General features: G+C 46.2%; 2 protein-coding genes across 2 annotated transcripts; one reads left to right on the forward strand and one right to left on the reverse strand.

The window, feature by feature from the left end:
* Positions 1–23,191: 23,191 nt before the first annotated feature.
* On the reverse strand, positions 23,192–26,747 carry LOC147960961 (exocyst complex component EXO84C-like). Its single transcript, XM_087535852.1, has 5 exons — positions 26,404–26,747; positions 26,222–26,319; positions 24,550–26,143; positions 24,313–24,449; positions 23,192–24,220 (listed from the first exon to the last, which is right to left on the reverse strand). Exons 1-5 carry the CDS (start codon positions 26,581–26,583, stop codon positions 23,443–23,445), a joined length of 2,787 nt encoding a protein of 928 aa, XP_087391978.1. The 5' UTR covers positions 26,584–26,747; the 3' UTR covers positions 23,192–23,442.
* Positions 26,748–37,723: 10,976 nt separating this feature from the next.
* LOC125531974 (uncharacterized) lies at positions 37,724–39,562 on the forward strand. The gene has a single exon (XM_048696163.2). The coding sequence runs from the start codon at positions 38,201–38,203 to the stop codon at positions 39,560–39,562; it is 1,362 nt and encodes a 453-aa protein (XP_048552120.2). The 5' UTR covers positions 37,724–38,200.
* Positions 39,563–72,089: the final 32,527 nt, after the last annotated feature.

Here is a 72,089-nt window from a genome sequence, read left to right on the forward strand (position 1 = left end):
ATCCCTCTAATCATCTAAGTGATCATGTGATCCATATTAACTAAACCATAACCGATCATCACGTGAAATGGAGTAGTTTTCAATGGTGAACATCATTATGTTGATCATATCTACTATATGATTCACGCTCGACCTTTCGGTCTCAGTGTTCCGAGGCCATATCTGCATATGCTAGGCTCGTCAAGTTTAACCCGAGTATTCTGCATGTGCAAAACTGGCTTGCACCCGTTGTAGATGGACGTAGAGCTTATCACACCCGATCATCACGTGGTGTCTCCGCACGACGAACTTTGGCAATGGTGCATACTCAGGGAGAACACTTTTATCTTGAAATTTAGTGAGAGATCATCTTATAATGCTACCGTCAAACAAAGAAAAATAAGATGCATAAAGGATAAACATCACATGCAATCAATATAAGTGATATGATATGGCCATCATCATCTTGTGCTTGTGATCTCCATCTCCGAAGCACCGTCATGATCACCATCGTCACTGGCGTGACACCTTGATCTCTATCGTAGCATCGTTGTCGTCTCGCCAACTATTGCTTCTACGACTATCGCTACCGCTTAGTGATAGAGTAAAGATATTACAGGGTGATTGCATTGCATACAATAAAGCGACAACCATATGGCTCCTGCCAGTTGCCGATAACTCCGTTACAAAACATGATCATCTGATACAATAAATATAGCATCATGTCTTGACCATATCACATCACAACATGCCCTGCAAAAACAAGTTAGACGTCATCTACTTTGTTGTTGCAAGTTTTACGTGGCTGCTACGGGCTGAGCAAGAACCGTTCTTACCTACGCATCAAAACCACAACGATAGTTCCTCAAGTTAGTGTTGTTTTAACCTTCTCAAGGACCGGGCGTAGTCACACTCGGTTCAACTAAAGTTGGAGAAACTGACACCCGCCAGTCACCTATGTGCAAAGCATGTCGGTAGAACCAGTCTCGCGTAATCGTACGCGTAATGTCAGTCCGGGCCGCTTCATCCAACAATACCGCCGAACCAAAGTATGACATGCTGGTAAGTAGTATGACTTGTATCGCCCACAACTCACGTGTGTTCTACTCGTGCATATAACATCTACGCATAAACCTGGCTCGGATACCACTATTGGGGAACGTTGTATTTTCAAAAAAAATCCTACGCACACGCAAGATCATGGTGATGCATAGCAATAAGAGGGGAGAGTGTTGTCTACGTACCCTCGTAGACTGTAAGCGGAAGTGTTTATCAATGCGGTTGATGTAGTCGTACACCTTCATGATCCGTCCTGATCAAGTACCGGACGTACGACACCTCCGCGTTCAGCACAAGTTCAGCGCGATGACGTCCTCTCCTTCTCGATCCAGCAAGAGGGGCGAAGTAGTAGATGAGTTCCGGCAGCACAACGGCGTGGTGACGGTGTTGGTGAAGAACAATCTCCGCAGGGCTAAGCCTAAGCACTACAAAAACTATGACGGAGGATAAACTAGAGGGGATGGGGTAGCCGGCACATGGCTTGGTGTTTCTTGATGTGTCTTGGGTGCTATCCCTACCCCTCTATTTATATGTTGAGCCTTGGGGCCAAAACTTGGAGTAAAAGCCTCCACAAAGTCGGTTTCACCCGAAAGGCAAGAGTCCTTCTCGGAGTCCAAGGCCAGACGCTAGGGTTCCCGGCGTCTGGACCCAGACGCCAGGGACCCTGGCGTCTGGCCCCTGGACTCCGCAAAACTTCCTTTTGCGCTTTCCAAAAACCTTGTGGGCTTTCCCCTTTGGCCCAAATAAAGTGTTCTCGTACCCAAACATTTCGGGAAACATCCGGAACCCCTTCAGGTGAATTCCGGAACCCTTCCGGAGACCAAACACTATTATCCCATATATCAAACTTTATCTCCGGACCATTCCAGAGTTCCTCGTCATGTCCGTGATCTTATCTGGAACTCCAACAACATTCGGTTACCAACATACATAACTCATAAATACTATATCGTCAACGAACGTTAAGCGTGCGGACCCTACGGGTTCAAGAACTATGTAGACATGACCGAGACATTTCTCTGGCCAATAACCAATAGCGGAACCTGGATGCCCATATTGGCTCCTACATATTCTACGAAGATCTTTATCGGTCGAACCGCATAACAACATACGTTATTCCCTTTGTCATCGGTATGTTACTTGCCCGAGATTCGATCGTCGGTATCTCAATACCTAGTTCAATCTCGTTACCGTCAAGTCTATTTACTTGTTCTGCAATACATCATCCCGCAACTAAATCATTAGTTACAATGCTTGCAAGGATTATAGTGATGTGCATTACCGAGTGGGCCCAGAGATACCTCTCCGACAATCGGAGTGACAAATCCTAACCTCGAAATACGCCAACTCAATAAGTACCTTCGGAGACACCTGTAGAGCACCTTTATAATAAACCAGTTACATTGTGATGTTTGGTAGCACACAAAGTGTTCCTCCGGTAAACAGGAGTTGCATAATCTCATAGTCATAGGTACATGTATAAGTCATGAAGAAAGCAATAGCAACAAACTACACGATCAAGTGCTAAGCTAACGGAATGGGTCAAGTCAATCACATCATTCTCCTAATGATGTGATCTGGTTTAATCAAATGACAACTCATGTCTATGGTTAGGAAACATAATCATCTTTGATCAATGAGCTAGTCAAGTAGAGGCATACTAGTGACACTATGTTTGTCTATGTATTCACACATGTATCATGTTTCCGGTTAATACAATTCGAGCATGAATAATAAACATTTATCATGAAATAAGGAAATAAATAATAACTTTATTATTGCCTCTAGGGCATATTTCCTTCATACACACCTTTTGGAGAGACACACATAAATCGGAATTTATTAGAATACTCTTTGTGCTTCACTTATATATTTTGAGCTAGATAATTTTGCTCTAGTGCTTCACTTATATCTTTAAGAGCACGGTGGTGGTTTTATTTTATATAAATTATTGATATCTCATGCTTCACTTATATTATTTTGAGAGTCTTTTAGAACATCATGGTAATTTGCTTTTGCTATAAAATCAGTCCTAATATGATAGGCATCCAAGATGGGTATAATAAAAACTTTCATAAAAAGTGCATTGAATACTATGAGAAGTTTGATACTTGATGCTTGTTTTGAGATATGAAGATGGTGATATTAGAGTCATGCTAGTTGAGTAGTTGTGAATTTGAGGAATACTTGTTCTAAAGTTTATGATACCCGTAGCATGCACGTATGGTGAACCATTATGTGATGAAGTCGGAGCATGATTTATTTATTTATTGTCTTCCTTATGAGTGGCGGTCGGGGACGAGCGATGGTCTTTTCCTACCAATCTATCCCCCTAGGAGCATGCGCATAGTACTTTGTTTCAATAACTAATAGATTTTTGCAATAAGTATGTGAGTTCTTTATGACTAATGTTGAGTCCATGGATTATACGCACTCTCACCCTTCCACCATTGCTAGCCTCTCTAGTACCACGCAACTTTCACCGGTACCATACACCGACCATATACCTTCCTCAAAACAGCCACCATACCTACCTATTATGGCATTTCCATAGCCATTCCGAGATACATTGCCATGCAACTTACCACTGTTCCATTTGTTATGACACGTTACATCATTGTCATATTGCTTTGCATGATCATGTAGTTGACATCGTATTTGTGGCAAAGCAACCTTTATAATTATTTCATACATGTCACTCTTGATTAATTGCACATCCCGATACACCGCCAGAGGTATTCACATAGAGTCATATTTTGTTCTAGTATCAAGTTGTAATTTTTGAGTTGTAAGTAAATAAAAGTGTGATGATCATCATTATTAGAGGATTGTCCCAAGTGAGGAAAGGATGATGGAGACTATGATTCCCCCACAAGTCAGGATGAGACTCCGGACGAAAAGAAAAAAAAGGCCATAAAAAAAGGAGAAAAGGCCCAAATAAAAAAAATGAGAGAAAAAGAGAGAAGGGACAATGTTACTATCCTTTTACCACACTTGTGCTTCAAAGTAGCACCATGTTCTTTATGATAGAGAGTCTCCTATGTTGTCACTTTCATATACTAGTGAATTTTACATTATAGAACTTGGCTTGTATATTCCAATGATGGGCTTCCTCAAAATGCCCTAGGTCTTCGTGAGCAAGCGAGTTGGATGCACACCCACTTAGTTTCTTTTGTTGAGCTTTCATACACTTATAGCTCTAGTGCGTCCTTGCATGGCAATCCATACTCACTCACATTGATATCTATTGGTGGGCATCTCCATAGCCCGTTGATACGCCTAGTTGATGTGAGACTATCTTATCCTTTTTGTCTTCTCCACAACCACCATTCTATTCCACATATAGTGCTATATCCATGGCTCACGCTCATGTATTGCGTAGTTTGAGAACATCAAAAGTATGAAACAATTGCTTGGCTTGTCATCGGGGTTGTGCATGATTAAATACTTTGTGTGATGAAGATAGAGCATAGCCAGACTATATGATTTTTTAGGGATAACTTTCTTTGGCCATGTTATTTTGAGAAGACATGATTGCTTTGTTAGTATGCTTGAAGTATTATTATTTTTATGTCAATATTAAACTTTTGTCTTGAATCTTTCGGATCTGAACATTCATGCCACAATAAAGAAAATTACATTGAGGATTATGCTAGGTAGCATTCCACATCAAAAATTCTGTTTTATCATTTACCTACTCGAGGACGAGCAGGAATTAAGCTTGGGGATGCTTGATACTGAAGGAAATACGCCCTAGAGGCAATAATAAAGTTATTATTTATTTCCTTATCATGATAAATGTTTATTATTCACGCTAGAATTGTATTAACCGGAAACTTAGTACATGTGTGAATACATAGACAAACAGAGTGTCCCTAGTATGCCTCTACTTGACTAGCTCGTTAATCAAAGATGGTTAAGTTTCCTAGCCATGGACATGTGTTGTCATTTGATAAATGGGATCACATAATTAGAGAATGATGTGATGGACAAGACCCATTTGTTAGCTTAGCATTATGATCGTTACAGTTTCATTGCTACTGCTTTCTTCATGACTTATACATGTTCCTCAGACTATGAGATTATGCAACTCCCGAATACCGGAGGAACACCTTGTGGGCTATCAAACGTCACAATGTAACTGGGTGGTTATAAATATGCTCTACATGTGTCTCCGATGGTGTTTGTTGAGTTGGCATAGATCGAGATTAGGATTTGTCACTCCGTGTATAGGAGAGGTATCTCTAGGCCCTCTCGGTAATGCACATCACTATAAGCCTTGCAAGCATTGTGACTAATGAGTTAGTTGCTAGATGATGCATTACGAAACGGCTAAAGAGACTTGCCGGTAACGAGAATGAACTAGGTATGAGGATACCGACGATCGAATCTCGAGCAAGTAACATACCGATGACAAAGGGAACAACGTATGTTGTTATGCGGTTTGACCGATAAAGACCTTCGTAGAATATGTAGGAACCAATATGAGCATCCAGGTTCCGCTATTGGTTATTAACCGGAGATGAGTCTCGGTCATGTCTACATAGTTCTCGAACCCGTAGGGTCCGCATGCTTAACATTCTGTGATGATTTGTATTATGAGTTATGTGATTTGATGAATGAAGTTTGTTCGAAGTCCCAGATGAGATCAGGGACATAACGAGGAGTCTCGAAATGGTCGAGACGTAAAGATTGATATATTGGAAGGCTATATTCAGACATCAGAAAGGTTCCGAGTGATTCGCGTATTTTTTGGAGTACTGGAGAGTTACGAGAATTCGTATTGGGCCTTAATGGGCCATACGGGAAATGAGAGAAAGGCCTCGAGGGTGGTCCTGCCCCTTCCCATGGACTAGTCTGAATTGTACTAGGGAAAGGGGGCGCCCCCTTCCTTCCTTCTCCTTCTCCCTTCCCTTTTTCCTATTCCATGTGGGAGGTGGAATCCTACTAGGACTAGGGAGTCCTAGTAGGAATCCACACTTTGGGCGTGCCCTATGAGGGCCAGCCTCCTCCTCCCTCCATCCTTTATATACGTAGCCAGGGGGCACCCCATAGACAGACAAGTTGATCATTGATCTCTTAGCCGTGTGCGGTGCCCCCCTCCACCATAATCCACCTCGTTCATATCATAGCGGTGCTTAGGCGAAGCCCTGTTTCGGTAGCATCATCATCACCGTCATCACGCTATCGTGCTGACGAAGCTCTCCCTCAACACTCTGCTGGATCGTGAGTTCGTGGGATGTCACCGAGCCAAACGTGTGCAGATCGCGGAGGTGTCGTACTTTCGGTACTAGGATCGGTCGATCGTGAAGACATACGACTACATCAACCACGTTGTCATAATGCTTCTGCTTACGGTCTATGAGGGTACTTAGACAATACTCTCCCCTCTCGTTGCTATGCATCACCATGATCTTGCGTGTGCGTAGGAATTTTTTTGAAATTACTGCGTTCCCCAACAGTGGCATCAGAGCCAGGTTTAGCGTAGATGTTATATGCATGAGTAGAACACAAAGGAGTTGTGGGTGTGGCTATATACATATTGCTTGCCGTCACTAGTTGATTCTTGATTCAGCGGCATTGTTGGATGAAGCGGCCCAGATCGACATTACGCATACGCTTATGCGAGACTGGTTCTACCGACGTGCTTCGCACACAGGTGGCTAGTCGGTGTATATTTCTCCAGCTTTAGTTGAATCCGATTCAATGAACAGGGTTCCTTCTGAAGATCAAAAAGCAATCACTATACCGCGTTGTGGTTTTTGATGCGGAGGTAAGAATGGTTCTTGCTCAGCCCGTAGCATCCACGTAAAACTTGCAACAACAAAGTAGAGGACGTCTAACTTGTTTTTGCAGGGCATGTTGTGATGTGATATGGTCAAGACATGATGCTAAATTTTATTGTATGAGATGATCATGTTTTGTAACACAGTTATCAACAACTGGCAGGAGCCATATGGTTGTCGCTTTATTGTATGAAATGCAATCACCATGTAATTGCTTTACTTTATCACTGAGCGGTAGCGATAGTTTTAGAAGAAATAGTTGGTGAGACGACAACGATGCTTCGATGGAGATCAAGGTGTCAAGCCGGTGACGATGGTGATCATGACGGTGCTTTGGAGATGGAGATCAAAGGCACAAGATGATGATGGCCATATCATATCACTTATATTGATTGCATGTGATGTTTATCCTTTATGCATCTTATTTTGCTTAGTTCGGCGGTAGCATTATAAGATGATCTCTCACTAAATTATAAGGTATAAGTGTTCTCCCTGAGTATGCGCCATTGCTACAGTTCATCGTGCCGAGACACCACGTGATGATCGGGTGTGATAAGCTCTATGTTCACATACAACGGGTGCAAGCCAGTTTTGCACACACGGAATACTCGGATTAAACTTGACGAGCCTAGCATATGCAGATATGGCCTCGGAACACTGGAGACCAAAAGGTCAAGCGTGAATCATATAGTAGATATGATCAACATAGTGATGTTCACCATTGAAAACTACTCCATCTCATGTGATGATCGGACATGGTTTTGTTGATATGGATCATGTGATCACTTAGATGATTAGAGAGATGTCTATCTAAGTGGGAGTTCTTAAGTAATTTGATTAATTGAACTTTAATTTATCATGAACTTAGTCCTAATAGTATTTGCATAACTATGTTGTAGATCAATAGCTCACGATGTAGCTCCCTGTTTATTTTTGTTATGTTCTTAGAGAAAAATAAGTTGAAACATGTTAGTAGCAATGATGCAGACTAGCTCCGTGATTTGAGGATTATCCTCAATGCTGCACAGAAGTATTATGTATTTAATGCACCACTAGATGACAGAACTGTTGCAGAAGCAGATGCAGACGTTATGAATGTTTGACAAGCTCGGTATGATGACTACTTGATAGTTTAGTGCACCATGCTTTACGGCTTAGAACAGGGACTTCAAAAATGTTTTTAACGACATGGAGCATATGAGATGTTCCAAGATTTGAAGTTGGTATTTCATGCTCATGCCCGTGTTGAGAGGTATGAGACCTCTGACAGTACTTTGCCTACAAGATGGACGAGAATAGCTCAACCAGTGAGCATGTGCTCAGATTTTCAAGGTACTACAATTGCTTGAATCAAGTGGGAGTTAATCTTCCAAATAAAACAGTGATTGAAAAAGTTCTCTAGCCACTATCACCAAGTTACTGGAACTTCATGATGAACTATAATATGCAAGGGATGACGAAAGTAATTCTCAAGCTCTTCGCGATGCTGAAATCAGCGAAGGTAGAAATCAAGAAAAGCATCAAGTGTTGATGGTTGACAAGACCACTAGTTTCAAATAAAAGGGCAAGGTAAAGAAAGGGAACTTCAAGAAGAATGGCAAGCAAGTTGCCACTCCCATGAAGAAGCCCAAAGCTAGACCAAGCCTAAAAGTGGGTGCTTCTACTGCAAAGGAAATGGTCGCTGGAACTGGAACTGCCCTAGATACTTGGCGGATAAGAAGGATGGCATACTGAAAAGGTATATTGGATATACATGTTATTGATGTGTACTTTACTAGTGTTTATAGCAACCCCTCGGTATTTGATACTGGTTCAGTTGCTAAGAGTGGTAACTCGAGAAGGGAGTTGCAAAATAAACAAAGACTAGTTAAGGGCAAGGTGATGATGTGTGTTGGAAGTGATTCCAAGGTTGATAAGATCACCATCGCACACTCCCTTTACCTTCAGGATTAGTGTTGAACCTAAAATAAATGTTATTTGGTGTTTGCGTTGAGCATGAATATGATTGGATCATGTTTATTGCAATGCGGTTATTCATTTAAGTCAAATAATAATTGTTGTTCTATTTACATGAATAAAACCTTCTATGGTCATACACTCAATATAAATGGTTTATTGAATCTTGATCGTAGTGATACACATATTCATAATATTGAAGCCAAAAGATGCAAAGTTAATAATGATAGTGCAACTTATTTGTGGCACTGCCGTTTAGGTCATATTGGTGTAAAGCGCATGAAGAAACTCCATGCTGATGGGATTTTGGAATCACTTGATTATGAATCACTTGATGCTTGCGAACCATGCCTCATGGGCAATATGACTAAGACTCCGTTCTCCGGAACAATGGAGCGAGCAACTGACTTATTGGAAATAATACGTACTGATGTATGCTGTCCGATGAGTGTTGAGGCTCGCGGCGGGTATCATTATTTTCTGACCTTCACAGATGATTTGAGAAGATATGGGTATATCTACTTGATAAAACATAAGTCTGAAACATTTGAAAAGTTCAAAGAATTTCAGAGTAAAGTGGAAAATCATTGTAACAAGAAAATAAAGTTTCTACAATTTTATCGCGGAGACGAATATTTGAGTTACGAGTTTGGTGTTCAATTAAAACAATGTGGAATAGTTTCACAAATTCATGCCACCTGGAACACCACAGCATCATGGTGTGTCTGAACGTCGTAACCGTACTTTATTGGATATAGTGCAATCTATGATGTATCTTACTGATTTACCACTATCGTTTTGGGGTTATGCATTAGAGACAGCTACATTCACGTTAAATAGGGCACCATCTAATCTGTTGAGATGACACCGTATGAACTATGGTTTGGCTAGAAACCTAAGCTATCGTTTCTTAAATTTTGGGGTTGTGATGCTTATGTGAAAAAGTTTCGGCCTGATAAGCTCAAACCCAAATCAAAAAAGTTCGTCTTCATAGGATACCCAAAAGAAACTGTTGGGTACACCTTCTATCATAGATCCGAAAGGCAAGTTCTTTGTTGCTAAGAGTGGATCCTTTCTAGAGAAGGAGTTTCTCTTGAAAGAAGTGAGTGGGAGGAATGTAGAACTTGATGAGGTAATTGTACCTTCTCCCGAATTGAAAAGTAGTTCATCATAGAAATCAGTTCTGGTGATTTCTACAGCAATTAGTAAGGAAGCTAATGATGATGATCATGAAACTTCAGATCAAGTTACTACCGAACCTTGTAGGACAACCAAAGTATGGTCCGCACCAGAGTGGTACGGTAATCCTTTCTGGAAGTCATGTTACTAGACCATGACGAGCCTACGAACTATGAGGAAGTGATGATGAGCCCAGAGCGAAATGGCTTAAGGCCATGAAATCTAAGATGGGATCCATGTATAAAGAACAAAGTATGGAATTTGATTGACTTGCCCAATGATCGGCGGGCCATTGAGAATAAATGGATCTTCAAGAGGAAGTCGGACGCTGGTAGTAGTGTTACTATCTACAAAGCTAAAATTGTCGCAAAAAGGTTTTCGACAAGATCAAGGTGTTGACTATGATGAGATTTTCTCACTCATAGCGATGCTTAAGTCTGTCCGAATCATGTTAGCAATTGCCACATTTTATGAAATCTGGCAAATGGATGTCAAAACTGCATTCCTTAATGGATTTCTTAAAGAAGAGTTGTATATGTCACAACAAGAAAGTTTTGTCAATCCTAAAGGTGCTAACAAAGTGTGCAAGCTCCAGCGATCCATCTATGGACTGGTGCAAGCATCTCGGAGTTGGAATATACGCTTTGATGAGTTGATCAAAGCATATAGTTTTATACAGACTTTTGGAGAAGTCTGTATTTACAAGAAAGTGAGTGGGAGCTCTATAGCATTTCTGATATTATATGTGGATGGCATACTGTTGATCAGAAATGATACTGAATTTCTAGATAGCATAAAAGGATACTTGAATAAGAATTTTTCAAAGAAAGACCTCGGTGAAGCTACTTACAGATTGAGCATCAAGATCTATAGAGATAGATCAAGACGCTTGATAAGTTTTTTCAATGAGTACATACCTTCACCAGATTTTGAAGTAGTTCAAAATGGAACAGTCAAAGAAGGAGTTATTGCCTATGTTTCAAGGTGTGAAGTTGAGTAAAGACTCAAAACCCGACCACGGCAGAAAATAGAAAGAGAATGAAAAGTCATTCCCTATGCCTCAGTAATAGGTTCTATAAAGTATGCTATTCTGTGTACCAGTCCTATTGTATACCTTAGCATGATTCTGGCAAGGGAGTACAATAGTGATCTAGGAGTAGATCACTGGACAACGGTCAAAATTATCCTTAGAGGACTAAGGAAATATTTCTCGGTTATGGAGGTGATAAAAGAGTTCGTCGTAAAGAGTTACGTAGATGCAAGCTTTTTACATTGATCTAGATGACACTAAGTCTCGATCTAGATACATATTGAAAGTAGGAGAAATTAGCTAGAGTAGCTCCGTGCAGAGTATTGTAGACATAGAAATTTGCGAAATACATACGGATTTGAATATTGCAGACCCGTAGACTAAACTTCTGTCACAAGCAAAACATGATCACTCTTTGGGTGTTAATCACATAGCGATGTGAACTAGATTATTGACTCTAGTAAACCCTTTGGGTATTAGTCGCATGGAGATGTGAACTAATCACATAAAGATGTGAATGTTAAATCACATGACGATGTGAACTAGATTATTGACTCTAGTGCAAGTGGGAGACTGAAGGAAATATGCCCTAGAGGCAATAATAAAGTTATTATTTATTTCCTTATATCATGATAAATGTTTATTATTCATGCTAGAATTGTATTAACCGGAAACTTAGTATATGTGTGAATACATAGACAAACAGAGTGTCCCTGGTATGCCTCTACTTGACTAGCTCGTTAATCAAAGATGGTTAAGTTTCCTAGCCATGGACATGTGTTGTCATTTGATGAACGGGATCACATCATTAGAGAATGATGTGATGGACAAGACTCATTCGTTAGCTTAGCATTATGATCGTTACAGTTTCATTGCTACTACTTTCTTCATGACTTATACATGTTCCTCAGACTATGAGATTATGCAACTCCCGAATAACGGAGGAACACCTTGTGTGCTATCAAACGTCACAACGTAAATGGGTGATTATAAAGATGCTCTATAGGTGTATCCGATGGTGTTTGTTGAGTTGGCATAGATCGAGATTAGGATTTGTCACTCCGTGTATCGGAGAGGTATCTCTGGGCCCTCTCGGTAATGCACATCACTATAAGACTTGCAAGCATTGTGACTAATGATTTAGTTGCGGGATGATGCATTACAGAACGAGTATATAGACTTGCCGGTAACGAGATTAAACTAGGTATGAGGATACCGACAATGGAATCTCGGGCAAGTAACATATCAATGAAAAAGGGAACAACGTATGTTGCTATGCGGTTTGACCGATAAAGATCTTCATAGAATATGTAGGAACCAATATGAGCATCCAGGTTCCGCTATTGGTTATTGACCGGAGATGAGTCTCGGTCATGTCTACATAGTTCTCGAACCCGTAGGCTCCGCACGCTTAACATTCTGTGACGATTTGTATTATGAGTTATGTGATTTGATGACCGAAGTTTTTTCGGAGTCCCGGATGAGATCGGAGACATGACGAGGAGTCTCGAAATGGTCGAGACGTAAAGATCAATATATTGGAAGGCTATATTCGGACATCGGAAAGGTTCCGAGTGATTCGGGTATTTTTCGGAGTACCACAGAGTTACGGGAATTCGTATTGGGCCTTAATGGGCCATACGGGAAAGGAGAGAAAGGCCTCAAGGGTGGCCGCGCCCCTTCCCCATGGACTAGTCCGAATTAGACTAGGGAAAGGGGGCGCCCCTTCCTTCCTTCTCCTTCTCCCTTCCCTTTTTCCTATTCCATGTGGGAGGTGGAATCCTACTAGGACTAGGGAGTCCTAGTAGGACTCCACACTTTGGGCGCGCCCTATGAGGGTCGGCCTCCTCCTCCCTCCATCCTTTATATATGTGGCCAGGGGGCACCCCATAGACAGACAAGTTGATCATTGATCTCTTAGCCATGTGCGGTGCCCCCCTCCACCATAATCCACCTCGATCATATCGTAGCGGTGCTTAGGCGAAGCCCTGTTCCGGTAGCATCATCATCACCGTCATCACACCGTCGTGCTGACGAAGCTCTCCCTCAATACTCTGCTGGATCGTGAGTTCGTGGGACGTCACCGAGCCGAACGTGTGAAGATCGCGGAGCTGCCGTACTTTCGGTACTAGGATCGGTCGATCGTGAAGACGTACGACTACATCAACCGCGTTGTCATAACGCTTCTGCTTAGGGTCTACGAGGGTACGTATACAATACTCTCCCCTCTCGTTGCTATGCATCACCATGATCTTGCGTGTGCGTACGAATTTTTTTGAAATTACTGCGTTCCCCAACAGATACGTCTCCAATGTATCTATAGTTTTTGATTGTTCCATGCTATTATATTATCTGTTTTGGATGTTTAATGGGATTTAATATACCTTTTTATATTATTTTTGGGACTAACCTACTAACCAGAGGCCCAGTGCAAATTGCTGTTTTTTTTGCCTATTTCAGTGTTTCGCAGGAAAGGAACATCAAACGGAATCCAAACGGAATGAAACCTTCGGGAGAGTTATTTTTGGAACAAACGTGATCCAGGAGACTTGGAGTGGACGTCAAGAAAGAAGCGAGGAGGCCACGAGGCAGGAGGGCGCGTCCCCTACCCTCGTGGGCCCCTCGCAGCTCCACCGACCTACTTCTTCCTCCTATATATACACATATACCCTGAAAACATCCAGGAGCAACACGAAACCCTATTTCCACCGCCGCAACCTTCTCTACCCGTGAGATCCCATCTTGGGGCCTTTTCCGGCGCTCCGCCGGAGGGGGAATCGATCACGGAGGGCTTCTACATCAACACCATAGCCTCTCCGATGATGTGTGGGTAGTTTACCACAGACCTTCGGGTCCATAGTTATTAGCTAGATGGCTTCTTGTTTCTCTTTGGATCTCAATACAAAGTTCTCCTCGATTCTCTTGGAGATCTATTCGATGTAATTATTTTTGCGGTGTGTTTGTCGAGATCCGATGAATTGTGGGTTTATGATCAAGATTATCTATGAACAATATTTGATTCTTCTCTGAATTCTTTTATGTATGATTTAATATCTTTGCAAGTCTCTTCAAATTATCAGTTTGGTTTGGCCTACTAGATTGATCTTTCTTGCAATGGGAGAAGTGCTTAGCTTTGGGTTCAATCTTTCGGTGTCCTTTCCCAGTGACAGTAGGGGCAGCAAGGCACGTATTGTATTGTTGCCATCGAGGATAAAAAGATGGGGTTTATATCATATTGCTTGAGTTTATCCCTGTACATCATGTCATCTTGCCTAATGCGTTACTCTGTTCTTATGAACTTAATACTCTAGATGCATGCTGGATAGCGGTCGATGTGTGGAGTAATAGTAGTAGATGCAAAATCGTTTCGGTCTACTTGTCGCGGACGTGATGCCTATATACATGATCATGCCTAGATATTCTCATAACTATGCGCTTTTCTATCAATTGCTCGACAGTAATTTGTTCACCCACCATAGAATTTGCTATCTTGAGGGAAGCCACTAGTGAAACCTATGGGCCCCGGGTCTATTTTCCATCATATTATTTTCCTATCTACTTGCTATTTCTATCACTACTAGGGAAAAGCCTAGCAGTAGCGCTGGTTTTTGGCTTATCAGTAGCGCGGGTAAGCGCGCTACTGATACGGCGCTACAGCTAAAGCTTAGCAGTAGCGCCTACTGGCACTCGCTACTGCTATATCTACTTAGTAGTAGCACTTTCCAAAACAATCGCTAATGGTAATTACTAGTAGCGCTTTTCAAAACAACCGCTACTACGATTATTCTGTATTCTATTTCTTTTAAATTTTAGGTCATATTCATACACCTTTATACAAATTTTCATACAGTAGCAATTTAGAGATTGTTTTACATTATAATGAGTTATTAAATCACTAGGTGAAAGAATCTTGGATTAGTTTCAAGTGCATGGATCCAAAGTAACCAATGGTCACTTTGGATCCATCCATTTGAAACTAATCCGCGGTTCTTTCACCCAATGACATAATAACTTATCATGATCATGATCATCATCATCATCATGTCATTAACAACTTATCATCATAATATATCATTGTCATATAACTCCTCATCATCATCATTTTCGTCCATGACATCATCTAACAACTTCGTCACTAGTTATAATAACAACTCCTCATCATCATCATCATAGTACTCATAATCACTACTCCTACTCAGCATCACCATCAAGTCTAAGACATTGTAGCACATAATAAAAGCTTCTCATCATCATCATCATAGTCATATATAATCAACACTAAGTAATTGTTCTTAATACTTAGGACCTACTCCTCTCTCCTAGCTAAAATACCATAAAACAGATAAACCGGTCCTTCTCCATAATGGAGAATGGACATAAACCTATCTCCAACTTGTGGCTTGCGCACATTCATTTTGTCTCCAATTATTTGCGTGTGCGCATTCATCACTTTGCTCCATTCTTTGATTTTGAGTCTTCCATCATTTGAAGAAATCGAGTATGCAGTATGGTAAGCCTTCGAAGGAGTTAGTCGTAAGCTAACCATATGCATATCACCTTCGATAAATAGCATGTCAGGCACAACCTGCTTCGGGAGCCTCTGTTCAAAAACATAATAGTAACATATATAGTTAGCAATGTAGTTTACTTAAGAATAATGTATGCAATGAAGTTACTATCATTAATAAAATCTTACCAAGTTTTTGGCAATGAAGTTACCATCAAGAAATTTATGGATTAGTGGCACGTATCTAGTATAATTTGGGCTGATAGAGTGACTGGTTTTGAAGGCCTCAACATCTTCTATGAATGAGACAAGATAACCTTTCTCCTCACAATTAAGCTTGGAGTCATAGCTGTAGTAAGTGATGTCTATTACCTTCCGAGTATTTCTTGAAGATAAGAAATAAGCTGCAATTATAAATAAATAAGTTTAGTACCGACGAACACCAAATAGTTTTAAATTAACAACATAAATTACTGAACTTAACAAATTAGTTTGACAAACTCACATCTAGGCAAAACTGGAGGCATATCCACATCCACCCAGATGTCGATATTATCATCATCATCATAATAATCTTCGGGACGAATATCAAATCTTATTTGCATTCCCTCCTCAAATCCATATGCCTTGCAGAGAGCTTCCCAATTAGAGCAACCGAAATGGGAGTGATCGACCGCATTGTACAGCTTAACCAAAAACTCATAACCATGTTTAGTTCTTAAGTGAGCCCTCCTCGCCTCCACATTCTCAAAGTTATCTAAACCAAAACCAAGCTTCTCCAATACATATGGTATAGCTTGGCACGGGATGTACTAATCAAATTTTAAAAAAATCCATAAATTACACTTTGAACAAAAGAAGCACAAGTGATGATATTAATTACGATCAAATGCTTGTCGTTGCGTACCGTACAAACATCAAAGGTCTCTTCCAGCTTCACGGTGAAAAACCTACTATTTTACAGGTGAGGAAACCTATCGCACAAATCCCGGTCATCGTAGCAGTACCCGCACTCCGGGATCCCATCGTCATCAGACATCTCATGTGTTCAAAATTCAAAGATTATAACTCGATGGCAAAACCCAAAAAATCCGGCATGACCTTTGCTAAAAAAGGACATATCGAGCGCCCAACGGAAATTAATCAACACTCCGGCAAAACATAGGCCACTCATCGATGGTCATTGCATTTTAATGGTGTAAAATATGAACAAAAACATTTAAAAATATCTTATATATAATCCTAACACTAAATAAACTAGTTTTAATAACTACTTACTAAATAAACTAGTTTTATTAACTACTTACTAAATAAACTAGTTCTATTAAGCACTTACTATAAATAAACTAGTTCTATTAAGCACTTACTAAATAAACTAGTTCTATTAAGCACTTAATATAAATAAACTAGTTATATTAATCACTTACTAAATAAACTATTTCTATTAAACACTTGCTAAAAATTCTACTACCCTAGTTCTACCCTAAATTTTCTTACTTCTATTTTATTAAAAACACCTAAAATAGTCAAAAAAATTATTCTATGAAAAAACCTACATTCTACAATGTCTATATTCTAAAATTTACATTTAAATTACCTACAATTTGCAAGAACAGAGACAAGGGAGGGAGGAGAGAGGAGGGGGAGAGGGCGGCCGGAGGAGGAGGGGGAGGGGCCGGCCGGAGGAGGAGGAGGGAGGGGCGGTGGGAGGAGGGCTGCCGGCGGAGGAGGGAGGAGGGGGCGGCCGGAGGAGGAGGAAGGAGGGAGTGGCCAGAGGCGGAGGGAGGAGGGGGCAGCCGGAGGTGGAGGAGGAGGGCGCGGTGGGAGGAGGAGGGAGTACCTCGGTGGAGGACGGACGGCGGCGGCGGCGGACGACGGGTATCGGCGCGGGCGAGAGTGACTGAGAGGGAGAGTGAGTGAGAGAGGGGCAGCCACGTGGGGAGGATAAGGTAGGGTTAGTAGTAGCGCGGGTTCGAGAAAAGCGCTACAGCTAAGGAGAATAGCAGTAGCGCTGAGCGAGGATACGCGCTACTGCTAAGTTGGGCTAGCCATGTGCGCCCAGTTCAAACATAGCAGCAATGCTTTTTGCTAGTACGCGCTACTGCTAAAGTTATAGCAGTAGCGCGGTTTATTTATACGCGCTGCTACTAAGTAGCAGTAGCACATGATTTTGTCCAGCGCTACTGCTAAGATGTTGTGTATAAGGTTTTCCCTAGTAGTGTATCATTGTTTATTTTGCAATCTTTATTTTCCAATCTATACAATAAAATACCAAAAATATTTATTTTATTATCTCTATCAGATCTCACTTTCATAAGTGACCGTGAAGGGATTGACAACCCCTTTATTGCGTTGGTTGCGAGGTTCTTGTTTGTTTGTGCAGGTACTAGGGACTAGCGTGTTACCTCCTACTGGATTGATACCTTGGTTCTCAAAAACTGAGGGAAATACTTACGCTACTTTGTTGCATCACCCTTTCCTCTTCAAGGGAAAACCAACGCATGATCAAGAGATAGCACCAATCGACACGAAGACGATGGCGCCGAACATGGCGGCGGGGAAGAGTCCAGACATGGCGGCGGAGAAGATTCCGGACATGGCGAATAAGAGTTCGAACATGGCGGAGAAGAGGCGGCGGACAAGCCGCAGTCTTCAACGCTACTAAGTTCAGTCGTACAGGATCCTCATGTTCGAGACCTCCTTCGCAAGAGCACGACTAGCGACAGAGCTGCTTCTAGAGAGGAGGGCAAGCTGGCGCAACTGGAAGTAGACTCAAAGACTCCATGTATGACGGTTGCGATCCCGAGGTGACCTGCTTGAGTTTCACGCTCGAACTTCTAATGACGAAAGCCAAAAACAAATGGACAAACAAAAGAATCGATGAGAATTTGAAGTATCTACATAATAAAATTCTTCCAGCGGGAAACCTATGTCCTACTAGTGTCGAGGAGGCCAAGAAAATCGTTTGCCCTCTTGATCTGCCGCACATTAGATACCACACATGCACCAATGATTGCATCATTTATCGGAAGGAGCACGCGGAAAAAACCAACTGTCCAGTGTGCAATGCTTCTCGATACAAGAAGGCGGGAAAGAAAGCTCCTCAGAAAGTTGTATGGTACTTTCCGATCACTCCCCGTCTGCTTTGGTATTTCGTAGATCCTAAGAAAGCAAAGCTCATGCACTGGCACACGGAGAGGAAGGAGCCCGACGATGAAGATGATCCAAAGGTCAGACACCTCGCCGATGCTAGCCAGTGGAGAGAATTCAACGCCGAATATGGATTTTTCACAAAAGATGCAATGAACATCGGCTTGGTGCGAGTACCGATGGCATGAATCCGTTTGATACATCGATGAATTGCTTCAGATGTATTTTGTATGAACATATCATTGTAGTTGTTATTTTTTCATGGAAAAACTTTTGATCTATTCATCAACTGTCAAGATAATAGAAAGAACACTATAAGTAAAGATTACATTCAGGTCCGTCCATCACCTAGCGACGACTACAAGCACTGAAGCGAGCTGAAGGCGCACTACCATCATCGCCCCTCCCTTGTCGGAGCCGGGCAAACCTTGTTACAATAGACAGTCGGGAAGTCATCGTGCTAAGGTCCTACGGGACTAGCGCAGCATGACAGCAACCGCAACCGATGAAAAGAAGTATAGATCGGAAAGATCCAAACTGTAGAGACACAAACATAGATGAACAAAGATTGGATCCAAGTCGTTCATCGAAGAAAAACGCCGACCGAATCCTGTGAGATCTGTCGAAAACACACCCATGCCCTCCAATGATGCTAGACGCACTGCCGGGATGGTGGCTAAGTGAGGATAATCTTATTCCATTTTCAGGAAGTAACCGCTGCCTCGCCTTCCTGAACAGGACACAAATCCTAACGAAAATGAAGAAAACACCTAAAGGAGCCCTTTGTTGGGGAACGCAGTAATTTCAAAAAAAATCCTACGCACACGCAAGATCATGGTGATGCATAGCAACGAGAGGGGAGAGTATTGTCTACGTACCCTCGTACACCATAAACGGAAGCTTTATGACAACGCGGTTGATGTAGTCGTACGTCTTCACGATCGACCAATGTAGCACCGAAGGTATGGCACATCCGCGATTTGCACACGTTCGGCTCGGTGACGTCCCGCGAACTCATGATCCAGTAGAGCTTCGAGGGAGAGCTTCGTCAGCACAACGGCGTGATGACAGTGATGATGTTGCTACCGAAACAGGGCTTCGCCTAAGCACCACTACGATATTACCGAAGTGGATTATGGTGGAGGGGGCACCGCATACGGCTAAAAGATCAATGATCAACTTGTGTGTCTATGGGGTGCCCCTCTCCCCCGTATATAAAGGAGTGAAGGAGGGGAGGGCCCGGCCCTCTCTATGGCGCGCCCTAAGGGAGTCCTACTCCCACCGGGCTAGTTAAGTCAAGGCAAACTAGTGACACTCTGTTTGTCTATGTATTCACACATGTACTAAGTTTCCGGTTAATACAATTCTAGCATGAATAATAAACATTTATCATGATATAAGGAAATATAAATAACAACTTTATTATTGCCTCTAGGGCATATTTCCTTCACCCTCCCGTAGCTAGCATCGATCCACTGCGCCTTCATGTAATGGCTTTAATGGAAGTAAAATGAGTTTGTTCAATTCCTCAATTGTGTGCCTACTCTTTTTTATTAGTGAAATGGTTATTCATTAAAGTTGCTTTCATCTCCTTCGATTTGTCTGCTTATTTTCCAATGAGCATTGTTGTCAAGATGAATGATTTAATGCATAAAAAAGCACCCCCCAACACTATTTTCATATATATGACTCCCAAATCCTAGAGTAAGATTTCATTATTTGCATCGAAATGGAATTGACACAAATTTTAGGTTGGACTCGACCGATTGTTTTGTCAAGCATGGTTGATTTCTCTGGTGGTTTTTGAATGGTAAACTTCCTTCCATGCTTGGTAATTTTATTAGATGATGCCATCACAGGATATTAGAACTGGTGTTTGGCTCTAATATTTAGCTGAAGTATATAGCCAGCTTATGTGGCGTCAGGCGGTAGCCAGTGCAAGGTCCGTCCCACCTTAATTTTTTTCGTCCTCCGCCACTGCCGACATCGATGTATACATGGCATACTTGTCGGAATTTTGGCACCAGATACATAGTGGAGGGCCTAAGAGCATCTCTATCAGACTCCTTAAACCGTGGAACTTAAAACATGTTTTTCAATTTACAAAAAACTCATTTTAAGCGTTGATTTGAACTGCGGCCGAACAAACCCCTCAAAGTTAAATTGTAAAACCGAATATTCGTTTATAGTTTTTCCCCACGGCTTCTTCTTCCTCTCGCCCGTGTCCATGGTCAGCTGCAGATGCTCTGAACACACATACATACATCTGATTTCGACAAATTGAACGCATGCGCAAGACGTGTGCGTACGTTCACCCATGCAGCACTAGGTGCTGGCGACGTCCCGTGCTTTGGTGGTGCCCAGAGAGTCCCCGACGTCGGCAAGCCCCACGATGGCCAGCGCGGCCCCAGGGTGGCGAACACGAGCACCTGACCACCAGCGCTGAAGAGGCTTAGCAGTGCGGCGCCGAGCGGGACGAGTATGGGATGGGTGGCAGCCAAGATGGGAGGGGCGGTGGCGGCCCAGACGGGTGGGGCGGCTTCCTGAATGAGCAGGGTGGTGGCCGGGGAAGGACGGGGCGGCGGCCGGGAGTGAGCCATGAAGGTTCCGGGGGCGGCGGCCGGGAGTGAGCCAACGGTCTTTCGCATATACATGACACCCTTAAGTTGGCTCCAAAATCCTTATTTTCATAGGTTAGGCAGGATGTTTTCCGCGTTGCTTCAAAAAAAATTACAGGTTAAAGTTGTTTACGAGTTTTATTCAAGTCGTTTTTTTCCGCGTAAATTTGTAAACTGGCGGTGATTTTACGGTTTCGTGCGTTGGCAACTGCTTATAGAGGCGCTTAGTAGAAAAAAAAAATAAAGATAGGAAAAACACCTAAGCACCCAGGCTTACAACCGAAGGGCCCTGGAGTGATAAAGCAATCAGGCGCTTAGCGATAATACTGCACCTACGAACACTAACGTAAACTTCTACGTAACTTTCATATCTAAACTTCTCTTCACCCCTGATTTTAAATGGGGTGAGGCCCGCATTCTCTCTAACCCCAATCAAAACTTGCCAGCTGTCTAATTATGTGAGGATTGCGTTAAACCATTTGTAGGTCTAGCATTACTCATGTTGCATCGACTCCTCTTAGAACATCAAGATTCAACTAATTAACTGCTAATGAACCAATCTGTGGTTGGATGGTTAGAGAAACTGTGGTATTCTTAGCCCATCAGGGTTCATCCTAGTGTTCGCATTTATTCCTGGATTTATTTCAGGATTCCGACGATGCGCATTCAGTGGGAGAATATGTTTCCGTCGATGACGAGGTGCCTACGGCGACTTCGTAAATTTAAGTGATATGTCGGCTCAGTCTTTCGAAGGTGCTTGGGTAGGGTGTGTATGTGTACGTTTATAGGATATAAGTGTATATAAACGCTTGTGTCTGTACTGTGTTAAAAAACAATTAACTGCTAATTAGCCGGGAATCTAATCCTCGACTGCTTTGGGTGGTGCACTTGGGACATTGTTAATACAGTAGGGATTGAGGCCAAAGGTATACAAGAATTGAGTTGATCTCTGAATTACATGTGTTCTTTATGTAATTTACCGCATCCTTCATTTTTATTTTTCCTGCATAAACCTCCGTCATCTGATAGTTGTCACTTACTGATTATTCATTCCCTGTAAAATAGTTTGTGTGAAGGAGGGGTTTCTGGTCATAGATGATGATTGGCAGGAAATAGATAATGAATTCAAGGAAGTGGATGAAGATCTCCTTGAAATGTATGTATATCAGCCTTTGCTAATACATTAAAAAAATTGTGTACCGCGCCTGATTTTCATTGTAATATTGCCGGGTTTGCAGAGAGGCTGGTTGATCTGAAGGTTTGACTTATTATCTGGTAGAAGTTCAGAGTATTGATACTTGCAGCTGCATTAGCTTGAATCCTTCAGAATTAGTGTCTCTATAGAGATACAAGCTGCGCAAGTCTTTCCATGGTCCGCACGTTTGAGTAATTTTTCCCTGAACCAAAGCAAGCCTCTAAATTAGAATAGAAAGTTGCATAAGCAACAAACTTCTAAATTCCTTCTATCTTTTATCACAAATAGTGGGTACTTGTAGAATACCATTGGACCCTCATTTTTTTTTAGAAAAACCGCTCGTGACCCTGCTTAATTTTATTGATATGTAAGAGTTCAGACTACAAGACTTACAGAGATGTATTCTAGGATTGCCAATTTTAGTCATGAAACATAGCAAAGCAGAAGCCAGGAATGCACAACTCCATGGTCAACTCATTTAAAACCACAGAAAAGGATCCGCCTTACACTACATCAGTCATTTTCCTTTAGCCTGCCGACCTATCCCCCACGATGGTTGCTATTGCTATAAAAAGATGCACACTAGTAGGGTGAGACTACTCCTTTTGTTTTTGTTCAAAATTAAAAATCAACTCAGAATTTTTTGCGGCTTTAACAATTGTAACATGTGAGAATCAGTATCTGCAGAAGAATTTCAATTATTAGTCTAGAATTTCCTCATAAAGTGCCGGAATTAAATATCTAACAATCGTACATCAACCAATGGCGAGACGTTGAAATCCGTACACACTCAGTACATTAACCAAGTGGCCAATACATAATTTTATTATCCCGTTGCAATACACGGGCTCTTTTGCCATTGCAAGTAAATGATTAAAGATGTGCAATGGTACTGGCTAAATCATTAGTGCTTCTGTATACATGTCTTGCACAAGATAGTCTATTGGAGACGAAGGTTTCCTGAATACAATTTGGCGGTTCCTTCATTGCCATCTCGGCCTACTGCTTCTTCTCATGTCCTCCCTCTTCTTTTTGTTACCACCACCTCTCTTGTCTGCAGCTGCACCACGTCGCCTCCTGATGTCCGCGCCACCGCTGCTACCGGTCCCCGCATCAGAGTGTTGATCACCACTTTCCATTTCCATGGAGCTCGTGCTCGTTGTGTCCGTAGCACTCTGGTCACTAAGCGCATGGATAGGGTTCATCTTGTCCCGCAAAAGTTCTGGCAAGGTGCACTTGTCATCGTCATCTTCATCTTCGTGTGAATCACATGGAGTTGCTTCCACGACAGCGTCTGTGCCTCCTATCCCGCCCATGCCATCACCATGGACATCTACGGGTATGTTCTCTGCCGGCAACTTATGCTTTTCTGAATCAAGGAATCCAGTGCTTGTCATCAATGGATTCCCCGGCAACACACCATCTTCGGTGTTGCCCTCAGCTGCTCCACCATCACTCTCGATGCTCATGAATTCATCGGTGGACTTCTCATCGCAGCCGTTTTCACCCAGGGCATGTTTATCGCTCGAAGTATCCGGTGTGTCGTTCTGATCTAAACTGGTGACGTTATCATCCGTCTCCTCATCTCTTCCTTGAGCATTCCTTCCCACATCAACTCCTCCAGCGTTGAACACATCTTCTTCACTTTGAAAAGTTGCTTGTTTTTCTTGTGAACTGGAGCTATTTACTCCACCTCCCACCAGCGCTTGGACTGCCCGTTTGGCGGCATTGGTAGCCCATGCCTCTTCATGGATGGTATCACTGGTGCATATTCAGCATAAAGATAAATAAACAATGTGTAATTTAACCGCTGAGATATTTAGGGAAGTGAGCTCTGAACTGTTAATTGTTACCTCTTCACACTAGGTTCCAAAGATGATATTTTCTCTTGTGCTCTGCTAAGCAGGTCCAATGCGGAGGTTCTGGTACTGTCAGAAGAGAAACCACCAAATTGTGCAATTTCAAGTAGAAAATGAACATCTAACTGGATCTGCATACAGTACAGTCTCTGTAAGATGAGATGGAACTGCCAAGGTCTAAATGGACACCAAACCGAAGTAATCCTAGCGTACAAGATTTGTTCAACTAACCTGATGAAGAAGTGTGTCCTTTGGTAGATTCTGAGCGTGATGGATCCAGGGATCTAGGTTGCTCCCGAGCCAGATTATCATGGTCTCCATCAACTCCTGCAGCAGTTTTCTCATGGTCCCGTCTTTGCCGGCCAAGATGGTGCCATACAGATCACTCAACTGTCTCACCCGCAGGAACACCATCTGGAATGCAGAACAAGGCATCATGGGCAGGAAGCTTGTCGCTGTCGATGTTGGTTTGTCGACTGGTTTGTCATGCAGAGTCGACGTGGTGTCTCGTATGAACTGCTGGCAGAAGTGTGTCCATACTTGGCCGGATGCTTCCTTGATGAACACGGTCAAACCGTGGAGTTCTGGTTCCGTTTGCGACAGCGACGCTTGGTTGTTGCTCTTGATGAAGACACCGTGGGCGATGATCGGAAACAAGGAGACCAGCGTGGTGCAGTTGATGAGGAAGGAGAGCTGCCACATGTACTGCTGCTGCTGGTCGACTGCATCGACAGCTAGGATGGAGTGCATGTAGTCTCTGAACAACCCGGCCAGGAGCTGCAGCACTGAGCTCTTCATCCCAAGGCGCAGCAACGGGGACACGTCCTCCACAACCTCCTGCATCAACGTGACAAATTTCCTTCCACTGGCCGTGAGCAAGCAGTGTTCAGTTTCGCCCCCGCCACCGGTAGCGGCAGGTAGCCGTAGGACTCCTGACCTGAGGAACCTCCCCAGCACCCACGCGTCAGAGCAAACCAACAACCTGACGACCTTCTCCAGATGCTTGGCATACGTTGACAGCAGCTCCTCCATGCAAGGCCGAATCAATGCCTTGACATCTTCCACCGAGACGACCGTGCCGAGCATGGAAGAGTAGGAGACGGCGCAGTTGGCGGCTTCGGTCGCCAGTGCCAGCCCGTCGCCGGCCTCGGCTTCTGATACGGATCCGAAGTAGTCGCGGAACGTGGCGACAAAGTCATCAATTTCCCCCCTCGCCCACCGGCTAAGCTCGGGGGACGGTGTCGGCCCGTGCAGCGCGACGAAGCTCCTCGACGCCTCGAGGATGGAGGAGAAGACCTTGTGCGCCAGCTCCCCGATGCAGTTCCTGTGTGATGATGACCTCAGCTCCTCGACGCGCCGGAGGGCACCTCCTGAGCTGTAGAACTTGAAGAGGAGCTGGTTAGCCCGTTGGCCGTCACCGAGGCTGCAGAGGCCGGAGAGCGCCTGGAGGAGCTCGTGCCGTGGCGTCCGCCGGTTGTCGGCGAGAGCGGTGAAGCGCTCGGCGACTCTGGCTCTCCGGGCCGACAGCGCGGACATGCTCGACGTGATCATCTGGGCGTCGTCGCCGTGCAGTTTCTCCAGCGCTTGTCCTTCCGCTTCAAGGAGCTCAAGGGCTTGGTCCATCCTGTGCTCGGATAGAAGAACGTCCAATGGATCGACGGCGGTGTCGGTGATACTGCTGGGTGATGGATCAATTGTTGAATTCTCGGGTATTATTGAGGAGTACAGGTTGTTTGTGAGATGTTGGAGGAGGCTCCTCTGCGCCACGGCCTGGCGTTTGAGATGGTCAACATCTTTCTCCAGATCGCCAGCTTCTTGGAACAATCTGGCCGTGCATATTACTGTGGATCAGGAGCTTCATTGATAAATTAATTGGTTGACTGACGAACGATGTATCGCATACCTGAGGAAGGACAGGTAGGTCAGGTGAACATTCCTTTGGAAGTCCTCCTGCGAGGCCTCGTTTATTTCCAGGAGCTCGGAGCACAAGTGTTGGATGCCCTGCAAAATTTATTAATTGGAAGCAGTAAGAAAGGGATCCTGATCGAGCTGAACAGGTGTTCAAGAGATCAAAGTTGGTGTAACCTTTGCGGTCATGGAGTGCAGCTCCATGTTATAGGGGGTTGGAGACCTCTCCTCCTCGGTGCTGCCTTCCTCTGTTTCCTCGTCGTCATCCTCCTGCTCCTCTTCATAGTCCTCCTCCTCCTCTTCATAGTCCTCGTCGTCGTCCTGGCTGCGGCGAGGGTACCTCCAAGAGGAAGCCATGGTGGTGGTGCTGGGCTGCTGACCGTGAATGGAACTGGAATGGAATGGAATGAAGGTGTCTTGTGTAAGCCTAGTTGCTGTTGCGGATCTTGAAACTAAAATGGAAATAGAATACGCAGCTAGCGTGGCGCCAAAGTGCCGGCCATCAGCATCACAGACGCCGGCCCGCCTTGTTGCCTCCGCCAGGTGTAGGCCAACTCGATATATATAGTTTGCATCCTGCCAGGCTGCCACATTCTTGACTTTTTCACCCAGTAAAGACGCGCCTCCATATATTACTACTGACAAACAACTATTTCTAGGTCAATTTTTAAGAAACATCAGACGAATATTTAGGGCAAAGCGACCACGATTGTGGTCGGTTTGGTAGAAAAACCACCGCTTTTCTCTTTTTGAAAAAATAAAACACCAACCTGGTAAGATTTTTTCTGATCGCACTGATCGCTCCCAAACTGCCTCGTTCTGACCCATGGGGCCGGCATGTAACCAGTAACATGCAGCATCTGACCTATGAAAAGAAATCAAGTCAGAATGATGGATAAGGCTGAAAGGACTACCCGCTGTAAGGTCAGAAGGTTTTACAAGGTTTAATGAGAGCACCATACAAAAAAAATAAGCAACCTAGGAAAAGGAGGATTGTCCATATTTGTTTCCCGAGCAACCAGAATCTCAAGGACGAGATTCATCCTAATGGCATAGGTTAGTGACATCCTAAGGGGGTAGGTTGGTGACATCCTATGGGGGGCATCCTCCAGATGACCGACTGTTGAGTTATGTCCGTCACGGGGTGGTAATTCGAATGTAGGCACTTGGTTTTTTTTTTTTGAGACAAATGTAGGCACTTGGTCCTACGGTGAGTATCTCCCCTCAACTATTTGACGTCTTGGTTATAGCTCTATTGGGCCTGGCTGGTGGCTCTCTTGGCCCATTGTATTTTGGACAATACTCTTGATTGTCTTGGGCTTTAGGGTGGGCCATATCTAAGTACTCCGTCACTTGCTCTGCTCTGGAGTATATGCCTACCTTTGAGGTATAACCCCGTCACTTGCTCTGCTCGGGTTTCCATTTTTTTTCTTTTGTTACTTCTCTGGTCTCGTTTCCATTTTTTTCTTTTGTTTCTTCTATGTTTTCGTCGGTTTTTATTTTTTCCTTTGTTATACTTTGCTTTTTACTCGTTTTCTTTTTTTTTATCTCTTTGGTTTTATTTTGTTTCTATCATGATTTTCTTCCTATTATTTTCTTTTTTGCTTTTATTTTTGTTTCTCTGTCGGTTTTAATCAGTTTTTTCTACACAAGTCTACTTTCCCTCACAATGTTCAATTTTAGCGCCCACGTGAAACATTTTTTCTAAAATCTAAAAAGCGGCCGGCCACTTTTTTGATGAACCGAGCGGCCGGCTCCTGGCCACTCGCTTTCGTGCGTACGTAGTCTAGGTGTCACCTGGTGAATCATATAGAATCGTTTTGGACTGTTGCGCTCTCGTATAGTGGACCAAGAAATATAATTAGATGGAAAGATAGCTTGTCCATTCTCTCTCTCCGCATGTGACTGATTTAGCTACCTTTTACAACAATTCAAAAAGTCATAACTTTTTAACCGCGCGTCGGAATTTAGATCCGTTTTCAACGTTGGAACCCTCGCGACGAGATCTTCGAAATAAGATCCCGCATGGGTATGTTTCGATGAATTTTTTTTGATGCCAACTTTTGATGCTATATGGTGCAATTTTAGTATTGTGTTGTGCAATTTTTGTACTACATGGTGCAACTTTTTTCAAAACAAAATTTTGGAGCTGCATGATTCAACTTCCTATGTGGTTGCAATCTAGTAACCATGACAACCTGATTTGCAATTAGTCTACTGCTCTGGTCAACTACCTAGTAGTAGATGTGCAACCACGACAACTTTTGATGTTTAGTTGCACACACATTGATGTTTAGTTGGCAGGACACTAGTTGCTCAGTTGGCTTGTAATTTAGTATAGTTGCACACACATTGATGTTTAGTTGGCAGGACACTAGTTGCACACACATATGCTCAGTTGGCGCGGCAATATAGTCTAGTTGCACACATATTGGTGTTTAGTTGCGAGGACTATTTGGCACACATATATGTTCAGTTGGCGCGGCAATCTAGTCTAGTTGCACACACATTGATGTTTAGTTGGCAGAACACTAGTTGCACATATATGCTCAGTTGGTGCGGCAATGTAATCTAGTTGCACACACATTGATGTTTAATTGACAGAACTATTGGCACACACATATGCTTAGTTGGCGTGGCAATCTAGTCTAGTTGCACACACATTGATATTTAGTTGGCAGGAAGACTAGTTCGTCGAAACATCCCCATGCGAGATCTACTTTTAAAGAGCACGTCGCGAGGGTTTTAATGGTGAAAACGGATCTGAATTTCGACATGTGGTTTAGAAGATATGTTTTTTATATTTTTGAAAACCAAAAAATAATGCACAAAGGGCGGACATGAGGAACATTAATACAGTGGCATGCAGGTATCCATCACGTGAGGAGAGACCACATATGACAAGGACTAGACGTGCTGCCTTTTTCTGGACCAGGCGACAGGCGCTTACTCTTTTTAGCCAGCCGCTCACGAGCGCTAACGAGCCGCTGACCGGCAGCTAGACGCGCCCAACATTTTTTGATACACTTTCAACATTTTTCAAATATGTTATGTACATTTTCTAAATACGTTTGAGCAACATTTTCAATACAAGGTAACAATTTTCAAATACACATTGTACATTTTCTTCATGACAATAAACATTTTTTAACAACACATATTTTTTATATTGTTTAAACATTTTGAAAATGTATACACATTTTTCATATACATGTCACATACAATTTTTAATGGTACAAAACATTTTTTTATTACACAAACATTTTTGACATTTTTGAAACGTATGAACATTTTTTCAAATGTAACATACATTTTTTAATGTATGTGACCATTTTCTAAAGATTATATAGACATTTCTTAATATGTCACATACATTTTTTTTAAATGTTGACCTTTTTGAGATGCCACAAAACATTTTTGGTACACATGATTAACATTTTCCTATACAATTTTAGCATTTTTGAAATGCACGATTACATTTTTCCAAATTTTATGTAAGTATGTTTTTTGTAATATATATATATAGATTATTTCGAAAAATAAAAAATAGTAAGAAAATAAAACAAAAATAAAAAATGTGAAGAAAAATGGAAGGAAAAAAAGAAAAAAAAACACGAGTAGCGTGAGTGTGGCGTGGCCCATGTGATTATTGGGCCGGCCCAGCGACGACTCTGGTAGGCGACCCCATGCTAGTAATCACAACGGGCGGCACGTAGCCGCACCCACTATTGCCTCGTAGTCTCAGTGAACTAAGGCGTCTGCTACCAATCAGCCCACTAATTTCTTCGGGAAATCAGTCGGGTGGCGGGCCATTCAATCTTTCTTCTCGCAACTGTTGGATCGGTCAAACACACGTTGTGCCACAGCACGACTCGCCGCGGAAGCAGCGCCGCCCCGCTCGGAAGCAGGAGCCGCATCCCATCATCGACGGAGTTCATCGTTGGGCAGCAACGACAACGCCACACCGGTGGCCCATCGCAGCTTCGGTGGTGCTCCAATGCAACACCAGCAGCTCGTCGCAGCTTCGGTGATGCTCCATTGTAGCGCCACATCGACACGGCGGTGCTCCAACGCAGCACCGGTGGCCCATCGCAGCTTCGGTGGTGCTCCAATGCAGCACCGGCAGCTCGTCGCGGCTCCGGTGATGCTCCATTGTAGCGCAACATCGGCGCGGCGATGCTCCAACGCAGCATCGGCCACCCATTGCAGCTCTGACGATGCTTCATTACAGCGCGAACAGCTGCACGACGGTGCTCCAACGTAGCACCGGTAGCCCGTCGCAGCTCTGACGATGCTTCATTGCAGCTGCAGCACAACAAACAGCGGCGCAGCGAATGTCGACTGCTCCGGCGAGGTGGATTGGAGCACCACGGCCGTTGCAAACCCCGATGGCGCCCCCTTCTCAGCAATAAGCTTACCGTCGTCGTGTTCGTCGCGGCAGCGTAGAGGTGCCACTTTGCAGCAGGAACACTCCTCGTCGGATCCGAGTGGGAGAGGGCAGGAAGAGAGGAGTGGGCGCGACCATGGCTGGAAGCAGAGTGACAAAGAAAGAATTCGAAAGGGGAAAAGAGAGGAAGAAGAACGAGTGGAGGAGGGCGTCTGCTGCGGAAGAGATAAGATTGGCCTTGTGGAGGGTGAAGCAGTGGGTGGCCCACATGGGTACGTGTCACGCGGAGGAAGCGGCTCACAATGGAGAGAAATCATCCGATTGGTTTTAATGATTTTCCTTGAACTAATCGGCGAAATCATCAATTGAGGAGTACTCCTTCCAAATATCACTCCCCCGTCCCTAGGTTGTGACAAGTGGTGTGTTGCATGTGCGCCACTTGTTGCAATCTGGCAGTTTTCCATTTTTTCGTAGATCTGTTTATTCAAAACGTTTTATCTCTTAACCGTGTGTCCAAATTTCGAGCGGTTTTCACCGTTGAATTCTTCGCGTTGAGATCTTTAAAACTAGATCCCCTGTTGATAGGTTTTGACAAAAAAAAACTAGATGAAAAAACAAAACGGGAGCACGTTTTTTCCCATTCCGAAAGCCGTTTCCGAGTTGCATGGCCGTGCCTCTTGCGGAAGCAAAACTGTGCCTCTCACATAAGTAAAACCGTACTTCTTATGAAAGAAAAAGAAAAGAAAACACGTTTCTTTTTCGTTTTCGAGAGGCACAGCCGTGCCTCTCGCAAAAACAAAGCCATGCCTGTCATGGAAGAAAAAAAACTTGTTTTTCCCATTTTCAGAGGCATGTCCGTGCCTCGCGAAAGAAAAACCATGCCTTCATGGAAAAAAATACAGTTTTTCATGCAATTTCTTTTCGAAAAGCTAAGAAAGACCGGTAGATAACCGAAAAGTTGAGCCCTCTCCCCCAAAAAAATCATCTAAAAAGCTAAAAATGCGTGCATAAAAATATTTTATTTTTGGCGGGAGCACTCAAAGCATGATATGTGGCATCGTTGCGGAGGCTCCTAAAAGAGCGCTCCTCAACCAGTTGCTTTTTTTTAGAAATTTCTCTACCAGTTGCTGTCACTAATCGGCCAGCGGCAAGCCTTAAGGTCCATAGTAGTGTAGCATCGTAGCATGGTAGCCGCCCAATTAGCATGTTGGCCCAGGTAGCAGCCAAATCGCTCTCTTGTTTTTTACCAACAAGCCCGAGGGCTTTTTATTTCTTATCAAAAATCGTCACATTATTTATAAGCCACTGCTTGAGAAATGTAGGGGGTTCATTGATCATGGTAAAAAAATGTAAATAAAACAAAAACGATCTAGCTATCTCATGTGCTGCCACATTTGCTTCCTTAGGGCATAACTCATAGGAAATATAGTCAAAGGCACTTGCATGTAGCATGCAGCCATGGAAAATTGCTGAACTTGCAGTCACAAAAAAAAAACCCTTGAGATAAGAGTCGACATTACCTGCTCATTGTCGGACTAAAGAATAACCTTGTAATGCCCCATTTGCTGAGCAAATCTTACACCATCTCGAACAGCAGTAGCTTCAACCATAAGTACATCCGGTGCTCCTTAAATTCTGAAGCATCAAGGGGCCACAAATCCTTCATTAGAGTCTAATCACCACCCCGCCTGAAGGGGTCACATGGGTTTCCTGATTGAAAGAAGCATCCACGTTCACCATGCACATCCCTTCATGGGGTTTATGCCATCTCACTCAAGGCCTTTGAGCTTTTTTTTCTTCCCGCTTCTAATATAATTAAGTGATAAAATACTAGTTGACATCATAGATCGTTTGATTGGCTGGAGCTTCTCTCCATGTGTTGCTTCACTACTCTCCCACCAAATATACCAAGCGGTATTTAGAACTAGCTCTTGTATGCGAACTTCTTGGCATGAGGGCGCTGAATGGTTGTTTTTTAAAAGCTCCTCCGACACAACGGCTCTAGATATGTCGGCACACAAAGACACTTCTACCTCTTCTTTTACTCCTAATTCCTTCCAAATGCACCTTGCTCTAGTACAAGTAAAAAAGGATATGCTTCAAATCTTCATATCCCAGTGGACCGAAAAGGGCATTGACTCGAATGAACGGCGTGTCTACGTGCTAATATACCCACACACAGGATAGATTCTTTCAGTGCTCTCCAGCCAAAAACTTACACTTTTGGTGCCACAGTAGATGCCCATAAATTCCTCCAAACCTCCCTATCTCCTGCTCGTCCAGTGTCATGATCACTGGCTTAACTTCTTCTAAACTTACGGTTCCACTCACCATAGTAGGACGATTTTACTAAAAATATGCATGTTTTTCAATTGTGACATGCAACAAAATACTCACAATCATCCACTAGCGGAATTGACAGTATAGATTCAACATCAATTGGCCAAAAATATCCCTAACGAGCTCCTCATCCCATTGACCCAAGACTGGATTGATCAGATCACAAACTTTTTGCACTAAATTCCTACCTTTAGGAGTTAAAACTCGTAGACTAGAATTTACTGGTCGTAACCAGTTATCACTCCAGATATCAATTTGTGTTCCATCCCCAACCCTCCATATATAGCCCTCCTGGAAAGCTTCAAGACCCGACATAATATTTTTTTCATGTGAATGATGATCCACTTTTCAGTTTAGCTTTCAAAAGAATCCCATCAGGAAAATATTCCGTCCTTGGGATAGAAGAACATAAGGAATCCGGACTCTCTTAACAACCTCCAGCATTGCTTTGCAAGCATGGCTACATTAAAACAATGTAAGTGACGGAAGCCCATACCTCAACTTAATTTAGGTATGCACAATGTCCACCACGCCATCTAGTGCATCCGTTTCTTATCTTGATCATCACCCCACCAATATCCAACTATAGCATCATGTATACCTTCCAAATTTTTCTTTGGTATGTTGAAAGTAGTCATAGCAAATACTGGGACAGCTTGTGCAATCATCAAAAATAACAGAAAAAAATCAGTGCATAAAAACTAACAGAAGCATCACTCCTCTTCATTTGTCTCCAACGTTGGGGCGCCCCTATGTCTCGCTTATAGTGAGACGAAGGGAACCCTCATGTCAAGGGCAGTGCGAGGTGGGCAGGCCCAGGTGCGCTGGAGGTCACATCCTCATTCTTTCTATTATTTTTTCACTTTTTTCATTTTTGGATTTATTTGTTATTTAACTTTTGTTTACACTTCCAAAAACTATAAACATATGCTCCCTTCGTAAAGAAATATAAGAGCACTTAGATCATTAAAGTAGTGATCTAAACGCCCTTATATTTCTTTACAGAGCTGATATATTATAAAATTATATTTTACATCATGTTTTGAAAATGTTAACCATGCATTTGAAACATGTTAAATATGTATAGAAAAATGTTGACCATGTATACCAAAAATGTATACAAAAAATATACAAAGTGTGTGAAAAAAACCATTATGTATTTCAAAAACATTAATCAATCATTTATAAAAATGTTAAACAAGTACTTTTAAAAAGGTAATCAAGCGTTTGAAAAATGTTAAATGTTCTTCGAAAAAATGTTAACCATGTATACCAAAAAAGTATATAAAATATATACAATGTCTGTGAAAAAAGTTGATCATGAATTTTAAAATGTTAATCAGGTATTTAAAAAATATTGAACAAGTATTTAAAAAATGTTAATGAAGAGTTTGGAAACTGTTAAATGTGTATAGAAAAAATGTTGACCATGTATTCAGAAAATGTTAATCTTGCATTTGGAAAAATGTTGATCAGTCATTTGAAAAATGTTAAATGTGTATCGAAAATAATGTTGACCATGTATTAAAAAAAGTTAACCAAGCATTTGAAAAAAAGTTAAACGTGTATAGAAAAAATCTTGAACATGTATTCAATAAATGTCAATATTTTATTTAAAAATATTAAAGAAGCATTTGAAAAATGTTAAAATGTCAGGAAACATGTTGATCATGTATTCAAAAAATATTAAACTTGTATTTGAAAAAAATTAAACATTTTCGAAAAATGTATTAGATCTATACCAAAAATGTATAAAAAAAGGTAAAATCGTGTATTTAAAATGTTAAACATGCATATAATTTTTGTCTGATGAATATGAGAAGTGTTGAATGTGTAATAAAAACTGAGAGAAACCAAAAAAATAAAGTGAAAAAAGAAACAAGAGAAATCAGGAAAACCGAGAAAAGAAAAAACTGAAGAGAAGAAGAAGAAAAACGAAAAAAACCCAGTGAAAACCGACAAAAAACAAAGAACACAAGAGAAAATGGAGAAACTCATGAAAAAACTGAAAAACTAGGTAAGAAGCGTGAAAAATGAAGAAAAACGATATGAAAATAATGAAAATATAAAACACCCATAAAAACAAATAAAGAAATGAAGAAACCGGTGAAAAAAAAGAAAAAAAAGCCAAAGTAAACAGGAAAAGAACAAAGAAATAAAAAAAAGAAACAAAGACACAAAGAAACTATCGGAGCGAATGAAACATGTGAAGCAACGATCTCAAAGTTGGAACGAACCAGTGAGGTGTTTGCTCGCGGAAAAAAAAACCCAGAAAAACAAGCCGGCTCAATCTCGCGTGAGAGAGCTATTCCATTCAAGCGAGAGTAGCTTCCATTTCCTGTAAAGCGTGTAGTGCCGTCTTTGCCTCGCTAAGAGTTCTAATATCGTACCCATGTACCCTGTGTGTTGTAATATATTCTGGTCGTGCATGATGTCAATTTGTACCGTGTAACAGAAGATTCAAATCCTTCGGCTGGTATGAAGGGCAGATCCGGTTCTTTGAGCCGAGGTGCCACCGTCTGATGTATTTTTAGCAGTGTTGTAGATCATGTGATGAATTATTATTTTTATATTTATATTCATGGTGCCTTTATATTTAACCTATAGATGTATATTTCTTCCGGTTGCTTGTTTATTCTTGGCCAATCTAGATAAGTACTCAGTAGTCGGAGAGATGTGCATTACTCAAGTTCAATCTTGCAAATAAACTAGCACAGTATCAGAAACTGGAAACGCTTGTATTGAATTGTTGCCATTGAGGATAAAGGTTTATTAGATTATTCATTTGGATCTCATAACTAACAATATATCATCTTGCTTACAGTAATTACATGGTTTTACACTTAAAGTTCAGATGGTGCAGAGGGATCTCGATCTAAGGGACATGCTATTTTGCTATAAGATGCAAAGGGTATCTCAGTCTAATATATTTGGACGTACTGCCTATGTAGAATCAACACATCCGTATGTTTAACATGAGCGTGAAAAATTTCATTCTGCGTTTTCTCCACATGATTATATTACTTGCCGCACTTTTATGTATTGGAGAGATGCACTTGGTGAACCTATGAGCCGCGGTTCAGTTTTTAGCATAAAAATCACCTTCCAACAAATTTTGCATGTCTTTTTATTTTCTGTTTTGTTTTATTATTTAAAATACAAAAGTATTATCTACCAAGTTGCCTCTTAATTCCTCGCAAAAAAAACAAGTTGCCTCTTAATTACCTTGTGCAACTAGCAAGACTAGCAAGGTTGACACCCTTGTTAGCTCTGTTGCGGACACAATTGAAGTTTTAATTGTGTTGTTGAAAATAACTACCGTTGCAAGAATGCAGTTACGTCGACGGATTGATACCTTGGTTTCGCACTGAGAAAAAATTTGCTACTTGCTACAAACTCCTACACTGGCGATCCCCACAAATCTACATTGGGTTTGTAGCAGCAAGGTGGTTGGAGGAAAACCAATTGGAGCACGCCACCTTCGCTGGCTACACAACTGCCATGTTGCAAGCTGATGATGCGTCCACGCCCACCCAACAAGGGTACCCACCAACTAGGTTCTCCCGCTCTTATGTCTAGAAGAGGGAAAAGACTCCCACCCCACCCTCGATCATTCAATTGGATAGATCTGATGCGTGGCATGCGTGTGTGCAGCGCCTCTCTCTCTCTCTCTCTCTCTCTCTCTCTCTCTGCTAAGCAACATGCACATTCTTTGTTCTCCACAGTGATGATCTATTGTTGCTGCCATGCCCGTACTGCTCATGCCCTCTTCCTCCGCCCTTCTTCATCACTGCAGGTGGAGAGGCCAGCAAAGATCGTTACACCGCCATGGCACACGACCACGGGAAGATCGATCCGAAGGTTTTTCACCATGCTAAACCCCGGATACGGCACCGACGGGGATTCGATGAGCCAAATTGGATGCCCATGATCCCAACTGGCGAGGCCGGCTCTACAAAATCATTAGCTGGTTAGTGATTTTAAGATATCCATGATGCATACATCATTTCAACATGCAATACATCAAAGCTCTTTTTTCAATTGGAAGCACATAGATGATATGTTGCAATGATTCTGGAGGTCCACTGCAAATGCTTTGTCTCCATGCTGCAAGTTTTTCTTTATGTTATGGCAAATTTTCTTACCTATTTTGCTTTGACTAGTGGGTTTTTGTTGAATACACAAATCAAGGTTTGAAATATAGAATATCGGGTTCGTATCGGTTTGCCACCAGCATAACGGATATCAGTTATTTGGTGATATGTAGTTATATCATAAACATATCCAAAAAATAACCATATTCTTGTTCAAAACATGTCTTTTAGTAAAAAAGAAAAGAGAGTAGGATGTCAACGCGTCAACATAATAAATTTAGATTGGGAATGTCTAGGGCACATCTAGATGTGCCCTACTTATTGCACATCTAAGTGAGTGAATCAAGTATGAAGAGGAAAAGAAAAAAGAAAAAGAAAATATCCACACGAATCTCAACATAAGATCAATGATATAGGACTTAGATGTGCAATGGATGTGCTTTAGCAAAACTGATTTAGATTACTAGTTTATTTACTCGCTTATTAAGAAACTATTTGACAAAGATTTACAAAATCCTTGATCAGGGATTAATAACAATAAATTACATATGCATTTTTCAGAATATTATAAACACATATCCTTGATCGATCAATGAAGTTGTAAATACCTAAACTTATTTTCACTGTTTCTAAGAAAGACTTGTTGTCATCTACTACTGTATGTATTAGTCTATATCAATGCACATATCGGGTCAGATATCAGCCATATCGATCGATATTTTGGTCTATATCGAAAGATGTGTGAGAAAATAATATGTTATATTCATATCGGTTGACCCCCAAAGTTAATATACCGGTCGCTTCGCCCTTGATTTAGAAGCTTGACACAAATCATTTTGCTGCATGGATGTGTTTGAATCGCTACAAACATTTCCTACGAGAGAGTATCGCCATACGCGCAAGAGGAAATTCTCTGACAATGACGGGAAAATAAATTGTGGAGCACTTCGGATTATTCTGCTACGACGATCAGACGAACCAAAACTGATTTAGATGGGATCGGACGGCTTTCCCCGGCAACTCGATCGTCCATCGAAATGGACTCCGAGCCAAATCCTAGTGCAATCCTACGTAACTGGGATCCATCCATATAAGCAGAGGATCACGCTTTGCTTAACTCTGGGTAATCACGATTATACCAGAGTAATCCGTCATGGCCACCCTTTGCTGGTCCATGGACGTCAAGGGCGGCGAAGCCGTGAGGTCTTGCGTGCTGGACGGCCGCCGCGGCGCCGTCACCAGCGTCTCCCTCGTCGGCCCGCCCAGCGGCCGGAGCGTCGTCGTGGAAGCCTACGTCAAGACCGCCAGCGGGACCCTCGCGCTCGCATCGCTGTCATCCGAGGGGCCCCGCGTGGAGCTGCCGAGGCCGGTGCTGGTGATGCAAAGCGATTTCTTCTGCTCTCGCGTGAGGCGGCATGGAGATGGAGGCGATCCCGCCGGTGACGAGGCGGTCGCCGTTCGCTTCGAGGGTCGCTTTAACGATCACGTTCTTCCTCCGCCGCCGCTGTGCGAGGGGTTGGAGAACGAAGATGACGATGACGACAACAGCGAGCCCGAGGATGAATACTCGGTCGATTCGGAAGACGAGGAAGATGGCAGCAGCAGCGAGGAGGAGGAGGATGAGGAGGAGAGCGACGGTGAGGTCGACGGACAAGCGGCCAGCGCCGACGATGACGTGACGCTAGGCATTCTACAGACGCTGCACCGTAGGAAGTTCGTCCCCGAGGGGCAACTCGTTGGAGGTTCGGCGCCGCGGTTCGCCTGCGCCGGGAGGACGCTCGGCTTCATGCGAGTCGCCGCCGTGGAGAGCGAAGGAGGAGACGACAGCAAGCACATCTTGGTGCTCTACCGCTACACCCGCTTCAGGGCATCACCGGACGGCGTGGAACGGCGAGGGAGGACGACGGAGCACCAGCTCCGGTTCATCGCCACCGGCGACCACACGGCGAGGTCGCTGGCGTGGGCCGGATCGTCTCTGGGCCTGCTCATATACCCCGATATCTCGAGCAAGAAACTCGAGGAGATCACCAAGCAGCTCCAGGAGCTATGGTCCATCTTGGCGTCGCAGGTGAGCGTCCCGCCGGGAGCAAGGCGCGTCGAGGTGTTCGTGGACGTCGGCATCCTCCGGCGGGCGGACTACACGCCGGCGAGCATGGGGCACATGTACGCCGCGCTGGAAAGCATGGTGGCGGACCCGTGGCCCGGGCGCTTCATCGGCATGCAGTTGCCCTTGCCGGTGCCGGTACGGTGCGGCACGGAAGGCGAATTAGCCGGCGATGACGATAGAGGCAGAAACGCAGACGAGCGGCCGGCAAAGCGGAGGAGGGTAGACGTCGCTGGGGAGGATTGCCCTGTCTGCTTGCAGCTGCTGGAGGGCGACGACCTCGCCGCGTGGCCCGGGTGCCGCGGCAAGCCGCACGTCTTCCATGGCGCGTGCCTGGAGGGCGTCCTCCAGAACAGGGACATCTGCCCTATGTGCAGACACAAGCTGGACATCAAACACAAGCTAGAGTGATAGACCTTGTAACTACAGTTACTAGCTTGAATGTTCTCTGAAGTAGCTTCATTCAACTGGTTGTTTGTGTATTCGTGAGTTCATCTATCGATGAATTGCGCCAGCTGTATTTGGTGTATATACGAAGATGTCATTATAATTGGATTTAAATGGAAGGAAAATTTGTTTGTTCAATTCCTCAATTGTATGCCTTCTTTTATTTTTTGTTAGTGAAATGATTGTTCATCAAAGTTGCTTTCATCTCCTCTCAAGTTGTTTGATTATTGCCCACTGACCATTGTTGTCAAGATGAATGATTCTATGCATGAAAAAACACTCCCACATTATTTTCATACTATATATATGACAAGTGGGGATGATCGGCCCTCGTGACGAAAAAGGGCGGAAATTGGGTGGAGAGCAGCGGCATGGAAGAGGAGACTGGAGGATTTTGTTGCGGAAATAGTGCATCCAACTACAAAAGTGTCGGCTCCGCTTCAGCTTTGGGTGGGGCCGGGGTCTTGGAGTTCTACGTGACTCGTGTCCAAACTCCCTCAAAGCCCCTCGCCCTCGTTTGGTTCTGGTTTATGGAAAAATTGCGATTCGGACTACTCCACGAATCGATATGGTTGTTATTGAATGGCTTGCGAGGTCTGGACAACTGCGCTCGGACGTATATGGCGATTTGGGGGGAACGTTGGAGATGCCCTAACAACTTGTTACTTATGGTAGCAGTGGTCATGGCGGGCTATTTATGTTTTTATATTAGAGTAGTTAAAATGGTTATGCCTCTCTACATGGATGTACGGATGTAATCATAGCTTCATTGGTTCATTGCAAAGCAAAAGGAAAACGTTTGTTTTCATCCGGATAAAAACAAACAAACGTAAGCCGCGCGTTGGACTGGACACGTGTCTTGTGGGCCCATCCACCGCTCCCCAGCCGGCCTTATCTCTTCGAACCCAATCTTCTCCACACGTTCTCCTGCATTGCTTTTCCCCTTTCCCCCATCTCTGTGTCGTCACACGCGAGAAAGGAGATAGGCTCCCATGGCGGACGCCGGCAACCCCGCCCAGGTGCGGCGAACCAGGAGGCGGCTGGCGACGCCCCCCCCCCCCCCCCCCCCCCCCGCGCATCTCCGCCACGCGCCACCGCCGCGGTGCTGCAACCCCGAGGGGGCGACGCAACACACAGGGGCAGGCGGCCGCTCGTCGACGACCCATCGGTGCTGCGACGCAAGAACTCGTCCATGGCCATAGTGTTGCGGCGCAACGTCGGGGCGGTGCGGCTGGTTGCTGCAAGTCGCCGGCGGCAGAGCTGCAATGGAGCGCTCTCCAGGTCGTCGAAGCTCCGCCGGGGCTGCAATGAAGCGCCGCCGGAGCTGCAACGAAGCATGACAGAGATGCAATGAAGCGCGCCGGAGCTGCAGTGAAGCACCAAGGAGATCGTTGAAGCTTCATCGGAGCTGCAATGGAGCTCGGCCGGAGTTGCAATGGAGCTTCGCCGGAGTCTTTGTGCTGCGTTCGAGCTCGCCGGAGTTGCAATGGAGCTCCGCCGGAGCATTGGTGCTGCATTGGAGCTCCGTCGGGTTGCAATGGAGCTCACCGAAAGCTGTCGATGCTTGTTTGGAGCTCCGCGGGGGCTGCGCTGAAGCTGTCACGCTCACTGCTGCCTGTTTTGATCCAACGGCCCTTTGCACGTTTATCGGACGGTTGTACAGGCGGATGATTTCTCTAAGAAATCATCCGGCTGATTTGTAGCAGCCGCCAAAGCAAAAAGATTCAAGAGCCAGATGCTCTAAATGCCAGATGTAGGATTAGCATACATCCCTAGCTAGGAGTACGGGGTGAAGTTGGAACTTGGAAGGGTGTCCGCTCCGTGTCCCAATCCTAACCGGGATTTCTATGAGAGTGCACTTCGGAGTCGTCGGCCAGTCCCAGTCTCCAGTCGGTCAATATAATCACAGCTGCACGCACAAAGCATTAGCGAGAGATCAATTTACTTCAAAGGAGTGCACGAAAAGAGGTCGAGCGATCGATCGAGCAATATAATGGCCATGGATCAGCGGCAGCGACAACTTCGCCGCCCCTGGTTCTTCAAGATCGAGACCGGTGGGGAGCAGAGGTTGATCGCGAGCGCCGACCATCCCATCTGGCTCACCGACGTCTTCCTCGTCGACCCAGGGCGTCGTGCTCGCGTCGCTCTGGGCGGAGAGGCCCCGCGCCAAGCTGCGGCCCGCGGTGGAGCTGCGTGAGGACTGCTCCCTTTACGTCACGCGGCCCGGAGCCGACCCCTCCTCCGCCGGCGCGGTCGTCGTCGTCCAGTTCGAGGGCTCCCTTGTTTCCTGGTATGACGACATCGACGAGCAGGAGGAAGAGGGAGTGTTCCCGCTGGTATTCCCCGGTCGCTTCCTCGGGCGGCTGCAGGAGCTATGGTCGAGTTTAGTGTCGTCGCGAGCCGCGCGCAGCGCCAGCGGCGACGATGACGGACAAGCGGTCAGGGCGAGCAGCACCGGCAGGGACGAAGCTAATACTAGAATCGATGAGGAGTATGAGAGCGACGACGAGGTTGACGGACAAGCGCCTGGCACGGCCGGCATCATGCGGGTCGCCGCCGCGGGGAGCCAAAAAGGCAACGGCAAGCACATCTCGGTGATCTACCGCCGCACCCACTTCTCAGCGACGTCGGACGGAGGCGTGCAGCAGGTGCGCGGAAGCACTAAGGTCTACCAGCTCCGTTTCGTCGTCCCGCCCGCCGGCGACACGGCGAGGGAGCTGCGCCGGTGGGTCGGCGCGTCGGTGGCCCCGCTGGTTTACCATAGCCGCTTCCACAGGAGGCTCCACAGGCTATGGTCAAGCTTGATTGCCGACGCGACCGTCCCACCACATGCCGAGCGCGTCGAGGTGTTCGTCGACGTGGGCATCCTCCGGCCTGAGGACCACACGCCGGAGCGCATGGAGCGCTTGCGCGCCGCGCTGGAGGGCATGGCTGATGAACCGTTGCGTGGGTACCACGCCGGCATGGAGCTGCATCTGCCGGAGCCGGTGCGGTGCGACGCCGGGGAGGAGGATTGCCCCGTTTGCTTGGAGCTGCTCGAGGGCGATGACCTCGCCGCGTGGCCGGGATGCGGCAAGCCGCACGTCTTCCATGGCGCGTGCTTGGAGCTCGTCCTCAAGAAGAGCGACAGGTGCCCGCTGTGCCGGCGCTCGTGGTACATCGAGCCAAAACGACCGTTAGACACTAAGCACGGTCGACGGCAGTTTGCAGCTAAAACATTAGTATTAGGAACATTTGTGTTTGTCTATTTGATACTAGCATTCTTCACATGGATGATGTACTCATGAATTAGTTCCAACTAAAAAAAAAGTTCATGTATATATGGATGGCTCACTTGCTCTCTGGTATTTCGCTTTTGCACCGGTGTATGGCAGTAAATAAATTTTAGAACAGAGCCATATGCCATATATCAAACCAAGTAGCACAGTAGAATTTTTAAGCGCCGGATAGCTACAGCAGAAGCTGTAAAACAGTGCACGCGTAAAAAATGTTTGGGCACGCGCTAAAAAACGCTATCAAAAGCTGCAAATTTGGGGAGCTGGATTGCACGTGCTTTGCACTGCGTGTTTTTTTGGGCACAAATTTTTTGGCATCTGCTAAACCAATGTTGGATCCGGCGCGCTAAAACTATTTTACCGCGTGAAAATTTTGTGCGCCTGTGAAAGATGCTCTTACTCTAATAGCCGGGTTTACTCGTGTATAGGCAGTAACATCTAAACATAGAATGACTGCATTAGTCATAAGAGAAACAACTTACACAACTGATAGGCACAAACAATTCTCTTTTTATTCCATGCAAACCTGAATGACATGTTAATGACTGAACTTACCTATACCATCGTCTCAAGGACCTCAAGTTTGGACTAAAACTCATTGGATAACTGAACTACTAGGGTGAAGGGCGGTCCTTTTTTGAACCGCTCGTGGTTTGTTTTCCGAACTTATCTAGTTTTAAGACATGAACTTCCCTGGCACCGTTCTTTTTCGTCCATAAGGAAATAGGAGTACTACTTAAGACGGTCCAAATTCCATTCTAAGCAACACGATCAACCAATCAGCCTTGCATACTGAATAAACATTATAAACGAAAATAGAATACGTAGCTTCTAAGAAAATGCCAGGGTGCATTCCTGTTAGTAAAAAACATTCACTCAAAGGACGTGAGCAAGACCAAATCTTTTATCTTAATAGTGTCATTCTATCGGGCGACGATGCTAAGCCAACCAAGCTTGGCATCAATGGGAGGGGAGGAGCGGTGGCCTTCTTGGGACTTGAGCGGTGGGCAACCTATCGTGCATTACTCTTCCTTGCTACCGGCGGCGCCTGCGAATGTGTCGGCTTTGTGGTCGTTGTGGCGGGGCGCGACCTCGGCGGAGCTGGCGATGTCGTCCTCATCGCCGGTCTTGCCGAACACCGCCTCGCCTGCCTCATCGCACTCCTTGTAGGCGGCCGCCAGTTCCGCCGCCTACCGCCAGTGGGCAAGGCGGATCTCGTGGGCGAAGGGGTAGGAGTAGAGCAGCGCTGCCTACTCCGCCAGGTCCGCGTCCGGCGCAATCGCCCTGCCGGCGGCGAGCTGCTCCTCGGCCTGTAGGTGCTCCTCGAGGAGCTGGTGGTTGTGGACATCGTCGGCCTGCGCCTCACGGAACTACTCCTACCACTCGTCCCGTACCATGCCCATGTAATGTGCACGGGCCTCACCAATGGTCATGGTGCAATGCACCGGCAAGGGTGGCACGAAGGAGGAGGAGGGTGGCACTGGGTCGTCGCGGCCGCGTCCGACATTGGTACGTCGTCCTCCTCTGGCTACCTGCCAGCCAGCCGGCCGACAACGATGGTGGCCATCTCCTTCTTCTAGTCCGACGTCAGCTCGCCCTAGAGAGCGATGCCATGGGAGGACTACATGGTGGAAGTGGCGCTGAGAGGGTCCGGAGGCGGATTACTGTGGCTATGGCCAGGGCAGCAGTTTATATAGCAATGGTGGCGGTAGTGGGATGGACGGGTGGTGTCGGAGTAGCCGCCTCGGCAACCACATGTCATTAATTTTGGCGGCAGACGGATGGATGGGCGATCATCGTGTCGTTTGAACATGAAGCAGTCGCCTGCACCGGGAAGTGGCACGGGCGACGCTCTCTCGGCCAGCGTGCCACTTCAATGTTGGCGCCAGTGAGCAGTCGCGTCCGCCCTGGTCGAGTATGAATGTTGGCACTAATGTTCTAGAGCAGCACTGACCCTTTCGGGCGAGAAACGCGCGCGGGCGAGTGAGGGGGTTTGGGTGGGCCCACACCCCCAACGTTGTCTCCGGTTTGCAGGAAAAAGTACATCTAAATCGTGTCATGGACAGATACAAGACCGTGTTGGATGGCTTCCGCGGTCCGGACAACGTTGTGCAAACGTATGAGAGCAGTTTGAGGGTCAACGTTGGAGATGGAGACACCCTTGCTTACTTTGCATCCCTGCATGGAGCCGGGGGTGAACCAGGGGCCTGTCGTGGTTCTAACTCTGACAGTGATGTAGGGGGGTATGTATGGAGAGGCTAGATCTTAGCTATGGAGGAGTTGTAAGCACACGAGGATTACGAGTTCAGGACCTTCTCGGAGGAAGTAACAGCCTACGTCTCGGTGCCCGGAGGCGGTCGACTGAATTATGTGTGTATGAATAACAGGGGTACCCACCCTTGATACTGAGGAGGGGGGTGGCTTATATAGAGTTTGCCAGGCCCCTCCAGCCCTCAGTAATGCAAGGTTTAAAGTACATTAAGAGTGGGGGTTACTGGTAATGCCCCTAATAAAGTGCTATGATGACCATAAAAGCTACTTAATGACCGACCGTTTGCGTGCAGGGTGACTTTAGATCTCCTGGCGGTCGAGTGATTGCTTCGTGGTCGAGTGTCTTGAATCTGTCGAGTGGGATACCTCCAAGTCGATTGAAAGGTGACTTCTTCTAGGGATGTCCTTGTGTAGGGTACTTAGGACAGGTCCATGCCCCTATCCTAGGTACATAGCTTCATCATTAGCCCCCGAATGGATCGAGGTTCGAGTGGGGAAGGAGTTGGGGATCTTTCCGACTGGTTCTTCATGTTATATGAACGTCTTGTTTTGGATCAATTGTCACGGATGACGTCGTCAACTTCTTTCAGTCGCCTTGATCCATTCTTGGCCTCTTGTCGAGTGAATTTCTTTACTTGTGAATTTCCGAGTGACGGTGTGAAAGGGATCTTCTGTTTGACGAGTTGTTCTGCGGCCCACGGATTTTGCGGGATTTGAATTTTGGGAAGCGCGCGGGACGGGGGCGGCCGCAGTAATCGGATGGGATAGGATGGAAGCTCCTCGATCCCCGCGCCACCTTTTTCGCCACGTACCGCGCGCGCCTGTTGCGGGATTTGACGGGATTGCCTGGGCCTACCAGTCAGCCACTCGGAAGCGACCTCTTATAAGCTGCCGGCTCGGGACCCCCGAACAGTGCGCCTTCACTTTTCCCTCTTCCTTCACAAGATCCTCCGCCACCTCCGCTCCCACCTTGGTGCCGTAGGTCTGTTCGAGCTTCGCCAGCGACGATGGTGAAGGAGAAGACGTCGGCTCTGGAGCGCGCGAAGAAGGCGGCGGTGCAGAGGAAGGGGAAGAAGTCCGCTCGGGGCGGATCTTCCTCGAGGACTGCTCTGCCCAAGGATTGGATCCAGGGCGACTGGATGCCGTCGGTGATTCGGCAGGATGATCTCGATGATCTGGTCGAGGGGGGATTCATTCCCCACGAATCTGCGCGCCTCCTGGGGAAAGAAGTCGAACCCCAGCCTCTTGATGGTGAGTGCGTCCTCCTCACCACCCATATCGATCGTGGATTCTCTCTGCCTCCTCATCCTTTTTTCCGGAGCTTCTTGAACTTCTTCGGAGCGCAGCTCCATCACTTTACTCCCAATTCTATTGTGTATCTTGCTGCTTTCGTTTCCTTGTGTGAAAACTTCTTGGGTTGCCGCCCCCATTGGGGACTCTTCAAGCACATCTTCACTTGCCGCTCTCAGTCGGTCAAGAAGGCCAAGTCGAGCGACGAACGGACGCAGGTGATCCAGCTGTGCGGGGGCCTGGCGATCCAGATGAGGGAAAAAAGTTCCTTTCCGTCTATCACTTTTTCCGAGTCAGTCCGTGGGTGGCAGTCGACTTGGTTTTACTGTAAAGACCAGGTGACCCCAGGACAGTCGACTGGGCTTCCCCCTTTTTCTCTGAATCGAGCACAAAAACCTGCCTCTCTGAAAGTGACGCCGGAGGAAGAGGCGCAAGTCAAGGTGCTGGTCGGTCGAGTGGTTCAGCTTGTCCGCGAGGGTGTGACTGGCATGGACTTGTTGGAAGTCTTCCTTCGGAGGCGCATCCAACCGCTTCAGGCTCGTGACCACCCGATGTGGCTATACTCGGGTCTCGAAGACACCACTTGGATTCACCCAGAGGAGGTCACTGACGAGATGTTGGAAGGGTGGCTGTCGAGTATCACAGGGAACAAGGACAACCCCCGAGGAGCCAGGAGGATTCCTCCACTCGACCAAACATACGAAGTGGACAAGGTCTGACCTTGCGTTTCCGACTGTGATCTTGCTTTCTTTATTTGTTCCTTTTGGATCAGTCGATTGACTTTTGTCTCGTTTGTTGTCCTCTAGGCCACTACTGAGATGTACTCGACACCCAATGGAGCACAGGAGCAGGCCGAGGAAGGAGAGGCGAGCGGAGGCGAAAGTGGAGACGAGGGAGAAGAGTGGGAATCTGACGGCGAAGGAGAGGGGGATGATGACGACGACTCCAGTGAAGAGGAGGAGGAAGAAGTCGAACCTCCCCGCTCGGAAAGGCGATCCAAGCTTACACACGACCCTATGCGGGAACGTGGTAAGGCGACTGTCCCTGTTGGGCAGTCGTCGAAGTGCCCTCGGACCTCATCTCCAGCACCGACAGAAAAAGCTCCCAAGCACCCATGCGCGACGCCGTCCAAGCCGCCCAAGGCTCTGCCCAAGATGAAGATGACTGTCCCCATCATTTCTGGGTAATAGTAGAATTTGTTTTCCTTTGTGGAACATGACGGACTCTTGGTCGACTCATTGAATAAGCTGACTGACTTTCGAAATTTGCAGTGCTGTCACCTCGGAGATCTCCGCCAAGGACGATGATCAAGAGATGGAAGATGCTGTTACCTCCAACCCTGGTACGATTACTGATGCTCTGCTTTTAGTCGACTGACGTTTTCTTATAATTCCGGTCGATTGGATTTTTCTTGTAGCTCCTCCTCATGTCATTGACCTTCCTGATGATGACGACGAAGTGCCGCTGAGGGCGCAAAGGAACAGGAGGGCGCCGGCTGGCAAGACCCCACAAACTACTCCGGCGCCTGAGGCCGCAGTCCGGGAGGGTGGTGATACCGCTCGGGTTTCTGTGACCTTCGCTGAACCTCTGACGAGTGTCCGGCCTTCGACGTCGACTGCAAATCCGCCTTCGCTTTTTGCCACACACCACGTCCCTGAGGACCAAGTGGGTGCCGCTAAAGAGGCTATACGCCAGGCGGGGATCATGATGGAGCAAGTGAAGGTGGTTCGGGAAGCCAGCCAAGCAGCTTATGATGCGAGCTCAGCTCTTCAGAGCAACGTCCAGGTCAGTCGATTCACCGCTTGTTCTGTTAGGATATGCTATCTGAAGAATCTCTTTTCCGAAGATCTTTATATTTGTACGCCCACTGGGTGTGTCTATTAATCTTTTTTACGAGTGGGGGCACGCTAAGTGCACCCACTAGGTGTAGTCCCCGAGACTACGGTGGACTGCTGGCAGTCGACTATAGTCTTTATATTGTGTTGCTTTAGCTGAACTTCTTCACTCGGTCTGGTCAGGCCATGTCGAATGGAACTGTACACGGTCACCTGCGGGCAGCCGATTGTTTTTGGTCGAACCAGTGGGGGCACGCTGAGTGCACCCACTGGGTGTAGTCCCCGAGACTACTGTCGAATGTTTTTGATTCGGATGTAGTCTTAGAAACGCCATCATTGTCTCTTGGTTACTCGGAAGCAACTTATCTTGGATGTCTGTCGACTGATTTTTTGCAGAAATCCTGCGAACTTGTGGCTCGCTACACTGAGTTGGAGAACAAACAAATCCAGCTGAACCTTGACTTGAAGCTTGCTTAAGAGAACTTGCAGAAGGCGAGGGACGAAGCAAAAGGTATGGCTGGTGAGCTTTTGTTGACTGTCCTTTCTTTCTGGCCGTCCTCGATGTTGATCTCACTTGCTGTTTCGCAGACAAAATGGAGGAGGCTCTGAAGAAGAAGGATCAAGACCTTGCCGAAGCGCAGAAGGAGGCCCTGAACAAAACGAAGCTTGCTGAAGAAAAACTGGCTTCAGTCGGTACTCTTGAAAAGGAAAACTCCAGGCTGAAAACTGCTCTCGACGCGGCTAATCGAGAGGCCAGCCGTCTGAAGAATGGCAATATAGCTCTGAATGACAAGGCAAGTGAACTAGCGGGGAAGAGGAACGATCTGGAGGCTTATCTCGGTGGACTCGCCAAGAAGCTGTTCGTCATGCTCGAGGGTAATTACTCCGGCCCGACTGACTTGCAGTTACCAAATCTGCATAGAGCCACTGACTTATCCTTGAATTGTGTTTACAGAATTCTGCCAGAACGTCGAAGAGGAGACCAGTCGAGTGGAGACAGACTTGGACCCCATCAATTCTCCAGTGAAGGACGAGGCTGCTATGAATGTGCTCCGACTGGAATCTCGTGTTGCCGGCGTTGTTGACTGTCTTGCTCGGTTGAAGGTTGCGATGTCACGGATCGACACGTCGCTCTGGCCTAGGACGACGCTTCAGAATGACCTCGAGTCCCTGATGACTCGACTGAATGAAGTCCCAGGCCGAGTGGCGGAATGGAAGAAATCTTCTGCTAGATGTGGCGCTGACGTCGCTCTGTCTCTGGTCCGCGTCCACTGCAAGGAGACGCGAGAAAAAAAGTTGGCCGCCATCCAAGTTGCCAATACCAGGAAGCACAACTTTCAAGATTTCATGGAGACTTTCATTGCTGCTGCCACTCGCATTGCAGACGGGATCGACTTGGACGAGTTCGTCGCCCCTTCCAGTCCTCCGCATGAGGAATAAAAACTTTTATGCTTCACTGTAAATTTGCCTCGGAATGCCGAGTGGATTTTGTAACCATTAAACTCTGTTGAGCTGGAGGCTCGAGTACTTTGATCTGCGGTCTAGAACCTTTGGATCTTATCTGAACTTGATTTATCGTTGAATATCTTCATGAATTATCTGTCGAGTGGAACTTGTTCTTCACTCGAAATAACTTTGTATTTGTGGTGCAACTCCGAAGGAGAAGGTAGCAGTCGATTTGCACCTCGTCGTCCTTGTGGATTGGGATGTGTTCCGTACTTAGGCGAGCACTGGGCTGCAGCTAAGCCTCCGAGTGGAATGTCTGCTCTCCACTCGGTAGGATTTAAAAACTTAGGCGAGTACTGTACTGCAGCTAAGCCCCCGAGTGGGAGGACTGCTCTCCACTCGGTAGGATTTTTTCAAACTTAGTCAAGTACTGGACTACAGCTAAGACCCCGAGTGGGAGGTCTGCTCTCCACTCGGTAGGATTTTTTCAAACTTAGGCGAGTACTGGACTGCAGCTAAGCCCCCGAGTGGGAGGTCTGCTCTCCACTCGGTAGGATTTTTTCAAACTTAGGCGAGTACTGGACTACAGCTAAGCCCCCCGAGTGGGAGGTCTGCTCACCACTCGGTAGGATTTTTAAACACTTAGGCGAGCACTGGACTGCAGCTAAGCCCCCGAGTGGGAGGTCTGCTCTCCACTCGGTAGGATTTTTTCAAACTTAGGCGAGTACTGGACTGTAGCTAAGCCCCCGAGTGGGAGTCTGGCTCACCACTCGGTAGGATTTTTAAACACTTATGCGAGAACTGGGCTGCAGCTAAGCCTCCGAGTGGGAGTCTGGCTCACCACTCGGTAGGATTTTTAAACACTTAGGCGAGCACTGGGCTGCAGCTAAGCCTCCGAGTGGGAGGTTTGCTCTCCATTCGGTAGGATTTTTAAACACTTAGGCGAGCACTGGGCTGCAGCTAAGCCTCCGAGTGGGAGGTTTGCTCTCCACTCGGTAGGATTTTTAAACACTTAGGCGAGCACTGGGCTGCAGCTAAGCCTCCGAGTGGGAGTCTGGCTCACCACTCGGTAGGATTTTTAAACACTTAGGCGAGCACTGGGCTGCAGCTAAGCCTCCGAGTGGGAGGTTTGCTCTCCACTCGGTAGGATTTTTAAACACTTAGGCGAGCACTGGGCTGCAGCTAAGCCTCCGAGTGGGAGGTTTGCTCTCCACTCGGTAGGATTTTTAAACACTTAGGCGAGCACTGGGCTGCAGCTAAGCCTCCGAGTGGGAGTCTGGCTCACCACTCGGTAGGATTTTTAAACACTTAGGCGAGCACTGGGCTGCAGCTAAGCCTCCGAGTGGGAGTCTAGCTCGCCACTCGGTAGGATTTTTAAACACTTAGGCGAGCACTGGGCTGCAGCTAAGCCTCCGAGTGGGAGGTTTGCTCTCCACTCGGTAGGATTTTTAAACACTTAGGCGAGCACTGGGCTGCAGCGAAGCCTCCGAGTGGGAGTCTGGCTCACCACTCGGTAGGATTTTTAAACACTTAGGCGAGCACTGGGCTGCAGCTAAGCCTCCGAGTGGGAGTCTGGTTCACCACTCGGTAGGATTTTTAAACACTTAGGCGAGCACTTGGCTGCAGCTAACCCTCAGAGTGGGAGTCTGACTCGCCACTCGGTAGGATTTTTAAACACTTAGGCGAGCACTAGGCTGCAGCTAAGCCTCCGAGTGGGAGTCTGGCTCACCACTCGGTAGGATTTTTAAACACTTAGGCGAGCACTGGGCTGCAGCTAAGCCTCCGAGTGGGAGTCTAGCTCGCCACTCGGTAGGATTTTTAAACACTTAGGCGAGCACTGAGCTGCAGCTAAGCATCCGAGTGGGAGTCTGGCTCACCACTCGGTAGGATTTTTTTTACAAACTTAGGCGAAACGGATTCGCAGCTAAGCCACCCACTGGGGGATTTCACACGCAAAAAAAGCAACAACAATTATAGGAAAATTTGTAACACTCTTGTCTTTGATAAATAGACTACAGAAGTTTTTCTTATTACATCTCATCCGAGTGAGAATTCAAGTGTGAAAGGGGCGGAGCAGTTCTGCATTCCAAGCTCGTGGCTCATCGATCTGGCGATCGACATTGTAAAGGTGATACGCTCCATTGTGGAGGACTCTGGTGACGATGAAGGGACCTTCCCAAGTAGGAGCGAGCTTGTGTGGTTTCTGTTGATCCACTCGGAGGACCAAATCTCATTCTTGGAAGGCTCGACTCTTCACGTTTCTGGCATGGAATCGACGCAAGTCTTGCTGATAAATGGTCGATCGGATCATAGCCATTTCTCTTTCTTCTTCCAGGAGGTCGACTGCGTCTTGCCGGGCTTGTTCTGCTTCATCTTCGGTATAAAGCTCGACTCGGGGTGCATTGTGAAGTAGATCACTCGGCAGGACTGCTTCCGCTCTGTAAACCAGAAAGAACGGAGTTCTTCCAGTCGACCGATTCGGTGTGGTCCTCAATCCCCACAGAACTGACAGAAGCTCATCGACCCAAGTGCCTGCTGCGTGCTTGAGATCACGCATCAGCCGAGGCTTTAGTCCTTTGAGAATCAAACCATTTGCCCTTTCTGCTTGTCCATTCGACTGGGGGTGGGCGACCGATGCGTAGTCGACTCGTGTGCCTTGAGAGGCGCAAAAAGCTCTGAACTTGTCTGAATCGAAGTTTGACCCATTGTCGGTGACGATGCTATGCGGGACTCCATATCTGAATGTTAACTCTCTGACGAAACTGATAGCAGTGCAAGCATCAAGATTCTTGATAGGCTTAGCTTCAATTCATTTGGTAAACTTGTCGACTGCCACAAGCACATGTGTGAAACCGCTCCTGCCTATTCTCAATGGGCCAACCATGTCCAGTCCCCAAACAGCGAAGGGCCAGACGAGTGGAATGGTCTTTAGGGCTGATGCAGGCTTGTGCGACATGTTGGAGTAGAACTGGCACCCTTCACACTTGTCGACTATCTCTTTTGCCATTTCATTCGCTCTTGGCCAGTAAAATCCCGCTCGGTATGCTTTAGCCACAATGGTCCGAGAGGACGCATGAGGACCACAGGTCCCTGAGTGGATATCATCAAGGATTTATCTGACCTTCTTCTGGTGTTATACACTTCTGACCGACTCCAGTCGCGCTTTCTCTATACAACTGTCCCTTTATGACTGTAAAGGCCTTGGATCGACGGACGATCTGTCGAGCCTCTTCTTCGTCCTCCGGGAGTTCCTTTCTCAGGATATACACGATGTACGGTATCGTCCAGTCAGGGGTGATTGCCAAAACTTCCATGATTAGGTCGACCACTGCCGGAATTTCAACTTCAGTCGGATCTGTGGCACTCTTTGGTTGCGGGGCTTCATCTGTAAAAGGATCTTCTTGGACTGATGGCGAGTGGATGTGTTCCAAAAACACATTGCTGGGGATGGCTTCTCTCTTGGAGCCTATCTTTGCCAAATCATCAGCCGCTTGATTTTTCAGTCGGGGGATGTGATGAAGCTCTAACCCCTCGAATTTCTTCTCTAACTTTCTCACTGCATTGCAATAACCAGTCATAGCTGGACTTCTGACGTCCCATTCTTTCATCACCTGATTAACCACCAAATCTGAGTTGCCATAGACCATGAGGTGACGGACGCCGAGTGAAATGGCCATGCGCAACCCATACAAAAGTGCTTCATATTCTGCTTCATTATTGGAGGAATCAAAGTGAATCTGGAGAACATATCTAAGCTTATCTCCTCGGGGGGAAACCAATACTACCCCAGCACCGGAACCATTTTGCATCTTAGATCCATCCAAGAACATGGTCCAGTGCTCCGAGTGAACTTGAGTCGGAAGTTGCTGTTCGATCCACTCGGCGACGAAATCTGCAATTGCTTGGGACTTGATAGCTTTCTTTGCCTCAAACTTGATATCTAGGGGAAGAAGTTCAATCGCCCATTTGGCCACTCGACCAGTTGCATCTCTGTTGTGCAAAATCTCTGATAGTCGAGCGTCGCTGACGACTGTAATGGAATGATCAGAGAAGTAATGTGCAATCTTCTTCGTGGTCATATAAATCCCATATACAAGCTTCTGGTAATGAGGATATCTTTGCTTTGAAGGAGTCAAAACTTCAGAAACATAATATACTGGGCGCTGAACTTTGAAGGCCTTTCCTTCTTCTTCCCGCTCGACCATAAGTACTGTACTAACAACTTGTCCTGTGGCTGCAATGTAAATCAGCAAAGGCTCCTTGCTGATTGGGGCAGCAAGCACCGGCTGGGTGGAGAGCAGAGCTTTGAGCTCTGTAAACGCTGCATCAGCTTCTGGAGTCCACTCGAACTTGTCGGACTTCTTCATCAGTCGGTAAAGAGGCAATGCCTTTTCACCGAGGCGAGAGATGAATCGACTTAAAGCGGCCAAGCATCCTGTAAGCTTCTGGACGTCATGCACACGCACAGGACGTTTCATCCGGAGTATAGTACCAATTTTTTCAGGATTGGCGTCGATTCCCCGTTCGGAAACGAGAAAACCGAGTAACTTCCCACCTGGAACTCCGAACATGCACTTTGACGGATTAAGCTTGATATCATACCTCCTGAGGTTGGCAAAGGTTTCAGCAAGGTCAGTCAGCAGGTCGGAACCCTTCCGTGACTTGACCACAATATCATCCATGTATGCCTCCACATTCCGACTGATTTGAGTGAGCAAACACTTCTGAATCATCCTCATGAACGTGGCTCCGGCATTCTTGAGGCCGAACGGCATGGTGACATAACAGAAGCACCCGAATGGAGTGATGAAAGCTGTTTTGATCTTGTCGGGCCCGTACAGACGGATCTGATGGTACCCGGAATAGGCGTCTAGGAAAGACAAATGCTCACATCCCGCAGTCGAGTCGACTATCTGGTCGATGCGGGGGAGAGGAAAATGATCTTTCGGGCAGGCCCGATTGATATGCTTGAAATCAATGCACATGCGAAGTGACTTGTCCTTCTTGGGGACCATGACAACATTGGTGAGCCACTCGGAGTGGTAAATTTCTCGGATGAACTCCGCTGCTAAGAGCCGAGCCACCTCCTCGCCAATGGCCTTCCTCTTCTGGACGGCGGACCGTCGAAGATGTTCTTTCACAGGTTTAAATTTTGGGTTGACTCATAGACGGTGCTCAACCAGCCCCCTGGGAACTCCAGGCATGTCAGCAGGCTTCCATGCGAAAATGTCCCAGTTCTCACGGAGGAACTGGATGAGCGCTTCTTCCTATTTGGAGTCGATCGTCGTTGAGATGTGAGTCGGAGCAGCGTTTGGATCGGTCGGGTGAATGTGAACTGCCTTCGTTTCACCGGACGACTGAAAAGCTGATTCTGAAGCAGGCTTCTTAGCTCGTAGCAACTCAATCAGATCTGCAGTCTTCTGAAACTCTTGCAGCTCGACCACCGCCATCTGAGCGTCAACAATCTTTGAGCCTTTCTGAAAACACTCTTCTGCTTTCTTTCGATTGCCTGTAACAGTGATCACACCTTTGGGACCAGGCATCTTCAATTTGAGATACACATAACATGGTCGAGCCATGAAGCGTGCATAAGCTGGCCTGCCCAAAATAGCGTGATAAGCACTTTGGAAATCCACAACTTCGAATGTCAACTTTTCCTTGCGGTAATTCTTGGAATCACCGAAAACCACATCAAGAGCAATTTGGCCGAGTGACTCGGCTTTCTTCCCAGGAATGACTCCATGGAAACTCATGTTACTGGTGCTGAGCCTCGACATCAGAGTGCCCATCCCTTTCAATGTTTCTGCATACAATATGTTTAAACCGCTGCCTCCATCCATCAGGACTTTGGTCAGTCGAGTGCCTTCGACAAGTGGGTCGACCACCAGAGCTTGCCTCCCAGGGGTGGCAATGTGCGTAGGGTGATCAGACTGGTCGAATGTGATGGCAGTCTGGGACCACTTCAGATAATTGGGTGTTGCCGGAGCAACCATATTTACCTCACGGTTAATAACCTTCAGTCGACTTTTGCTCTCAACATCAGCAAAAATCATCAGGGTGGAATTGACCTGGGGGTACCCATCGTCACTATCTTCCTTGTCCTCAACTTTGTCTGACTCCTTTTCCTTATCTTTGGACCGCTTGCCCTGAAACTGCTGGATCAGAAGCTGACACTGTCGAGTGGTATGCTTTGGGTAAATGAGTTTACCCTCTTCATCTTTCTTGGTGTGGATGTGACACGGTAGATCCAAAACATCATTTCCATCTTGGTCTTTAACTTTCTTGGGGTTCCAAGGTCCTTTGGGTTTTCCCTTAAATTTTCCCTGGGTTACGGCCAGGGCCTCCCCAGGAGCGGCTGGCTCGGCTTTCCGCTTCTGTTTCCGACTGGAATTTCCTCCGGTTTCCTGGGCGACTTCTTTATGCTTGCCACTCGGAGTCGATCCTCATCTTCACCATTAGCGTATTTGGTGGCAATCTCCATCATCTGATTCAGAGACATCTCTCCGGTTCGACCGAACTTCAGATTCAATTCTCTGTACTTAATGCCTTCTTTAAAGGCGCAAACTGCTTGATGATCTGGTACATTTTCAACTGTGTGATGCAATGTGATCCACCTCTGGATGTAAACCCTCAGAGTTTCATTCGGTTTCTGCACGCAAGACCGCAATTCTGTAAGGCCTGCAGGTCGCTTGCATGTTCCTTCAAATGTGGTGACAAACACTCGGGAGAGATCCTCCCAAGTGTAAATGTTGCTGGGTGCTAACTGATTCAGCCACACTCTGGCCGAGCCTTCTAACATGAGAGGCAGGTGCTTCATGGCTACCTCATCGTTCCCACTGCCAATCTGGACAGCCACTCGGTAATCTTCGAGCCAAGTATCGGGCTTGGACTCACCGGTGAACTTACTAACTCCAGTCACCAACCTAAAGTTGGGAGGAATTACAGCAGCTCTGATGGCTCGACTGAAACACTCCGGCCCTGAAACATGTACTCTGCTACTGGTAGGCGCATCTCTGTCGTGGCCTTCTCGGTGAGCTCTATTCCTGTCGACCAAACCTTGAACGAGAATGGATCTCGCATCAAAGCCTGGTTCCCTGGGGTCGACTGGAATTCTCCGCCCAACACTATGAGGGCGTCTGTCAACCTGCTATCGAGGCACATATGATCCACTCCTCGGGGGAGGGGTTGGCACTCGACGTCGATCATCACGATCGAATCGGTGATCATACTGCTCATTCCTTCTGTACTGATCACGCCGGTCTCCACGTCCCTCACGCCTCGGAGGTGATCTTGGGCTGTGAGCCGACTGGACTGTATCCGCTGCAACGGATCGACTGTGGATCCTGTTCCACGACAGAGAAACAGCGGAATTCTGGTCTCCCGCTGCCCGGAGCAACGCTCTGATTTGCAACAAGCCTCTGCCAGCCTCTGACTGGGAGGGCTGAATCGACTCTGCTATACGGGCCGCAGCCGCCAAATTCTGAATCGGAGTACGATATACCTGCGGGGGCGGAAAGAGTTGACGTCGACTGGATTCTGGAGCCCGTTGACGCGCTCGCTCGTCGAGTATTCGCTGGAGATTCTCCAGTCGAGTGCGCTCGGCCAAGTTAGCCAAGCGCGCGTCCTCCAAGGCTCGGGCCTCGGGGGTTTCTCCAATGATAGGAGTGTGGAGTGCATCCATGTTCCGGCGGCGAAGCTCCTCCCGCTGCAACGACGTGAGAGGCTCGGGGAGATACTCCTCGTGAGGACGCGACGGGTCGCCCCCATCCACGCCTCCGTCAGCGCGGGGGAAACCGGGAGGACTATGTGGCCCATCGATCACCAGAACCTCTGCAGCTGGGTCACTGCTGTCGCATTCGGATGCGGTCTCTGCGGAGCCAGTCGACAGGTCGAACAGGCCGTAGAGGGATTCGTCGGGCTCGATTTCCACGACTTGTGGGGTGGCCGACTGGCGGGCCACCGCATGCCTCACCCACCTCTGAAGCCTCGAACAACCGGAGCGCTTGCGCTGGCGAGAAACAGGGCGGGGAGATGCCACAGGAGCCGACCGATACTGGGTCGACGGCTGCCGCAGGAGGACACCACGGACGCATGCGTGAAAGTGCGTCGCCCCGCGGACGGGGAGCGCGTCGACGTCGAGTGGAGCCTCCTGAAGCCAAGCGGAGTTGTCGGCGATGAACGTGAGCATGTCGAGACGGATCTCGCGGCCCTCCACCAAAGCTCCACCCGAAACCATGATCAAGGAGATCAGAAAAAATCGCAACTTCTCAAACTAGGCGCTAAGACTCCTAGCCCCACGGTGAGCGCCAACTGTCGTTGTTCTAACTCTGACAGTGACGTAGGGGGGTATGTATGGAGAGGCTAGATCTTAGCTATGGAGGAGTTGTAAGCACACGAGGATTACGAGTTCAGGCCCTTCTCGGAGGAAGTAACAGCCCTACGTCTCGGTGCCCGGAGGCGGTCGACTGAATTATGTGTGTATGAATAACAGGGGTACCCACCCTTGATACTGAGGAGGGGGGTGGCTTATATAGAGTTCGCCAGGGCCCTCCAGCCCTCAGTAATGCAAGGTTTAAAGTACATTAAGACTGGGGGTTACTGGTAACGCCCCTAATAAAGTGCTATGATGACCATAAAAGCTACTTAATGACCGACCGTTTGCGTGCAGGGTGACTTTAGATCTCCTGGCGGTCGAGTGATTGCTTCGTGGTCGAGTGTCTTGAATCTGTCGAGTGGGATACCTCCAAGTCGATTGAAAGGTGACTTCTTCTAGGGATGTCCTTGGGTAGGGTACTTAGGACAGGTCCATGCCCCTATCCTAGGTACATAGCTTCATCAGGGCCAACAAGGGGTGTCTCGTGAATCGAAATCGACCACCAGGGCTGGCTGCTAGAGCCTCATTGTAGCTAGGGTTTTGCATGAGGCCATGAAGCCATGGAAGATCACGACACTCGCATCGCTCCAGGGGCGGCTCGGGCGATCCAGATCTCATCCGCCGCCGCCGCTCCATCCCCCTCCACCTCTATCCCTCGCTGCCGCCGGAGGAAGTCATCGGGCTAGCCTGCAAAGGTGATGGTGGCAGCACGCCTTCATCTCCTCGCGCGGCAGGTGGCGGCGGGATCTTAGGCTACTGTAGATCGGCGGCCCTGCACGTCGAGGTGCACGCGGCGGAGGCGGGCACCGGGGCAACGGCCCCGGTCTTCTTCGGCTACCTTGGCAACCATTGTGGCCGCGAGGGTGGCATGACACATGGTTCTGGGGACTCGGTGCGGCTAAGCCCCTCATCTCCGTGTGGTGCGGGTGGTGTCCGCTTAGATCTCTGGCCTGCTATTGGGAGCCGGCGGGCGACGGCGTGGGGACCGTCGTTCTGCCTAATAAAGTGGGTGGTCCTAGGGTTCCTCTCGCGCCAAGACAAAGATCTGCTTCATGCTTGTCCTCCTTGATCTGGCCAGAGTGTCAAGTTTAGGAAGGCTCCGCCGGCGAACTCCCTTGGGAGCCTCATGCCTGGAGATTGCTAGATCATATTTTATTCGGTCGTGCGCACCCACATTTTTTCCGACCGTTTGATTTCTGGAGGGAGCGGCGCGAAGCTCTGCTATTTGTTGCCATCATGGGACACGTCTTTTTCATTCCATGGTGAAGTCAGAGACAGAGAATGTCATGGAAGTTGTGATATGAGGACTACTAGTGGTGGTTCAAGTCTTTGTGGTGATGATGAATTTACTTGGTGTTTCAGGACTCGTAGCAGCGACAGGCAAGTGGGGGCGACAACACAGGAGAAGTTGAAGGTCTTACCTTTCTGGGTGAAAATTCAAGGTCTGACCTTAATTGGTTGTGCCTGGCAATGGCCTTTTTGAAAACATTGTTTTGAGAGCATACTTTCTTCAGGGCAAAAATTTATGATCGATGATCGGGCGTCTTGATGGTGTTTATATTGTTGCTTCGAGGAATAGATCATTGTAGCGGGATTTCTCCTTTTTAGCCTTTTCCTTTTCTTTTTTCTATGTGCATCCGTAGTGTTATTAGGGTATTGTGTTGTTGCATAAGCTGGTATAATTGGTATTTCCGTGATATTAATATATTTCTTTGTTAAAAAATGAAGCCATGGAAACTAGATCCCCATGAAGATGTGCACCGTGGAGAGAAAGAAGCGAGGCTAGCATGGTACCAGTAGGGGCGACCATGTAAGGGCATCTCCAGTCGTTGGCCCCCCAGGGGGCGTCTCACTGGTAGAAAAAGGGCCTATAGTCCCGGTTCGTAAGGGCCTTTAGTCCTGGTTCCGGAACCGAGACTAAAGTTTCGGTACTAATACCTCCCACCTTTAGTCCCGGTTCAATCCAGAACCGGGACTAAAGGCCCTCCACGTGGGCAGTGCGCAGAGCCCAGTCAGGAGACCCTTTGGTCCCGGTTGGTGCCACCAACCGGGACCAAAGGGTCTCCTGACTGGGCTCTGCGCACTGCCCACGTGGAGACCCTTTGGTCCCGGTTGGTGGCACCAACCGGGACCAATAGGCATCCACGCGTCAGCACTTCTGTGGCTGGGGTTTTTGTTTTTTTTGAAAGGGGGGGGTGGGGGTTTTGGGGGGTTAATTTAGGTGTTTCATATATTGTGTTAGCTAGTTATAATTAATAGAGAGAAGTGTCCTCTGTTATGTCCGTGCTTGGTCGACGCTACGTACTATACATACGTATATAGAGAGGACTAGACACGCTAGCTAGCTAGTAAGCAAACGAAGGAAACAGAAGATCGTCATGAACATATATGCATATATACAGAGAGAAGTGATATCGACCACCTCTCCTTCTCCGAGAGATTGGTCGAACAACAAGTTCTCGTATATCTATCTGACACTACCAGCTACATATATACAATAATTATCTCTTACAAATATAATCATACGGACTCAGGGTCCACATAGAATTCTCCGTCTTCAGGGATCACGTGGTCAAGAAAGAACGCCGCCAATTCCTCTTGAATTGCTCGCATGCGAGCTGGTGCTAGGAGTTCATCCCGCTTCCGAAACATCTAATTTGAAGAAGGGGGTCAATACATATATATATAAATGAATGAAACTCAACACAAATGATGGTAATAAAATAAAATTGTGAATGTTGTTATTTACGTACTTCATATTGTTCGTTAGAGTACCCGCCCCGCTCACAGGTCGTGTGGCGGATGGACTCGCAGATGTAGTATCCACAGAAATCATTCCCTTGTTCCTGCCACAACCACTTTATAAGAAATAGAGGTCAATCAAACTGATAAGCAAGAATGCTAAATGGTATTGATGAAACTAGCGCTTGAATCACTAGGAGATGCGCGGAACATGCTACTATAGTACTTACTTTCGGGTGTCTAAATTCCAGCTCCTTCGGTAGTCCCGGAACTGTTTTGGTGAATTTTCTCCAAACCCTGCCGGACAAAGAAAACAATTACTTGATATCAGGAAATGAACAAAGTTGTTGATATGGTGGATAATGATCGATTTAACTTACTTCTTGAGGATTTCAGTCATGTCCGCATACTCCTTGGGATCTTTTCGTTTAGAGTCCAAGACGGTTACTACTCCCTGCTCAAGCTTAATCTCTAGGAGAATATAGTGGAAACTGCACACACATGCATAACTCATGAATTACATTACTATAACCTTGACTAATATATAAGGGAAATTGAATACGCACAAGACAGTAACACTCACCTGAAGTTGTAAGGAAAGAGTATTATATCTTTGTTTTGATTTATTACGAACGATCGTAGCAAGCTGGCCTCGGTAGCTGCGGCATGAAGTTTAACCTAAGTTGCATCTATGAGATATGTGTTAATGAACCCAATATCACCGACTTGTCTTTTCTTCAATTCGGCGATCTTCAATCTGCATAATATAGTGAGGATGATTATAAATACATGCAATGAAAGAGCTAAGCTATATAGAGAAACTTAATGACAGAAGTAGTACTACTTACAGACAGTAGAAGGCGACCGTTGTTTTATCGAGGGCCAATTGATTGAAAAACTGATAGAACTCCTCAAATGGAACAGACAACAGATCAATTCCAACGAGGTCATGCTCCTTTTTAACTTTCACATACAAAGTACTCCTCCCCCCAAAGTCTCTGCAGATTTTCAAGTACCAATCATGCAATCTTCGCATCATCGTTGATAGAGATCTTTCATCTTTGACGAGAGGCTTCCCGTACTCGTATCTTTGTATCTGCACCTCCATGGGTTCATAATGTACTTCGTCGGGCAGGTAATCTGCAAGATTGCTATAACCGCGCACCATCCTCGGATCATTATCGACGTTGTGGCTAGGCACCTTGAGCGGGGGGCACGATTGCTTGCTTGTTCGCTGAGCTGGGCAATTTGTTTCCCAGCTCGTCGTTCTTTCAGCCTTTGATCACTGATAGTACTTCCCGACCGCTCCGCTTCGGAAAATTCCTTTCCAATAATGCGGTCATAGTTTCCTTTCGGCGGATCAGACTTCGGTGGTTTTGTCAGGGCAGCCAGAGTGCGCTTCACTTTCACCCGATCTACCTTCTCCTCCGGAGGTGGATGTTTCTTTGCTTTCACCCCTTCAAAGAAGTTCCTCACTTCTTCTCGCGCGATCTCGGCGTTCTCCTCCAGGGTCCTCTCATATGGTAACTTCTCTGGAGTCTTCAGAGAAGGGCCGAATCTGTATGTCCTCCCGCCTCTGGTTGTACTGCTAGACGCCGACCGAGCAGACGGAGCGGTTGTCTTCTTTACTTGCTTAAGCGGCGGAGGAGAAGGACTACGACGTGCCGGAGCAACTGGAGCGGCGGCAGGTCTCTTCCGCCCTTGCTGACGAGGCGGAGAAGGAGGAGGCTGGCTGCTCGGGCGCGTCGGCGCAGGCGGAGAAGGAGGCGGAGTGCCGCCACGCGCCAGAGAAGGAGCCGGCCGAGGGCCCTGATCGTCACTCACCGGAGGAGGAGGCGGTGGAGGCGGAGTGCCCTGACTCGCCGGAGGAGGAGGAGGAGGCGGTGGCGTCCAGTTCGGAAGGTTGATGAGCTCCTTCCGCCATAGGCATGGAGTCTTCAGAGCAGACCCCGGCCGAGTCTCCCCTTCACCGGTAGGGTGGTCAAGCTGGAGGTCCTCAAATCCCTCCGTTATCTCATCCACCATCACCCTAGCATATCCTTCTGGAATCGGCCGGCAGTGAAAAGTTGCGCCGGGTTCAGTAGGATAAATAGAGCCAACAGCCGCCTTGACCTTCAAATTCATCCATTGCGTCATAAGCTGGCAATTTTGAGACTCCGTTATAGCATCCACGGGATAGCTGGCAGGAGCCGTCAAGGCAGGCTCCAGCTGAAGCAGCTCGGTGGAAGCCACGCTGCTTCTGCGCTGAGATGGCGGGGTAGCTTCGGGGGAGGCTTCGGCAGTACGTTTGCTGCGATTTGCTTCTCGTTCCTCTATCGCGTCTACCCTTGCATGCAGCGCCTGTATTTGGGTCTGCTGCACTTTTTTCCTCCTCTCATGGGATTTGTAACCGCCTGCGTCTGGAAACCCAACCTTCCACGGAATGGAGCCTGGCGTGCCTCGTGTCCGTCCAGGGTGCTCAGGATTCCCGAGGGCCATTGTGAGCTCGTCGTTCTCTCTGTCTGGAAAGAACGTCCCTTCCTGCGCTAATTCGATATACTGCTTAAGCTTACTGACTGGTATGTCCATTTGATCGTTCGTCCAAATGCACTTCCCTGTTACAGGGTCCAGTGTTCCGCCAGCCCCGAAGAACCAAGTCCGGCAACGGTCTGGCCAGTTAATTGTCTCTGGTTCGATCCCTTTATGAACCAGACCATTCTCAGTCTTGGACCACTTAGGCCGGGCTACGAGGTAGCCACCTGACCCCGTGCGATGGTGAAGCTTCTTCTTCGCAGCATTTTGCTTGTTTGTTGCCGACATCTTCTTACTCTTTTCTGATGTCTTGTGGGCCACAAATGCGGGCCAGTGATCTCTGATGTTCTCATATCTGCCCTTGAATTCTAGTGTCTCATTATTTTCGACAAACTTATTCAGCTCTTTCTTCCACCTCCTGAATAGTTCTGCCATCCTCTTCAGAGCAAAATACTTGATTAATTTCTCTTTAACTGGGTTCTCTGGATTATCCTCAGGCGGTAGGGTGAAATTTGACTTCAGCTCAGTCCAAAGATCATTTTTCTGCATATCATTGACATAAGACACCTCAGGGTCTTCTGTAGCCGGCTTAAACCATTGCTGGATGCTTATCGGGATCTTGTCCCTAACCAGAACCCCGCACTGAGCAACAAATGCGCTCTTTGTCCAGAGGGGTTCAATAGGTTGGCCGTCGGGCGCGATTGCTATGATCTCAAACTTTTCATCCGAGCTCAAATTTTTCTTCGGGCCTCGTCTCTTTATCGAAGTTGTGCTCGATTCGGAGGGCTAGAAAAAAGAACAAAGACTTAATTAATATGTGTACATACCCAAACAATGAATGCATCAATCAGCTAGTCAGCATAGGCTTAACTAATATATATACCTGGCCGGACTCGGTTCGGTCACCGGAGCCGTCATCACGGTCTCCTTCTTGCACCGGCATTGGGTCACCGGAGCCGTCCTCATGTTCTTCTTCTTGCACCTGCATTAGGTCACCGTAGCCAGCTTGTTCACCCTCTCCTTCCAGACCATCGGTTTCGTTGAGAAACAACAAGATGGCATCACTTGCTTCTGCGATTATGTCCCTCAACAACGCTTCTTTTGTTGCTTCGTCTAGGGCGGTGTCCATAGTTTCTACAAATATTTACAACATGGCAATTATTATTCAAACATGACAGATAGATATATTAGTGCCAAATGTAGAACTAGCTACCTAATCATAGTAAGCTATCGGGAGGGGGTATATATCGACAACGACAACACTACATCTATGTCCCTCGACGACCCTCGTTCCCGATAAAAAAAAGAGGAAGAAGAAGAAAAATAAGAGGAGAAGAAAGAATAGAGGAGAAGATCTCCTCTATTCTTTCTTCTCCTCTTTTTTTTCTTCTTCCTCTTCTTTTTTTATCCTCTTCTTCCTCTCATGTTCGATAGGATCGCCAAGGGGTCGGGAGGTTGCCTAGTGTCAAGGGATTCAACAAAACCATGTCTTCATCATTAGGCGAAAGTAACATGTGCATGATGGTACGAAGCTCTTCAAAGTTGTTCTAGAACGGAGTCCCAGATAGGATAATTCGCTTTTTGGTACAAAGTTCAGCAAGAGCCTTCCGAATATCGCTATTTGGAAGGCCTTTGCTGAATTCGTACCAAAAGGCGGATTATTCTATCCGGGACTCCATTCCATAACAACTTTGCAGAACTTCGTACCAACATGCCCTGGTTACTTCCGGCTAATGATGAAGGCATGGATTTCTTCAATACTTTGACACTAGGAAACCTCTCTCTACTTCCGGCTAATAAGAATAAGAAGAAGAGGAAGAAGAAGAAGAAGAAGAAGAAAAGAAGAAAAAAAAAGAGGAGAAGAAGAAAGGAATAGTGGAGAAAAGAGAAAATAGAATATATTCTATTTTCTCTTCTTCTCCACTATTCCTTTCTTCTTCTCCTCTTCTTTTTCTTCTTTTTTCTTCTTCTTATTTATTTCTCCTCTTATTTTCGGTAGAGGAAACCCTAAATAGCTAGCATGTATCGTGGGTGTGAGATACATGTGGCCTTCGGTGTCGGACACTACATCCACGTCCCACAAGTGACGTGGGCGTCGAAGCCCGCGCCACTTGTGGGATGTGGGTGTAGTGTCTGACACCGACGGTACATGTATCTCACACCGACGATACTTTCTATTTAGGGTTTCTCCTCTACCGCTCGGCGACCCTCTCGACGACCCTCGTTCCCGATAAAATAAAGAGGAAGAAGAAGAAGAAAAAAAGAAGAGAAGAAAGAATAGAGGAGAAGAATTCCTCTTCTTCCTCTCCTCTTCTTCTCCCTCTTCTTCCCCTTCTTCCTCGCCTCTCTCATGAATGTCTGATGTTCTCGACCCCCCCCCACGTGTCGAAGAAAAAAAAGAATAAAAAAAAGAGGAGAAGAAGAAAGGAATAGTGGAGAAGAAGAGAAAATAGAATATATTCTATTTTCTCTTCTTCTCCACTATTCCTTTCTTCTTCTCCTCTTCTTTTTCTTCTTTTTTCTTCTTCTTATTTATTTCTCCTCGTCTTCCTCTCCTCTTCTTCTTCTTATTTAGTTCTCTCGACCCCTCGATTACCCTCGTCCCTGATAACATATTTTTTCTCCCCTCGACCCCTCTCAACCTCTCGTCCCACTCTCGACCCCTCATCATCATCTATCACCCCCCTTGGTTTCTTTAGCATATATCCATGAACAAAATAGAGGAGAAGATCGAAGAAAAAAAAAGAAGTCTTCCTCTTCTTATTTTCCTTTTTCCACTCCTTCCTTTTCTTCTTCTTCTTCTTCTTCTTCCTTCTTCCTCTTTTCTTCCTTTTCCTTATTTTACTTTTTCCTCTACACTAACCTAAAACCGATATCTACTAATTAACAACCTAAATAAAAAAATGAATACATATATGAAAAAAAAACATCATATAAAAAACATTTTTGACATATTTAGCATATTCTGATCCATAGTTCAAAATTTTCAAATTTCATTCAAATGAAATTTGAATCGGATTCAAATAACTTGTTGAAAACCGATTCTAAACCTCTCCAAAAATTCTGAAATTTTGCCATCGCCTTTGTCTTGCATCAGTACCTCACCACAATTTTTTTTTAAAATTCCAAAAATGCCCAAAGCCATCTAGCATTTCATCAAACACCTTCTATATGGACAAAAAAATTTAGAATTTCCAAAAAATTCAGAAAAGTGGACAGCGCGTTGCTGCTGCTCCACTTCTCCTCTCCTCTACTTCTCCTCTCCTTCTACTCTTGAATGCATCGGGGCCGGCGGCGACCATGGAGCAGGGGCGGAGTAAGGGCGCTCGGGCGCAAGAGTGGCACTCGAGAGGGGGGCTCACTTTGAGGGGGGCGGCGACGGCTGGAGTTCGGCGACGAGGACGGCGGGCTCGGGGCGGCACGCGGTGACGGGGACGGCAGCCTCGGGCCGGGCGGCATGCGGTGACGGCCGGGGACAAGGAGGCGGGCTCGGGGAGGCACGTGGCGACGGGGACGAAGGCGGCGGGCTCAGGGATGCCGGCGACGAGGACGGCGCGGGCTCACGGAGGGCTCGGCGGCGACGAGGACGAGGAGCAGCCTGGCGGCGTCGTCGGAGGAGAGGACGAGGAGATCGATCGAACTGAATCGAGAATTTCACAAGTCCAGCTTATATACCAAAAGCATTGGTCCCGGTTGGTGCTACGACCCGGGACTAATGCACCCTTTAGTCCCGGTTGGTGCCACCAACCGGGACCAAAGGCCAATTTTCAGCAGCCCAAAGGGCGGGAAGCGGCGGCCTTTGGTCCTGGTTGGTGGCACCAACCGGGACTAAAGGGGGGCATTGGTCACGGTTCGTGGCACGAACCGGGACCAATGCCCCCCTTTAGTCCCGGTTGGTGCCACCAACCGGGACCAATGGCCTTTGCTGCCCCAAGCCCAAAAGTTTAGTCCCACAACGCTAGCTGAAGGGCGCCGGCACTGGTTTATAAGCGCTGGTGTTCCTACCCATTCGAGCTCCTCTCTAATGCAGGCTTTCGGGCCTAAACTTGCTACTGCCTGTGGGCCTATTGGGCCTTCTGCGGGCCTGAATCCTGGCCCATGTAGGGTTTCTAGTCGTATTCAGGCCGTGGAGGCCCAGTAGGAGGCATTTTTTTGGTTTTTTCTTTTTTATTTCTACATTTTTTTGGTTTTTTATTTTTTTCTTTCTACTTAAAACTAAATACTTATAGTTTTTTAGTGATTTCTTTTTGCTTTTAGGTCACAAAAATTATAAACTTTCTGTTAGTGCCATTAGTTTTAAATTTTGAATAGTTTAAATTTGAATTTTTAAAAATTTGTGTGAATCACTAGTTTATGAATAACTTTACTATAAAAATAGAATTTTTTTCTATTTATTTTTTATTTATACTTAAAACTAAATACTTATAGTTTTTTAGTGATTTCTTTTTGCTTTTAGGTCACAAAAATTATAAACTTTCTGTTAGTGCCATTAGTTTTAAATTTTGAATAGTTTAAATTTGAATTTTTAAAAATTTGTGTGAATCACTAGTTTATGAATAACTTTACTGTAAAAATAGAATTTTTTTTCTATTTATTTTTTATTTATACTTACAACTAAATACTTATAGTTTTTTAGTGATTTCTTTTTGCTTTTAGGTCACAAAAATTATAAACTTTCTGTTAGTGCCATTCGTTTTAAAGTTTTGAATAGTTTAAATTGGAATTTTATAAAATTTGTGTGAATCACTAGTTTATGAATAACTTTACTATAAAAATAGAATTTTTTTTCTTCTTTGCTATTTATTTTTTATTTATACTTACAATTAAATACTTATAGTTTGATTTTAGGTCACAAAAATTATATTCTTTTTGCTATTGAAGAATATTATAGTTTTTATTTTCATAAAAGTTTTGTAGTTCATTCTGTTTGCTATTAATTCATTCTTTGAGCTAAATGACTCTGAAATTGGAAAGCATTTCAAAATGAACTCTGAAAAGGTTGAAAGTTGGCATGGTATCATCATTTCACCCACATAGCATGTTCCAAAAAGTAGAGAGGGTTACCACAAAAACTTGATGCACTTCGTGTACAAAATGGACAATCCCTTTCGAAGTATCAAAGTTTCGAACCATAAGACATCAAAGTTGGGATGGTATCGTAATTTCACCCACATAGCATTTGCTTATTGCAGGAGAAAGTCTTCACTTTTTCTTTGCTTGTGTCATTTGCTTATTGCGCCGTAACCATGGATAATCTTCATTGTTTATCAGGATGCTTGGGTCAGCCTTGACATTGAAGGGAGGAATTTCATGAAACTTTTCATAATCTTCAGACATGTCTGTCTTGCCGTCCACTCCCAGGATGTCCCTTTTTCCTGAAAGAACTATGTGGCGCTTTGGTACGATTTCTGGATCGATCACCTTCTGAGAGATTGCATTGAGGAATGCACATAGCTTCACAATGGCTAATCGGACGTTTTCCGGTAGAAGCCCCCTCAATGCAACCGGAAGCAGTTGCGTCATAATCACGTGGCAGTCATGAGACTTTAGGTTCTGAAACTTTTTCTCTGGCATATTTATTATTCCCTTTATATTCGACGAGAAGCCAGTCGTGACCTTCATACTGAGCAGGCATTCAAAGAAGATTTCTTTCTCTTCTTTCGTAAGAGCGTAGCTGGCAGGACCTTTATACTGCTTCGGAGGCATGCCGTCTTTTTCGTGCAAACGTTGCAGGTCCTCTCGTGCCTCAGGTGTATCTTTTGTCTTCCCATACACGCCCAAGAAGCCTAGCAGGTTCACGCAAAGGTTCTTTGTCACGTGCATCACGTCGATTGAGGAGCGGACCTCTAGGTCTTTCCAGTAGGGTAGGTCCCAAAATATAGATTTCTTCTTCCACATGGGTGCGTGTCCCTCAGCGTCATTCGGAACAGCTAGTCCATCGGGACCCTTTCCAAAGATTACGTAGTGTAAATCATTGACCATAGCAAGCACGTGATCACCGGTGCGCATGGCGGGCTTCTTCCGGTGATCTGCCTCGCCTTTGAAATGCTTGCCTTTCTTTCGACATTGATGGTTAGTCGAAAGAAATCGACGATGGCCCAGGTACACATTCTTCCTGCATTTGTCCAGGTATATACTTTCAGTGTCATCTAAACAGTGCGTGCATGCGTGGTATCCTTTGTTTGTCTGTCCTGAAAGGTTACTGAGAGCGGGCCAATCGTTGATGGTCACGAACAGCAACGCCTTAAGTTTAAATTCCTCCTGTATGTGCTCATCCCACGTACGTACACCGTTTCCATTCCACAGCTGTAAAAGTTCTTCAACTAATGGCCTTAGGTACACATCAATTTCGTTGCCGGGTTGCTTAGGGCCTTGGATGAGAACTGGCATCATAATGAACTTCGGCTTCATGCACATCCAAGGAGGAAGGTTATACATACATAGAGTCACGGGCCAGGTGCTGTGATTGCTGCTCTGCTCCCCGAAAGGATTAATGCCATCCGCGCTTAAAGCAAACCATACATTCCTTGGGTCCTTTGCAAACTCATCCCAGTACTTTCTCTCGATTTTTCTCCACTGCGACCCGTCAGCGGGTGCTCTCAACTTCCCATCTTTCTTTCGGTTCTCACTGTGCCATCGCATCAACTTGGCATGCTCTTCGTTTCTGAACAGACGTTTCAACCGTGGTATTATAGGAGCATACCACATCACCTTCGCAGGAACCCTCTTCCTGAGGGGCTCGCCGTCAACATCACCAGGGTCATCTCGTCTGATCTTATACCGCAACGCACCGCATACCGGGCATGCGTTCAGATCCTTGTATGCACCACGGTAGAGGATGCAGTCATTAGGGCATGCATGTATCTTCTCCACCTCCAATCCTAGAGGGCATACGACCTTCTTTGCTGCGTATGTACTGTCGGGCAATTCGTTATCCTTTGGAAGCTTCTTCTTCAATATTTTCAGTAGCTTCTCAAATCCTTTGTCAGCCACAGCATTCTCTGCCTTCCACTGCAGAAATTCCAGTACGGTACCGAGCTTTGTGTTGCCATCTTCGCAATTGGGGTATAACCCTTTTTTGTGATCCTCTAACATGCGATCGAACTTCAGCTTCTCCTTTTGACTAATGCATTGCATCCTTGCATCGACAATGACCCGGTGGAGATCATCATCATCGGGCACATCGTCTGGTTCCTCTTGATCTTCAGCAGCTTCACCCATGGCAGCATCATTGGGCACATCGTCTGGTTCCTCTTGATCTTCACCAGCTCCCCCCGTTGAAGCATCACCGTATTCAGGGGGCACATAGTTGTCATCGTACTCTTCTTCTTCGCCGTCTTCCATCATAACCCCTATTTCTCCGTGCCTCGTCCAAACATTATAGTGTGGCATGAAACCCTTGTAAAGCAGGTGGGAGTGAAGGATTTTCCGGTTAGAGTAAGACCTCGTATTCCCACATTCAGTGCATGGACAACACATAAAACCATTCTGCTTGTTTGCCTCAGCCGCATCGAGAAACTCATGCACGCCCTTAATGTACTCGTGGGTGTGTCTGTCACCGTACATCCATTGCCAGTTCATCTGCGTGCATTATATATAATTAAGTGTCCAAATTAATAGAAGTTCATCATCACATTAAAACCAAAGTGCATACATAGTTCTCATCTAACAACATATAGCTCTCCAGAGCATCTAATTAATTAAACCATACACCGAAACTATGTAAAACATTTCAATGCGAAAACAAATGCGATCATAATCGCAACCAAGGTAACAATTGATCCAACGACATAATGATACCAAGCCTCGGTATGAATGGCATATTTTCTAATCTTTCTAATCTTCAAGCGCATTGCATCCATCTTGATCTTGTGATCATCGACGACATCCGCAACATGCAACTCCAATATCATCTTCTCCTCCTCAATTTTTTTTTATTTTTTCCTTCAACAAATTGTTTTCTTCTTCAACTAAATTTAACCTCTCGACAATAGGGTCGGTTGGCATTTCTGATTCACATACATCCTAGATAAATAAAATCTATGTCACGTTGGTCGGCATAATTTTCATAAACAATAAATGAACCAATAGTTATAAAAATAATATACATACCAAATCCAAATCATAGACAGGACGAGGGCCGACGGGGGCGGATACCAAAACCATCGCACTATATAAGATGCAATAATAAATGTAAGAAAATGATACAAGTATCTATCTAAACATACAAGTAAGAATATTTTTCCTTTCAGAAAGAAGATAAGAACAAGAGGCTCACCACGGTGGTGTCGGTGATGAGATCGGCGCGGGTGATCGACGGCGGTGAAGACGGGGACGGGGCGTGACGGACCGCTAAATCTAGACAAATCTCGAGGAAAATGGAGCTTGGAGGTCGAGATTCGAGAGGAGAAAGCTTAAGTAGTGTGGCTCGGGCATTCCATCGAACACCTCATGTGCATAGGAGGTGAGCTAGAGCACCACAAAGCCCTCTCCCACTCGTCCAGAAAAAACAGAGCACTGTGCTCTGCTCTTGCGCGAGGGGGTATGTATAGGCACTTCATTGGTCCCGGTTGGTGGCATGAACCGGGACTAAAGGGGAGCCTTTGGTCCCGGTTCAAGCCACCAACCGGGACCAATGGTGGTGGGCCAGGAGCGAGGCCCATTGGTCCCGGTTCGTCCCACCAACCGGGACCAAAAGGTCCAGACGAACCGGGACCAATGGCCCACGTGGCCCGGCCGGCCCCCGG

Source organism: Triticum urartu, chromosome 7A, assembly GCF_056163025.1.
Source record: "Triticum urartu cultivar PI428250 chromosome 7A, HENAU_Tu73, whole genome shotgun sequence".
NCBI classification, from domain to species: Eukaryota; Viridiplantae; Streptophyta; class Magnoliopsida; order Poales; family Poaceae; genus Triticum; species Triticum urartu.

Bases quoted from the DNA above. Each gene is read 5' to 3' on its own strand.
- LOC125531974 (XM_048696163.2), top strand. From the start codon at position 38,201: ATGGCCACCCTTTGCTGGTCCATGGACGTCAAGGGCGGCGAAGCCGTG.
- LOC147960961 (XM_087535852.1), bottom strand. From the start codon at position 26,583: ATGGCTTCCTCTTGGAGGTACCCTCGCCGCAGCCAGGACGACGACGAG. The intron at 26,144-26,221 runs GTATGCGATACA...ATGCACGGCCAG, and splicing joins ACCTACCTGTCCTTCCTCAG to ATTGTTCCAAGAAGCTGGCG. The intron at 24,221-24,312 runs GTAACAATTAAC...AATATGCACCAG, and splicing joins TTGGAACCTAGTGTGAAGAG to TGATACCATCCATGAAGAGG.